Source organism: Pinus tabuliformis, chromosome 1_1 (genome assembly GCF_031772625.1).
Source record: "Pinus tabuliformis cultivar Carrire ecotype Pingquan chromosome 1_1, CPIR1, whole genome shotgun sequence".
Classification (NCBI taxonomy): Eukaryota; Viridiplantae; Streptophyta; class Pinopsida; order Pinales; family Pinaceae; genus Pinus; species Pinus tabuliformis.
This window is the reverse complement of record NC_142297.1, coordinates 517758746-517830834: the sequence shown is the minus strand read 5'-3', so window position 1 is coordinate 517830834 and position 72089 is coordinate 517758746. Positions and strand designations below refer to the sequence as shown.

Sequence of the window (72089 nt, the reverse complement as noted above, 5' to 3'; positions counted from 1 at the left end):
TTTTCTTGGCACTTTGATGGACTGATGTCTTGGTGTTTTTGTTTTTTGCAGTGGCAGGAGTTGGCAAGGTGACCAGGAATAGGTGCTGAGCTTATTACATATAGAAACACTTAAATTCCATAAAATTTTTACAAAAAATGGAAAAACTATGTTTTCACCTCAAAACAGAGTTTTGAGGTAAAAAAGGTTTATTGAGCATATCATAAGTAAATTTATGATTTTATGAACCTATTTATCCTCCTCATGTGCCTATTGACCTTTTTATTCAATTTTGGATGACCATGATGACAAACCCTAAGACCTAGTGAAACTAAACCCCAAAACTGAATGAAATGAATTGAAATGACTATAAATGACTGAAAAGAGGTTTTGAACAGGCTAGCAAGTATATGACATGAGGGAAACTGAAATGAAACCACTACCATTAGTTGATCCATGACCTAATGGGATGCAGTTGATCGAATGAGACACCTAATATGCGTGCAAAAAAGTAATTTGATCACTAATGGAAGTGTGAAGACACTGACACTAACATCCCCCATGGCGTTGCAGATAAGAGTCAACATGCATACACTTAGAGATATGTGAGGCCTCATGGTGGACAACTACAAATTTATTCTTTTTCTAAAAATGAGGCTATATGCCTCTCATTATTAGTCAACACCAATGCTCATACTTGTAGTGATGGGAAACACATTAGTTTCCCTCTTTTTGTTTATGTTGATTCTTTGATTCAGGTGCCATGTTGCATTAGATGATCTGCAATTTTTTTGAGGTAGTTTTACACAACTTTATATAGATGCAGTTTGTTTTCGAGACAGGGGAGGGAGACCTTCCCTTTTGCTTCTGAGTTTTTTTGTTTATTTTTTGAGAGGTTTCCATAGATGAGGCCTACATTTGATCGTCACCTTCATAGGTTTCCCATTGAGGCCCGAATGTGAATGTGACGGTAGATGATGCCCACGAGGGGCATACAAGAGCTTCTAGCCAGGATTTTGGATGAGGCATTGGTGTTACTATCTAGTGTGGATGACCAAGCATTTGTTGTGTCACGGTATACATACACGAGGATTGATTGGAGAGAGTGTCCCAAGATCTTGTTCACAGCGGTTGAGCCTCTAGATGATAGAGTTAATATTACTGTTTTCTTTAAATTAATCTAGTTTCATTTTCTTGTTTTAGTGAACTAGAATAAAACTTATTCTACCATGTTCTCTAACTTGTTTTATTAAATTGCTTAATTAAATTGTCTATTTATTTTTGTTTACTATATATTTTGTAGACATCAACTCATATGATGGGGACATGCCTCCTCCCTCACCGCCAGATGGAGGAAATGAGGAGATGGGCGAGGCCCAAGAGGGTGAGGGTGATGCACATACTCAAGGGGGAGTGGGCGTCTAAGGCGAAGGATTGTTATGAGATTTCAGATGGACTACTATGATAGGTTGGCCAAAGTTTTGACTCGACAGGGAGTCTCCCTTGCGAGGCATCGATATATCCCTTGCGAGGAATCATGCAACATCACATCCATCATATGGGTGTGGTCATGATGATGATCAGGGTGATCATGATGATCATGATGATGAAGGTGATCATCATGATCATGATTATGATGATGGTGATGATCATGCTTCTAGTGGTGCGACCCCATCAGATCATGGTCATTAGCGTGTCGGTGATCCTTCTGGTAGTACACATGCTCGTCGTTTTTTTTATGATGTCGATATTTTAGAGATGGAGGATGTGCCATATGTTTCTTGTGACAGAGTAGGCCAACCACCTTCTCCTATAGGCCATCCATGTCCTTCTACTATAAAAAAATTAACTCTTAGCTTCCGTCTTAACTGAGTTCGACAAACGTACATGATCAGGCATTAGTTGACCATCCATCATCTTTTATTGCAAACCAAGCTATAGGCACTACTATTTCTATTGTATCAGATATTTGATTGCACTTATTTGACTTCATGATGTAGTTATTTTTCTTCTTTATATATATATATATATATGTTGCATTTGTTTTTATCATGATTGTGTGCTTAATTTATATGTTGGTGTTGATGTCTATATTGTTAGGTCATGTTAGATATATTCATTTAATTTGCTTGAAGATAGATGTGTACATGATAAAAGTTATTTTACATGAAATTTATATTAATTTGAGGATGCGTGTGGTGATGATGTTATATTACAATCTTTGTGTTTTGTTAAATGTGATCACGATAATGATGCCCTATTAGATTATTAGATTTGTGTGCTAGCTAATGACATTTATATGTGCTATTAAATTGTACATAACTAGATGATGGTAGTGAATTTGAATGTGTATCTTGGGTGATGTTTATGTTCGTTAGATGATTATCGACATGATGCTTATTTTTATGAAATAATGTTTATTATAAATTCTGTATTGGTGAATTTATATTAAACTTTTATATATGAAATTTCATGTAAAATGACTTACTTTAAAAAACGCAAAGAAATTTTTATAAATTACAAAGTTTAGTACAGTTGAAACTATGATTATAAAATTGCGATAAATATTTTTCTATTGCTTATATATTTTATTGATTTTCAATCTAACTTAATTAGTAAAATATTTCAATACTCACAATGATAAAATAATCAAATGTAAAATAATATAGTTAGTTCTTAAAAGGACAAAAATGTGTAACTCATTCAATTTTTAATATAAAATATTATTAATAAGAAACTATTCAAAAATACTATTTAACTAATTCAATATTGGTTTATAAAATTCAATCTATTGTTAAATTTTAAAAACTTAAGTCAATTTTTTTTTAGAACTTGCAGCCTAGATCCATCTTAACTCTGGATCTACCAAGCATCGAGAGGGATCAAATCTCTTGAGATGCAAACATCTTTTTGAGTGAAAAGAGATTTGATCCCTGTAGACACTTGGTGGATCTAAGAAGTTGGTATATTAATATATATGTAGTTGACATTGAAACATTTTATTTATAATTCATGTTCTCCATAACAAAATGTTAAAATATGCCTGCTCATATTTTTTCTTGTATATATACATTTAATTATTTTTATTATTAATATTTTCTAAATTAATATTACATATGAAATCCATATTAAACATTGAAAATTTTACAAATATCTCTCATACATTGAATTAGAAAGCAACTATTAATGGAACAAGAATTATCTCAATCTTTCTCACTACACTAAAATGAAAATATAAGAAAATTTTCAATTTAAATTAATTTATTTCTTTCTATATAAAGTATCAATAAAATTATGTTATTTAATATGGACATTGAAATATTTTACGCATGGTTGTTAGTAAAATATATATATATATATATATATATATATATATATATATTATAAATGTAAATTTGTTTTAAATATCACATGTAAATGGAACATAGAATGAATTACATTTAATGTAATATCAATAATACTATTTCCTCTCATGTGCAATGCTTTTATTAAAAAGTAAATTATAGTTTTTTACTCATTACATTTCTTCCTCATAATAAAACCTATTTTTTTTTTTTACTTTTTGTTAAATTATATCTCCATATAAAGTTATATAAGATTAAGGTGTAAATTGAAGCATTGTAATTATTTCCGCATTAATTTTTTTTCTTATTACTACTTTTAATTTTTTAATTTTAATTATTATTTTACGTTTTTTAAATGTAACATTTTGTGACAATATCTCTCCCATACTGAGCTGTAGAGCACATCTCGGTGCAATTAATTTAGATATGATACAATTTAAAAAATTATATTTTTATAAAATTTATTTTATTACTAAAGTTATGAGATTTTCAAGCAATTTAAATTTAATCTTTATAACAACTCTTACTAATTTAAATAACAAATATTTCTTTAAAGATGAGGATAAAGAAATGTGAAATAAGGCTTGTGATCAAGTTACTTGTAGTTTGGGCTATTCTCTATTGGAAGTTCTCCCTTAAAGAGACCAGTTAACTTTTTTCTTGTAATAAATATATAACATTTTGATGTTATTTTGGTTCTTTATATTCTATTGTACTGGTTTAAATTTAACTCTTTTTAATAATAAATATGAGTTAAATAATACAAATTAAATTATCTCACATTTCTTGTAGCTAATATTACATCATCTTCACAATGGTAAATACATGTCTACTTTAAATAACTTAGTTACAAATACATAAAAAATAGGTATTTATTTTATATAATCTAAACAGGAAAAAAAAATGCATCACCAAGTTTATTTGAAACTCAAACAAATGCCTCTTAATCACCATCACAAATGTGGTGCGCTTGGTATGTTCTAATCTGATCACACCGATGCTATCATATTTACACCACACACCACCTAAATAATATTTAAAAATATAGTTATATATCAGCGTGTTCGATAACGTAAACATTCTGTCTTGCCGTCAAAATGTTATACGTGCACACCGGTGCATATGTTTTACACACCACTATGAAAAATTATATTTGTGAACCAAAAAACGTGCATCATAAGTATATGCACACCATTTACGATGTAGTTGTGTTTTACAAAGAACTGAAGACAACGCATTATTTTTTTTTGGTGCAACAATATATATATATATATATATATATATATATATATATATATATATATATAGAAAGTTATGTTTCCATATTAATAAATACATTTTTCATTTAATAAAAAAGATGTATTGTATGTATGAGCGTGATGTATTTTATATGTCAATCATGTAGCAAAGACGTCAGGAGAGGGATAAGCAACAATTAAAAATAGTTAGCAAAATAATGAAAAGAAAAACACACAACAATAAGTATAAATGATGAAATAACAAAAATACATATCACTCTCCATTATCATCACCTGGATTATATTCCTCAATGCTTGGCATGATAACACTGTTGTTTTTAAAAACATGTTTTGATATAGGGTCATGTCTTAATACAAACCACCAATCCCTATCTAATAGAGCTAGGTAAAAAAACACCTGGTTGCATTGTTTTAGGAAAAAATAAGTCTCCCTAGCTTCATGCCACATCTTTCTAGAGTTGATATATTTCAACCCACTATCGAAATCTTCCTTTACATTATTCTGATCAAAGGTGTCCCACCACTTGCACCTAAAATTAACATATTGGACTGAAGAGAAGTCCACTTGAATGAGCTCTTGTATATTTCCAACGTAACCTAATGTCCCTTTCATTATGTTTTGAGCGTGGTGGCTAGCATGACTATATTGGTCGAACTCGACTTCCACTCCATAGTCTTGTGTCATTCATCCATCATCGGAATCCTCCATGCGAAAATGATGTCCATATGCCCACATAGATGGGAATAAATGAACCTATAAAAAAGTGAATAAATCATACTGTCATGTGTCAAATAACCTGAACATATTTAAAAATACAAAATATATATAGATGTTACAATTCAAAGGTGCAATATGAAGTAAAGACTATACTGAAAGAGATTATAATTACCAAGTAGTTGCACCCAATCCCTATGTTTAATGCATCCTCTTTAGCAAATGGGTAATGAATAGAGGAGGTAGACACTAAGTTTATTGTACAATATACAACATACTCATAAATCAAATAGAAGTTGAATTCGCTATTAAGAAATAAGGATCAACATTTCATGAAGATCTAATGAAGGTACAATAAGGCTGACTAAGAAAATGATGTGTACAACAAAGTCATAAATCAAATAGAAGTTGAATTCGCATATTAAAAACTAAGAATCAATACCCAATCCCTATGTTTAATGCATCCTCTTTAGCACATGGGTAACAAACAGATGCACCATATCTCTCTCTGACTTGATCAACAACCCAAATGTTAGGGCATGTCATTGGCATATTTTCTTTTAAATGATTAGGATGAGGCATGCTTCTACCATTCAACCATTTCAATTATTTCATGTCACTGTCCCATTTCCTCCTTTTCTCTTTGTACAATGCGAGCCACGATTGTGTCACTTCCATATTGTAAATAATGAATTTGTTGATGCCTTCATTTTCCTAATTTGTTGATGAAATCAAACCTATATATATATATCTATATATATATATATATATATATATATATATATATATATATATATATATATATATTACGTATGAGATCAAAATATGCATTAATTTGAAGTTCTACGTGAATAGTTATTATGTAGTAATTTGATAAATGATAAGCTTGCACTTAATATTTATCATGCACCTCTTTCCATTCATTTCGAGAAGCTCTCCTTCTCTTTTTTCTTCATCCATTTTGTTGTCCCAAATTTCTACACTTGGTGTGTTTTCAATCTGCTTCATGTACTCACTCACATAATATAAATACTCATATGATATATACCCTCTGCCATATACCCCTCAGGTTTTCCCTTTTGTCAAACAAAACCTTTCAATTTCTTCATGTACCTCTCTAAGAAGAACATCCAATGACAAGAAATGACCCAAAATAATTCAACCTCATCTACTAGGTGAATTAGAAGATGAACCTGGAAGTACGTGAAACTCGTTGGAAGTTCCTTCTCAAACATACAAACAATCTCAACTATTTCTTGATGCCACTGTGGAATTCTAGCCATATGAATCTCCTTTGATGTGACCCAACGTACAAATGAAGATAATTTATATATTTCACGTTGTAGGTATTGGAGGCAGTCATGGTTCACACACCCATGCACGAGCAGATGATAATGCCACTACATAGTAAATAGTGCATTAACAAAAATTAGTTATATAATATCCCATTACATAAAAATAAAAAAATAAATAATATTAATATTATGTTTTTGACATATGTACTCTTAGAAGGTTCAAATAGTCCTGCGATTTCAACCCCAACCAATGGTCATCCATGGTGAGAAGCTCCATAGTGAAGACCCATATAAATAAGGCACCCTCACATTCATTGTAAATTCCTTTTCCAAAGAAATATTATGTTTCTTTAAAATCCATGGGACATCACCTTTTTTGAAAGAACAAGAGGGCCCAACCTCTCCTCTAGTTTCTTGTCTTGCCCAATGTTTCTTTTTAGTTTTTGAAGAAACAATATTCTCCTAATAGCCAATGTGTCACTTTTTTTTGATGATATGTGCCTCCATAAAAAAGATGAAACATTGTTAAATATATGCATAAGATCCAGTACGTGGGAAATTGTTGGGCATGGAATCCCCCCAAGGCAGGTTTTGGGGCTTAAAGCCCAACTTTTGACCGAATTTTGTTGTAAAAGCTCCGCAAATCGTGGGTACGGGGCGTGAAAGTGTAATAGAGTCACAGGGTTGTCCACCCTAGTTTTTGTAATGTAATGTCGGCTAGATAGACCTACCCATGGTCCGTGGACCATGGGATTGTATAAATAAAGCAAGGCTCTAAGTGTAGAAGAAGAAAGAAATAGAGGAACTAACAGAAGGATGAGAAGTCTAAGTGATTGAGTCGATGTGTAAAGTGTGTCTGTGGGTCGTAGAGTAGGAGAAGGCTCTGCAGCTAAGTGCGTGGACTCGTGCAGCTGAGTGCATAGGGCGAGTTGAGTCTGTAACCATTGGAGAATCAGTAAAGAGAAGTTTTTCTATAATTCTGTGTATCTTTTCCTAGTTTAATGTACGATTGGATATAATATGCAAGTATATTGTTTATTTACTGCGTGAACCTATATGAATGTTTTGTATTGTTAATTATAACTTAAGACATTGAAGAAGGCGAAGGTGCTTAATCAATACTGGAAGATAAATAAGATCTCGGGTAATAGCGTAAAGCGCTATACAACCCCTGGTTAGGGCTGCGCGAAGGCAGGGTATCAGGGCATGAGGAACGGAAGGTACATGAAGCCACTTGCACGCAGGAACAAACAAAGGACCAGTCGAACCTCTCAGACATCTCAAGGGTGCGGAAACCTAGTTCTAGCACACTCCCATACTACTTCGGGTGAGACCTCAGTCTGCGCTCAACGGACTATTGCCGAAAGAGCCAATAGTATAGGGATTTGTTTGTCTAATTAACTCCCAACCTGAGTCAGGCCCCAACAAGCCAACAAATGGTTTCGTTTCTGGGACCGCTATCTGCATAGAGATGTCTGATGTCGTATCATTGGATCCAACAAATAAAGGAATTGAAAAGTGGTTGGATAGAAAGATTCATGAGTTCGCGGCGCAGGAAAAAAGGAATCTGCGACTATCAAAGGAAGAGTGATTAGATTGCTACTTGTATACGGAGATTCATGAAATTTTCTTTGCATATTTCCCTACTAAGTTGTACGAGTGGATTGCGAAGCTAGAAAATAGCCAAGGAAGGTGTAAACTCGACAAACCTATTGGGTGGACTCCAGAATTGGTGCACAGACTGGAAGCATTTGAAGATAAGATTGCACGTAATTTCGATCACTGGCTCGATCGAATCATTGGAGGATTCATCACCAAATTCGTGGTAGATACTTCAGTCAACTATAGCTAGGCAGAATGACGCTTCTTTAAGGGACTGCGAGAAATGAAGGTAGCACAAAACTAGAAACTAGCCCCTTGATTTCACCTCTACGAGTGGGTGAAGAACAGCTCGCGAAGGTTTTGCCAAGAAGTGCAATCAATCTGATAAAGCAGAGAATTATGTGCATACCATCCCCACCCACACCACCACCAGTTTCACCATCTTCAGCCCCGACTTCACCCATACCACTTTGCCACCACCGCGAAGCAGTATGGCCAGCACGATAAAGCTTCCAGTGCTCAAGAAAGAAGGGAATCAAGATCTAGACCAGTTTTGGTTTGTGATAAAACATGTATGGGAAGTACAGGGAGTCACGGATGACAATATAAGGAAGGCAACATTCTTCAGCGCTCTACAGGATCGCGCGTTGACCTGGTACATTAAGCATTCCAATGACAATCCGAATGTGGGGATAGCAGATATCCAAGCTGCGCTAAAAAAATAATTTAGTAGGCAAAAATCAAAGGCACAATCGATCATTGGATTCAAGGAAATCACAATGCTACCAGGAAAAACCCCGTGGGAGTTGGATCAAAGACTGAAATGCACAATTCGCGAAACAAACATGACATTAATAGATGGGAAACACTGTGAATGGTTTGTAGCATCGTTAACACTGCATCTACGGAACATGTGGCAACAAAGGCTAACCACTCAGGCTGAGGCTTTGGAGGTCGCGATGAGATTGCATGAGACTCCGATACAAGATCCTAACCTCAGAGTTTAGTAGATTCACGCACAACTGAAAAACTTGTGCCTGGAGATGCAGAGTTTGAAACAAGACAGAACAACCCGCCCAAAGATGCGCGAGGAGGTATGGTGCATAAAATGGAAGGGCTAGGGGCATGACAAGGACCACTACCCGGTGTTCGCGAATTACCTTGTGAGAGGAGGGCCAATGCCACTAAGACCGGAGGCATAAGTAGGACCAAGTGTGACGCCTGAATTGTGGTGCGCAATTTGTTAGATAGGAGGAAAGCATGCTACAGACAACTGCCATCTATTACATAAGTATATGCAGAACTCACAGTAGTTTTTCTGTAATTTCTGTAGGTCAATAGGACATGATGAGTGCACTCGTAGAAGTTATAAACTGATGATGGATCAAACTCCTACTTACCTGTTGGGCATTGGATAATCCAATGCTCCTTGTGTGTTTCGTGACATGGACTAACCACCTCTCGAGGATCCGTTAACTCTGGCAATGCATCCATTTACTAACACCTGCGGGCTTTGGTGTAACGGCAATCGTGATCCCAAAAAGTGGTATCAAAGCCAAAGGTCTCGAGTTCGAATCACACCCGGCTCGCGCTGGGGGGAGATTGTTGGGCATTGGATAATCCAGCGCTTCTCGTGTGTTTCGTGACATGGAATAACCACCTCTCGAGGATCCGTTAACTCTGGCGATGCGTCCGTTTACTAAAACCTGTGGGTTTTGGTGTAACGGCAATCATGATCCCAACAAGGCTGAAACACGGGCCCTCGATCAAAACACAGGAATGGTGCGCACCAAATTTTAGGGGTGCTTACGTGGCCAAGGTGGAGTGGGACCAAGAAGAGGTCGCAGACAATTGATATGTTACAATTACGGAGGGCCACGACATTATGCCTGCGATTGTACAAATCCAACGCGGCCATCATGCTTTTATTGTACATTGTATGATCATGAGACAAAGGACTGTCCAACACTGATAGCAAGGTTGTGCGATAAAGGACCACTCCAACCTCCCCCAACTTAGAACCTGCAAATGATGAGGCCTGAACCACGCGAGGAAGACCCTAATGTAAATATTCTGCTCCGGAGTGGTATTATGATAGGGGATGACAAAGGCAAGCAGCCTAAAGAAAGTACCTGGGTTCGCATGGCTCAAATGAAGGAATTAGAATTTTATTTGGAGCGCGTTAAGGAGACCTTCATGGACGCTAAGAGGAGCTTCACGGATGCCTCCACTTCAGGAAGTAAAGATGGACTGGAGCCAGAAATGGACCCATCGGTGCTCACTACGTTCTTGGATACATGCATGAAGCTACTACGCGACAGCAAGGCTGTAAAGGGGCTACAAGAACTCATAACTAGATGCGCTAGCACTGCCAGGAGAACCACGCATAGTCCGGAACCTCGGGAAGCACATGACACGAACATGAAGGGAGATGAGATTGACCGCGTAGATCAGGGAATATGAGATGGACCAGGTGATTCTGGACCTAGGATCGGACGTGAACGTCCTACCAAAGTAGATTTGGGAGTGCATGGGAAGGCTTGCACTGCAATGGTCTCCTATCCAACTGCGAATGGTGAACCAGAAAAAGATCCTACCTATGGGGAGATTGCAAGGAATCACAATAGACATCGAAGGAGCAAGCACGCTAGTAGATTTCGAAGTCATAGAGATTGTTGATGACAAAAATCCCTACCCCATGCTATTGGGAATATATTGGGCCACTGACATGAATGGGGTAATAAATATAAAGAAGCACATTGAGATGATCTTTGAGAAAAAGTCACTACGTGTAGTGTTACCTTTAGACCTTCCAGAAGGATCATGCTACACAGAGCTAGTGCATGACTATGACAACGACGATGAATTGGACGGTATCTACAAAATAACCATGCAGAAGAAGGACTGGGTAAATCCAACCGTGGATTGCCGAATCTCATGGGAGTGCGAAAGCTCCTACACATCAGATTCTGATGAGGAGATAAAACAATGGCAGAACCAGTTACACAAGGTAACCACGCTCAACTGTAACATCATGACAAGGTTGTTGTGTTGCTTAGCAACAGAGATACGAGATCTGCCTACATATGACGAGTTGAGCGAGGTAGATGACTTCCTAAACAAATTTTAAAGAGAAGTGTTGGAAGAAGAGCGTTTTGACGCTCTTAAATGGGTACTATGCACTATGCCTGCAAGATGGTGGGGTACACACCAAAGAAGTTTTGAGGATTGGTGCAAATGCAGAAGGATGATGCTCATGTGGTTTGGGAAGCCTCAGATGCAATTGAAAGACAAGTATGACAGATGAACCGGCCCACACACCCACCTATCTAGGTGGATACAAACATATGATGCGAAACCTGCGCGAATACACACCATCCTTGCGGTAGGAGACATGATCGATAACCAAGTGCAGGTAAGGCAAGGGTGTGAACGATCCATCCAGTTGGGACCACAAGGTATGGAAAGACCAATTGCGCATAAGAATATCCACGTAGAAGCTTTTAACAAAGTACATGAAGCGCTGAACAAGGTCCACAATGTGAAGCAGACTGACTGGGACCTGCACGTACCAGCGGTTCTCTGGGCTTATTGGACTACGTGTAAAAACCTGACCGCGCAAGCACTGTCGAGGTTGGAGTATGAAGTAATCAGAGTAAGCCCTATAGTATTTGGAGAATTTAGACCGCCCATAATAACACAAATAGATATGACGGTTCCTGGAACCTTGGAAGCATAAATCCAATAGGGAAATATTAGAATCCAAGAACTTGAAGAAGAAAGGGTATGGTTAAGGAAGAAAAGCGCTTTGGTGGACATGAAAGTCAAGAAGCTGGAGGACGAACTAAAGGAATATTTTCTTGGCAAAAAGACTAGGGGGAAAAGGCAAGATGCGTACGATCGTGATGACAAGTTTAAGGGCTATTGTCGCGCATTGATCAGTCTAATGCCTTGGCTTGGACTGCACATTGCTAAGCGTCTCGACCAGGGTAGCGCGTTGCAGATGGTAAAGTGCACAATGTTGACCGTAACAATAAAAGGTGGGTATTCTCCAAGAAACATGATGGATGATAGGATGAAACTTTTCACAGGTGGTGTGACCACCTGAATAGCCCAAGGAAGAACAGTCTTAGCACTCCAGGCAGTTGAAAGGGAGCGTAGGACTATAAACTATTCTACCCGAGAGCTGCGTGATGTTGGGGTTGCGCGGAAGAAAAGAGTCATAAGGTTTGCGATCGCGCACAGGGGGATGTGTTGCCGTGCGGGTTGGCCAGAAAGTGACCATTTAAGTCACTATTCATGATGAGATGCTCGACTTGAGACTAAATGGAGCAGGCAATAGGCATTGAAGACGTGATTTATGGGCAAGATTTTGGAAAATCTGCCGCTAAGGGAGCATTAATGAACCGGATTTGGGCGGAACGATCGAATTCAAATTCAAAAAGTGCTAAAAATTACAAAGGGCTGCCCAGCAAACAAGACTTGGTCATTTGCAAGTTGAGCTATTGAGCAGAGCCTTGGTTGTTGCGTGCCGAGCATTGATTGAGCCCCTGAATTCGCGAGTGCTAGATTTCTGGATCGATATGATGGAAACAGTTGAGGATGTTATGGAGATAACAAAAATGACCACCGAGGAGGCCGTGTAGGCCCTGACTGTGGAGGATGCTCCGGAAAGTGCTGGTATTATGGTAGAAATCTTGGAATCACTGCACACGCCAAGACCCAAGAAGGACAAACAAGCGATGGTTCCCATACATGTGTCCCCGCGGAACCTGTTGCGCACCAAGTTGTCAATGGAGGAGAAAGGGAAAGCCATCACCATAGAGACTAATGAAGAAGAGGAAGACCTGGAGGAACTAATCATCGCAAGAGATGATGATTAAGGCATGGAGGGGGAAACTCAGCATGCGGACCCACCGACAAAATTTCCCGCCTATGTCTCCCTGCAAAAAGGGAAGGCTAAAGTGCCCAAGGACCTAGATGAGACCAAGAGCTCACTCTAGACCCCGCTCCTCCTAGACAAAATTATGTTTCAGGGCATGCACCTAGGACTGGTGCTGAGCCTAAAATTTGAAGATTGGGACCTCGCTGACCACAAGAAGTTCCCTCACCTAGAGACCAGGCACCTCATGAAGCCCAAGAAGAGCACCATAGTAGGGGTTACAGAACTAGAGCCGCGGAAGTGGTTGCACGGAGTGGAAAAGGCTGGGCTACTAAACCTGCTCTGGGTGTCGCATTTCCATCGCGCCCCAATAACCATTTTCGTCATCAGGCAACCGCTCTTCCTGGTGCATGATGGGTGTTTGTGGCTGGAGGAGCCCATCCCCATCACAAAAAACTTGATTCATCATATTTCCCAGCTTCCATGCAAAGGAGAGGACCCCTCCGACATCTCGGAAGGGAAAAGCAGCGACTTAGCCATTGAGGAGGCCATGAAGAAAAAGTACAAGCTAGCAAAGAAAAGAAGGGGCTACACCATATCTAGCATCGACAACAAAGTAGTGAAAGTGGCAACCCAAATACTTGCTGGTAAGGTTATGCACAAGTGTCGCGCAAATGAAGTACCTGCGCTGGTGGTCGCACTAGCTGAGCAGTGCGCGGAGGGGGTCCAATTTAACTGGTCTGAGCTCCTTTGCAAGGAGATTTTAGAGAATTATCGTGAAGCTTAGGAACAGGGAAAAACATTCAACTATGAATGGCTTCTGCTATCCATAATGCTCGTGGGAGGGGAATTACCAGAGGATATTCAATTCCCCATAATTAACAGGGACCTGCCAGAGACTGCGAAGTATGCTTCGCTTTGGGCCACAAAGGATGCCAAGAGGATCCGCAATAGTAAAATATTATGGGTGTTCATGGAGATGAACCTGAGAATGGGGATCAACCGCAAGCCATGGTTGTCACCCACTGTCTACAACAGCCTATAGAGTTTTGTAGAATTCAAAGTGGACATCCACAACATTTACATCAGAGCGTGCAAGGACACGACCAAACAGTGGATAATGCTACCCTTAGTAGCCACATACGATGTCATTTCTAACATAATAAAGGCATCGCCGCCAAAGTGGTGCCCCCCAGACATCGCAAAGATAGGGAAGTCAGTGGTACAAAGAAAAAAAGACGAGGCTAACCTGCACATCGCACAATTAGCCGAAAAGCAAAGGAAGGAAGCAGCGACAACAGAAGTGTGGGCAGCACGGGACACTGCACAAACAACAACTGAGCAGGAAAAGGCCACAGTAGTAGCAGCACCAGCACAGGAGGTAGTCATAAAGGGGCACGAGGGCCAACTGTCGCCTTAGCCTAGCCAAGAATTAGAGGAAGAAGAGGAATGTGCGGACCTGCAAATCACGTCAACACAGTTAAAGCGGTAGCACCCAGCCGAGCGGGCAAGGTGGCATAAGCAGGTCAAGGCATCGAAGTTGTCGATTGACCAGATCACCCTAATCAAGGGTGATCTGCACGATATCGGCGAGACAATGCATGATGTCACCTTCGAAGCCCTCCAACATTTCATGCAGGAGAACCAGATTGTGTTGGGGGCCCTTAGAGTGCAGTTGCAGGAATTGCAGGTACACCCTCCTCAGGCTGGTACCCTTTCAACCAGCATTGCATTCAGAACAACAACAGTAGAATATATGCTACATGCGCGGATGATGAATACCATAGTGTTGCCAGAAGGGGCACTAGTGACAAAAAATGAGGCCGAGAAGACTACGGTTAGTGCGCTGAAAGGTCTCGGTATCAACATAGCTACACTCCCACGAGAGACCTTATATGTTTTGCAGGATGGGATAACTATAGAGCTATGAGCTAGGGAGAGTCGAGGACTGCAAGTCCTCAGTGAGCAGAAAATCAATATGTAACAATTGAGCTTGCAGCGTGACGAAGTGGTGTTGCAAATCAACAACTGGTACAGGTAATAGACGACGCTTGCCAAAGCATCCCGGAGCTGGCCATCCCAGCAGACATGCTAGAAGATGCGGGGATCCACAGGTTAGCAGTAGGGGTACATGAGGTGAGGGAAGAAATGATAAAGGTTCAGCTGCAGCTGAACCTTCAGATCACCAAGCTGCGGTTAAAGGCACAATTGTCCACCCCCTCGGAAGTAAGAGAACAACGCGCTAGCACTATCACGGCGGGACTGGATGAAATTGGCAGTGAAGTGCGAGACTACACCAGCATGTTGGAAGAATAATTTGAGGTCCACACGGATCTGCAGGAGGACCCCAACATCCAGTGCTTAGAGACAGAGGCACAAGAACTCTAATAGCAGTATGACAATGTCAAAGGAACTACACAGATGGTGGCCCTCACTTAGAGGCTTGCACGGATGCAACAGGGTAAAGAGCTAAAAGAATAGGTGGACATGGCACGACACAAGGAGGCAGTCCTAAAGTTGTGTGTTCAGCCTTAGATCGACGAGACCTTCACCATCATAGCAAAAATTGAAGGCAATCTCACACAAATGTAAGGGATGCATGCACTGATGCAGAGAATCACTTCCGACACAGAGGTCGCAAAACAACGTATGCATCAAATCCAGCAAGTAGCAGCTCAGTGTGTTGCTGACCTTGCCACAATTTCGAGAAAAGTTGGAGGTACTCCGCACAAAGATCTCCGTGCTAACAGAGTGACTCAAGGGCAAGTCATGATGTTTGTGTTGGGGGCCTGTTGGGCATGGAATCCCCCCAAGGCAGGTTTTGGGGCTTAAAGCCCAAGTTTTGACCGAATCTTGTTGTAAAAGCTCTGCGAATTGCGGGTGCGGAGCACGAAAGTATAATAGAGTCATAGGGTTGTCCACCATAGTTTTTGTAATGTAATATCGGCTGGATAGAACTACCAATGGTCTGCGGACCATGGGATTGTATAAATAGAGCAAGGCTCTAAGTGTAGAAGAAGAAAGAAATAGAGGAACTAATAGAAGGATGAGAAGTCTAAGTGATTGAGTCGAAGTGTAAAGTGTGTTTGTGAGTTGTAGAGTAGGGGAAGGCTCTGCAGCTAAGTGCGGAGAGGCCTAGTAGTCCGTAGTTGAGTGCGTGTACCCCTGCAACTGAGTGTGCAGGGCGGGTCAAGTCTGTAACCATTGGAGAATCAATAAAGAGAAGTTTTTCTATAATTCTGTGTGTCTTTTCCTTGTTGAATGTACAATTGGATATAATATGCAAGTATACTATTTATTTACTGTGCGAACCTGTATGAATGTTTTGTTTTTTAAGTATAGCTTAAGACATTTAAGTAGGCGAAGGTTATTAATCAACACTGGAAGATAAATCAGATCTCGGGTAATAGCGCAGAGTGTGGCACAACCCCTGGTTAGGGCTGCGCGAAGGTAGGGTATCAGGCTGTGAGGAACGAAAGGTGCATGAAGCCACTTGCGCGCAGGAATAAACAAAGGACCAGTCAAACCTCTGAGACATCTCAAGGGTGCGGAAACCTGGTTCTAGCACCATCCCATACTACTTCGGGTGAGACCTCAATCCGTGCTCTGCGAACTGTTGCCGAAAAGGCCAGTAGTACAAGGATTTGTTTCGATAATTAACTCCGAACCTGGGTTAGGCCCCAACAAGCCAACATAAATATTAAGATGATCCCAATATGGGAGCTCATAAAAGTCAAATTTCATTTTCATCCCAATGGGAAATTTCTCAACATAGGTTTCGAAGAAATCTGGATCATCGAACATAGGATCCCCATTTGAATTGAATATTTCTACAAACTCCTTCTCCTTCTCTATCTCATATGCTCTAAGCCATCCAACTGGTGTCATTATTACAGGCCTTTGGGTTGTCTCTAGTTTACCATTGAAAGAGGATGTGGCTCTTCTGTACGGGTGTTCTTCTAGGAGGAATACCCTGGAGCATTCATACACTAGCTTTCGTAGGTGGTCGAACCACCTATCCTTTAGAGAAGGTCCAAAAGATTTACATCCATGATACCCTTTGTTACAAGGCCTGTGAAATTATTGTATACAGGCCGACACGTTAGCAACCATGAAGATCTGAACAATTGCAACGAATTCAATTAATATGCCAAACAATATTGTTACTAAAAAAATCAATAAGAATGTAATTTAGTAGAGAAAACTCCTAAGCCTATATAATCATGTATGGTGTAAGCACATATGCCATACAAAGTAAACTCATCTCTCTTGCAATGGATTTTGATACATCGTACACATGTATTTCTTCCCATAATTCATTAAATTCATCTACCAATGGTTGTAAGTAGATGTAGGAATTTACAGGGTAAGTTCCTCATATAGAACACCAAAGGACACAACTCAAAAATAAATCATAGATCAATACACCAGTATTCTTGACATGGTTAAAACCCTCAAAGAGGGAAACAGTCCAAGGCCTGAGCCAACGCGGCCACTTCAAGCAATTTATTAATGTAAAAGAAAGAAAAATTACATAAGCTTCTCTCATGAACCGTCACCCTACAAATGACCTTTCATGCTCTTTAAATAGAGATCATGGACCAATCAGGTGTTAAGCCATGGATCAAGTGTCCATAATACCAAGGAGAGAATGAACCATTAGATCACTTCATGTCTAGAATATATCGTGACCATAGTAAATAAACACACTTTACCTAACTCTACACTAGACCAAGTTATACTTAACTATTTCCTATGTGTCGGAATTTCCTAACATCCCCCCTTAAGAACAACTTGGGATACGATTGAAGGATATAAAATATGACACAATAGGAGAAGGAAGGAGGCATTAGAGGCTATCCCCCCTTAGTGACAACTTCCTAAACTCCAACCATAAATTGAATTTTACTAAACTTCGCCTCTGTGAGAGCCTTTGTAAAGATGTCTGCAACTTGATCATAGGTTGAACAATATTGCACTTCAAGAACATGGTCATGAATGATCTTTATGATGAACTGCATGTGTATTTCAATGCGTTTGTTGCGCTAATGTTGGAATGGATCTTTGCATAGTTGAATGGCACTTTAATTATCACAGCAAAGTGTAGTCGGATTCTGTTGCTGAAAGCCAAACTCTGGTAGGATCTTACGAAGCCACAAGGCTTCCTTACTAGCTTCTACAGCACGGCGATACTCTGCTTCTGCTGAAGAAAGATAAATGGCACTTTGTTTCTTGCAAGCCCATGTAATAGGTCCAAAACCAAGAGTGAAGACATAACCTGCAGTAGACTTCCGATCATCAAGGTCACCAGCCCAATCAGAATTAGTGAAACCAGCCAATAGAGGAGATGCTTCTGGACTGTAATGAATCCCAAATTGAACTATACCTCGAACATAATGAAGTATTTTTTTAGCTACTTTCCAATGAATTTCATGTTGGTTTTGCATAAACCGAGCAATAAGGTCAACAATAAAGGAAAGGTTAGGACAGGTATGGGTCAGATACAAAATTTTTCCTACAAGCTGACGGTATAAGGTAGCATCAACTTCAAGGGAAGTACAAGTAACTGATAGTTTGGCTCTAGAATTAAAGGGAGAAGGGGCTCGCTTACAGTCTTCCATGTGAAAGTGGTGTAGACGATCACAGGCATACTTGGACTGGGAAAGGGCAATACCTTCCTTGGATTGTAAGACTTGAATAACAAGAAAATAATGCAAGTGTCCTAAGTCTGTCATTTCTAACTTCATTTTAAAATTGGACTTCACAAGGTTTATAAGGTTGGCATCACTACCAGTAAGGATAAGATCATCAACATAAATAACAAGAATGATAAAAGACTTACCCACTTTCTTGGTGTAGACAGTATTGTCAGAATGACACGTAGAAAAGCCAGTATCTAAAAGAAAGCTATCCATTTTGGCATACCAAACCCGAGGGGCTTGCTTGAGACCATAAAGGGATTTCTGAAGCTGGCATATAAGGCTAGAGTCTGTTTGTATAAAGCCAGGAAGTTGTTCCATACAAATTTCTTAATGTAAGTCCCCATGAAATAAGGTAGATTTAACATCCATCTCATGGACTTCCCATTTTAAAGAGGTAGCAAGGGAAAGAACAAGGTAGATAGAGTTCATTTTCGCAATAGGGGAGAAGGTTTTAGTATAGTCAATTCCTTCAACTTGTGAAAAACCCTTAACAAGATGAGCTTTATGTTTATCAAATTTTCCATCTGGTCCAAACTTGGTTCTGTAAACCCATTTTCATCTAACAATTTTTCGTCCCTTTGGAAGAGGAACAAGATCCCATGTATCATTTTCCAATAATGAATGATATTATTCATTCATAACTCCGTCACAATCTGGATGGCATGAAGTTTCTACAAATGTGTCAGGATCATAATTCATTGAAGCTTGAGCCAGTAAAGAAGAGGCTCTATCGAATTGAGAACGTGTATGTCGTTGATCTGTAGGATCACCTGCAAGAGCACCTATTGCATCTCGAGTAGCACAAAGCCATGTTGGAAGCTGAGGAGATGAAGGAGGATCTTGAGAAGGTGGGAGAGGATTGTCATCCTCATTATCAACATCTGAAGAAGAAATATTTTTAGAAGTAGAAGGGATAGAAAGAGGTGGTACATCCGCCGAGCTAGGCTCATAGGCCGATATATTTTCAGCAAACTTTACATCTCTTCTAATGATAACATTTTTGGACTTAAGTGAAAGAAGTCTATATCCTTTGACATCTTCAGAATATCCAACAAAAATACATTTTTCATTCTTAGGTTCTAAAGATTTATGTTTCTCATCTAGAATATGGGCTCATGCTTCACTTCCAAAAACATGAAAGTGACTTACATATGGTTTAATTGAGCTCCATGCTTCTTCTAGAGTGATATTCTTTAAAACCTTAGTAGGAGTGCGATTTACTATGTAATTTTCAAAGTTAATTGCTTCTACCCAAAAATTAAGACTAAGTCCTTTATATTGAAGCATACAACTGGCCATTTCCTTCAAGGTGTGATTCTTCATTTCAGCTACACCATTTTTTTGTGGAGTATATGGAACAATATGTTGCATTTGAATTGCATGCTTAGTGCAAAAGTTGATGAATTTGTTGTTAACATATTCTCTGCCATTATCAAATCTTAGCTTAAGAATTTGATGTCCAAATTGTTTCTCAACAAAGGCCTTAAAGGCCAAGAACATGTTAAATACTTCACTCTTGAGTTTTAAGAAGTATACTGAAGTGCATCAGGAGAAATCATCAATGAAAGTTAAGAAGTACTTGTAGCCATAGAATGAAGCAACTGGAAGTGGACCACATAAATCACTATGCACAAGCTGTAAAGGGGCTGAGGCATGCCAAGAGGCAAGTTTTTCAAAACTATCTTGATGATGTTTTCTGAGTACACATCTAGAATAAACACCATCTTTGCAAGATACCATAGGAAGACCTGTCACCATATTTTCTTTACATAGATTTTGAAGGGAGGAATAATTTAAGTGACCAAATCGCTCATGCCAAAGTTTGCTCACTTGATCATTATGAGAAAAAAATACTGAGGGAATAGTTGATGACCCAAATTTGTTAAACTTATACAACCTTGTAGAATCATCATCAATACCAGTAGCTAAAATCTGCCTAGGATCTCTTAGGTCCTTAATTACAACATTGTGAGGTGAAAATTCAACAGTTTTACCTTCACCTAAATGAGTTATCTGATATTCAAATAGAAGGTTGCAGGATAAGGTTGGAACACATAACACAACATTAAATTGACCATTATCTAGATGAATAGTTCCATTCCCTACAACACTAAGAGATCTATCATCACCAACATATATATTTTTGGTGTTACAATCATTTAAAGAAGAAAACGTGGCTTCTTTTTTGCATGTGATAAGAAGCTCCAGAATCAATGAGCCACTCATGAGAATGAGAAGAATAAGATACATTTAGTGCATAACCAGACTGAGATGCTTGACAACCACATGCAGAAATTGTTATTATTGAAGATGAAGTTGAATTTGTAGAGTGTTCCAAATGGATGTTATGATTCTTCATTGTTGCTTCCAAGGCTTCCATCTTATTAAAGGATTTGGATTCTAAGTGGCCATCTAGATTACAATAGTTGCAATGTCTAGCAGTCTTCTTCCCTTTGTTATTATTTGCCTTATCATTCTGTTGAATTTATTTTTTATTTTGAGACTGAAATTGCTTAGGACCCTTGTTTAGTTTAGGACCATTCTTTTAGGATACTACTTCTTAGGATTCTTTAAATTTGGTTGTTGCTGGGTGGATAAGGATTTCTTAGAAGAGTTTTCAAGATTAAGAAGACCAAGATGTAATAGTTTTTCTTGTTCTCTTATTAAAGAATCATAAAAGGCATCAAAAGAGGGGGACTTGTAGTCTTTTCCTTGAGAAATAAAGGCTTCTCTAGTAGAATGGAAGGTGGAAACAAACACAAAGTAGGTTGGTCCCAACTTATTAAGAATGGAATGGATAAGGATACCATTTTCTTTCTTAACCTTAACAGCTTTCAAGAGAAGTCTAAGGGTCTTTAACTTGGACAAAAAAACTTCAATGGAAGAAACATTATTGGTGTCCAACGTAAGCAACTCATTTTTGAGTTGATGGGCTCTAATTTCATTTTTAATTCCAAAAACTTGAGTGAATTGTTTCATTGCTTCATTAGGGGTATCAAGTTCTGCAATATGGAATCTAAGGTCTGGAGAAATAGACATCCCTATCAACCCACGTGCTTGATATTACCTATTTTCCCATTTGGTTGTCTTATATTCATCTTTAGGTTTAGTTTCTTAGCCTGAGGCTATTATGTAAAGACATTTACTTCTAAGTAAATCCATAATGTAGGACCACCATTGGAAGTAGTTGGTGTTGTCAAGAATAACTTGGCATGGACTTTCCATTTTAACAGAAACTGAAGTTGTAGATGTTGAAACTAAGTGTTCCAATGGAAAGATCTCGAACAATTGGGCAGATTAAAAAAATGGATCTAAAAATGGCTTCCGGATGAAGAAGTTATGGATTTTTGAAGAAACGTTGTTGAAGATGCCGACGAAGTGCGTGAATGTACGAAAGTGAATGATAATGTTAAATTTAAGAAAAATATATATCTCCCCTTTCCAAACTTAATCTAATTAGCTCACTTTAAAAAATAATATTATGTGACCCACTTTTATAAATAAGTGAAAGTCACTTTTACAATGGTACTTTATGAGCTACCCACTAAATTGTAACTTAAATAAAAGATAAAGAGACTTTAGAATTATAAGTGACTCACATTTTATAATGGGTGAGAACACTTTTACGTAAAGTAACCTTAAAACATAAGTTACATGTGCTTTTTGAAAAGGTAACTCAACAAAAAGAAAGACTTGAACTCAAGACTTCGATTCTCATAAAGTAACTTTGGACCAACTGAGCTAGTATAAAAGGTTTGTAATTTTTTGAAAAGAGGAAGCGGTTTTTTTTTTTATAGTCATCGAAGCTTTGGGGTGTGCGTTTACTTGAAAGAAATCTTTCTGGCTACAAAACAAAAAACCACACAACCCAACATGGACATGCAAAAAAAACAAACCTTATGGTTTACAGTCAACTTTTGCCGGAAACTAAATATTTTCCTCAATGTTTCTGATTTTTTGAGATCACACAAAGGCACAGTGGAAAAGAGCATATGCATGAGAAAAATTCTTCCTTTTCTGTTTCTGATTTGTTTAAATCTCACAGAGTCGCAGGGAAAAGAGAATACACAAAAATGAAAGGTATAGATCTAGTAATAAAAAACAAAGAGATAAATAAACTGAAATAAACAGAGAGATAAATAACTTAAATTGCAAATAAAGGCTGTATACCTCCAGATCTTAAAAATGATGTCGCTCGGGCTACCGGAAACCTTTTCGTGTGAAACAAAAGGGGTTCCTCATTGGAACAAATTCTCCTAACACAATAGAGTAGTCCTCTCGACCCGAAAGTGGTCAGAAATAGTAGATCTAGGAAACGATAATCGGATGTAGTTGTACTGCCTTCGGATTTGGATCACCAACGGATGCAGCCCTCAAATAGCTTTGATACTATGTAGGAATTTACAGGGTAAGTTCCTCAGATAGAAAACCAAAGGACACCGCTCACAAACAGATCATAGATCAATACACCAGTATTCTTGACGTGGTTAAAACCCTCAAAGAGGGAAACAGTCCATGGCCTGAGCCAACGCAACCACTTCAGGCAATTTATTAATGTAAAAGAAAGAAAATTTACATAAGCTTCTCTCATGAATGGTCACCCTACAAATGACCCTCCATACTCTGTAAATAGATATCATGGAGCAATCGGGTGTTAAGCCACAGATAAAGTGTCAGTAATACCAAGGAGAGAATGAATCGTTGGATCACTTCATGTCTAGAACATATCGTGATCGTCGGATTGTAAGTTACAAAAGTACATAGTGAAGAAACACACTTTACATAACTTGACACTAGACCAAGTTATACTTAACTATTTCCTATGTGTTGGAATATCCTAAACATCCATATTATTCACTTGTCTTCTACTAGGGACTATTAGATCAAACATAACATGTTCATTCTTCATAGACAACCATAGCAGAATATTGTTATTAGTCACTAATACAGGCCAAACATGATAGTTGATGTTTTGGAGGGAATATGGGTTGACACCATCCACGTTTATACTAAGTCGTAGACTTCATACTCCATCCTTGAATTTTTCAAGCCATGTATCCTCTATATGCTTCATGGATATTGAGTCTATTGTTATTCTCATAACTCCTCAATCACTTATGTGTGAGGCATGCCATCCTTGCAACATAGGTAATTCTTTACAACGAAAGTGTCTTTGAATCCTTGGGATTATACGAATGTGCCTCAATATCTTATGAGGAGGACCATGTCATTTACCCATTTGTTTTGAATTATGTTACTTATCATTCCCAAATTTTGGACATATCTCTTTGTTTGCATATTCTCCTCTATATAGAATACAATCATTCATAATATATAGAATATAATCATTCATACATGCATGATATGATATGTACTCAACACCCAACATTTTCAACAACTTTTTTGACTCTTCGTAGCTACCCAAAAATATATTATCACTCTGAAAATCCTTATATTTGAATATCCTATAGTTGGTGGGGAATATAATAGTACAATGTCAATATTTAAAATTCATAAAATCAACAATTTTTAAATTTGATTGTGTGACAAAATATAGGGAACTTGATCAATCATGCAAGTCAATTACCTCAATCTTGCAGAGAAACAACCATTCAACATGAAAAAATTTTCTTTCATGTTGTACAACAACATTGCTGTTCCCAAATAAGTAGACTTTGACTTGTTGCCAAGTCCAAAGAGAGGGGTGGTGGAAGCAAATTTCATATTTTCGAATAAGGTATCAATGATATGAGCATCATCCCATAGATCATCGTTCTGAAATGCATATAACAACATTTCCTCCATGGCAGTTGTATCTCATACGTAATCATCCATTACGACCTCCATTTGATTTCCTCCATTGCTAACTTGTGATGAAGAACTACTATTTTTGTAGTCATTCCTAATTTGTGAATCTAGATGTAGTGGCAATTGAATAGGTGGTTGATTCAACCATTCTTTGTATGCTTCCTCGCTGATTCTTGCTCTTAATGCAGCCTTATCTCGATTTGACATTGTAGTGGCATGCAGTGGAAGATGGTTGGTGGGTCACTCATCATCACTAGAATCCTAATTTCAAAAAATTTTGAACATCATTAGTACAATATCATTGATATTAGTAAGCACAACGATGCAATTAGTTTGTTGAAATTTCAGTATACCAAACAATTATTACCATCGTTGATCCAAAATTGCGGCTAGAAGATGCCATGTTCCAATTGGCAAGGTGAAGAGTTTGTCCATTTTCATCTACCAACCACTTGCGATTTGCTTCTCGTGATAAGAGCCTTCGACGATTTTAAAAATAATATGGAGTAATATTTTCTACATATGAACTCGATTTTGAATCTAGATCTTGCAAATTATTTTCATACATTTTTATTCAAATTGACATGGATTAAAAAAAATGAATTAGATAATCGAAATATAAATAAAATATGAACTTACACAAGATAGAAAGGGAGAACTCCGTGAAGGATTTTAATCAACAATATGGAATGAGATAGAATTTGAAGAATTGTCCATTTGATATTATTGAGATTTTGTCATTGTATTTGAGAAAAATTAGAAATAAAGTTTTGTGTGAATATCTAAAATTATTCTCGAGAACCATATAACCACAATTTGAATTTAAATATAGTTTTGAAACCATTTTTCAAGAACAAGGTGACTTTAAGTGGAAAATGTATACTATGAACTACTATAATTCATGTGGATGCAACCTAAAGGATAATTTTAAATTAATATGTCGTTTTATGTGAAAATAAAATTTCGGATAGCTTTTAAGCCTCACCGTGCAATACTCAGAATAAACAAGACTGGTCCCTTTAAACAATAAGAGCATCATGGCATTTAAATAGTACCCACATCATTTTTCAACATTCACAAAAATAAAAAATCAGCTATCATATTTGTGCTCTTTCACATAAAAAAATTCACCCACACGTTTAAGTAAAAAACAACACTAGTACGCAACTGTTTCCTAAATTTAGAAAATAAAAACAAATTCAACTGTCTCAATGCTCTTTTAAATATAGACTGCATCGTTATGTTAAAAAAAATAAACGCACCATTTCGAGATTTTGAAAAAGAAAAAAAATATGAATCATGAGTGTGTTGAAAAAAATATCGCTCCCTGGAAATGTCAGTGTGTTTTTTGTATAAATGCATTGGTGCGCTTGACTATAGAATGCACCAATGTGCAGAGAAATTGAATAACAAAAAGCGTGTTTTTTTCTTTTTCTAAATTCAAAACTGAGCCACAATGATTTTTCGAAATCTAATTTCATGAAGTATTTTAAATAGTAAAAAGTTATTCACCATTTCATTATTTTACCCAAAATTTCAAGGGAGTGATTTGCAAGCGAGATATACCAAGAGCACTATGTAGCAACAAAAAAATTCTTTGGAGCATCTAAACTACTCAAAATATCAAAAGCTAAAAGGTATGGCGATTCACTCAAAAAATTACATAATTTTAAATTTGATTGTTTATTTTACTAATAAAAAAATTACAATTTCTTTTAGGGTTTAATTATAAAAAGAGAGATCATTTTCAAGATAAGATCAAACCAGAGCTACCACATATTTTGGATCCATCAAAAGATCAAAAGTTGAAAGGTATGGTGATTCACTCAAAACCTTAGATAATAAGAATCTTAAATTTTCTTATTAAAATATTTTACAATTTTTGTTAGATTTATTCACAATTCAGAGAAAAAAATCACTATAGATTTTACAAGTAAATTTTTTTACGATCTCTATACTTATTTAAATTTAATTATAATTCAAAAAAAAGTTACCTTAAACCCTTGCTTCTTCCTACAAAATTTCACATTAGGGTTTAATTTTCTCTACCACTTCACAATTAGGGTTTTTTTATTTAGGCATTTTAGATTGAATGGGTTTGTGTGCTCTCTATATAGAGGGTGTTTGACATATAATGTAGGAGAATCACTTATTGAATTAAATCCAAACCTTGTCGGTCCTCTCCGTTTTTTTTTAAATGACTATATGTTGCGCAATGCGCCATTTGTAATATAACATACATATACTACTTGAGTAATAAAATGCACTGATAATTTATAACATTTTCGATTTTTTCTAGTCTATTCATCGTTGCTCCTAGTGTAATATAACGCATTGACGTGCCTGTTCCTAATATCACCGTTAAATCATTAAAATGGAGACAGAGACATAGGAGGGTGGTGTGGACCTACAAATAGTGTCAACACAGTTAAAGTGCCAGCACCCGAGAGAGTAGGTGTGGCCACGAAAGAATTCAAAAGCATCTAAGACTTCTTTCAACCTGATCACCCTCACAGAGGGAGATTTGCACAATATAGGGGAGACGGTGCGCGACGTCACCGCAGAGGCCCTCCAATAGTTGGCAGAGGAGAATTAGATTGTGTTGGGGGCCCTCTAGGCATAGATTTAGGAGTTGCAGGTGCGCACTCCTCAGGTTGGTACTCTCTCAACCAGCCTCGCAGTAGGAACGGCCGTGGCTGAAGAAATGTTGCGCGCCCACACGACCAACACAATAGTGTTGCCAAAGGGGGCACTGGTTACAAAAAACGAGGCCGACAGGCCTACAGTCAGTGCGCTGAAGGGAGTAGGGATCAACATGGTTGCGCTCCCTCGGGAGACACTCTATGTCCTGTAGGACAGAGTGACTATAGAACTATGGGCCAGGGAGGGCCGTGCACTGCAGGTATTGAGTGAACAAAGAATCAACATGGAGAAGTTGAGCTTGCAGCACGACGAGGTCGTGTCACAGAATAGGCAGATAGCGCAGGTACTTGAAGAAGCCTACCAGAAGGTCCTTGAGTTAGCCATCCCAGTAGAGATGCCGGCAGAGGAGCGCATTCAGAGGTTAGAAACAACAGTGTGCGAGGCGCAAGAAGAGATGGCCAAGGTTCAGCTGGAACTAAACCTTCAAATAGCAAAGCTATGGTTGAAAGCGAAGCCTTCAACTCCTCCAAAGGTGAGGGAACAACGCACCAATGCCATCACCATGGGCATAGAAGAGATCAAGGGTGCAGTGAGGGACTACCCCAAAATGTTCGAAGAATTGTTCGAGGTTCTCACCGCTCTGCAGGAGGACCCGAACTTTCAGCACTTGGAGATGGAGGCGCGTGAGCTGTAGCAACAATATGATGACATAAAAGGGACCACGCAGACGATGGCCCTTACACAGAGGCTCGTGCGGATGCAACAGGCCAAGGCACTTAAGGAGCAAGTAGACACAGCGTGGCACAAAGAAGCAGTTCTAAAGGCGCGCGTCCAACCATGGATTGACGAGGCCTTCGTAATCATAGCAACAATTGAAGGCAAGCTCGCACAAATGCAGGGGATTCAGGAGAAGATATAGGGAAGCAGTTCAGAAACCACAGTCTCTGAAAAATGCGTCCAAGAGATACAGCAGGCAACCGCTCAATGTGCTGCCGACCTTGCAGTAGTTTGAGCAGAGTTGGGAGGTCTCCACACGAAGATCTCTACACCGAAAGAGTGACTCGAGGGCGAGTCACGATGTTTGTCTTGGGGGCCTATTGGGCGCGGGATCCCCCAAGGTAAGTTTTGGGGCTTAAAGCCCAATTTTTGACTATGTCCAATATAAAGACTCCACGAAGTATGGGTGTCGAGCGTGATGTTGTAATTGAGTCACAGGGTTGTCTGCCCTTACTTTTTGTAATGTAATGTCAGCTTGAGAGTTCTACCCATGGTCCATGGACCATGGGATTGTATAAATAGAGTGAGGCTCTAAGTGTAAAGAGATATAGATCCAGGTAAGATCTAATGATGATGAATTGAGTCTTAGTGGATGTGTAAAGTCATGTTTTGAGTCATAGAATAGGAGAAGGCTCTGCAGCTAAGTGCACAAAAGCCTACTAGTCTACAGCTGAGTGTACGGACCCCTACAATTGAGTGTGCAGGGTGAGTCGAGTCTGTAACCGTGGAGAAATTAATAAAGAGAAGTTTCTTATCATTATATGTGTCTTTTTCCTGTTGTATGCATTGAAGTATATTGGGGATATGCGAACTTATATGAATATGTTGAATAAGTGAATATAAGATAAGTATCTGTTTCTGTGAAGTTAATTAACATTTATAAGAAGATAAGTAAGATCCACAGTGTAACTTAGGAAAAGAGCACATATCATTTCCTTAGCAGTGCGAAATCACCTCAGCCCCTGATTAGTGTTGCACGACGGTGAATATAATAGAGCGTGAAGGCCTTACAGGTCAGGAAAGTGTGTGAAGTAACCTACGCGAAGGTATTCACAGTTGGACTAAACTGACCCCTCAAACATCTCAAGGGTGTGGAAACTTGGTTCCAACATCTGCCCATACTGCTTCAGGTGAGACCTCAGTCTGGGCTCCCGAGCTGTTTCTGAAAGGGCCAGTAGTACAGGGATTTGTTCGGTTAATTAACTCCGAACTTGGGTCAGGCTCCATCAAGCCAACAGTTAGCTCTAACATCATAAAATTTTGAAAAATGGGTGTCGTGATCGGTGATGATGGCTTGAGGGACAATGTCTCTAGAAATTACGTGGTTGAATATGAATAAAGTTGCAGTTCTTCCATCTTTATTGAATGTAATAATAACCTTTTCCCATTTCGTAAAATAATCGACTACAACGATAATATACCCATTCCCCCCAACCAAATGAGGGTTACAAGTCATGAAATCAATGCCCCATTTTGTAAAAGGTTGAAGATAACTATAGGATGGAGTGGAGGAGGAACACACATTTTAGGATTGTTGATCTGATAAGCATGACATTTTTGGAATGTAACAATACAATCTTAGAAGAAATAAGGCCAAAAATATCTTACACACAAAATATTTTGGGAAATGGCATACCCAAACATATGACCACCACATGCTTTGTCATGTTTTTCATTCAAAACCTTTTCATCTTCTTCTTATGTTCAACATCATTGAAAAATTAGATCACCGCCATGACTATAAATGGTTTCACCAACAATAACATATTGTTTGGTTTGATATCAGATCCAATGATCTCTAGTACGAGATAATTCAGGCTGAAATTTTTGAGTCGAGATATAAATAATAATATATCCATACCATGGATCTAAGGAACTAATAACAAATAGAGATTCATCAAAGATAGAATCTTCTGCCACTTTTTCTATATTACTGTAGGGAAGGTCATATATAAGTTTGGAAAAAACGAAATATTTCTTAGATTTGTACTTGATGAATTCCAAACCAATTTATTGAAGAATCACTATCCACTTCGAATATTTTTCCACAAGAAATTATTGCGTGAGAATATATTGCATGGGGCTGCAGTTAGAAATTATAGTGGTTTTGCAAACAAAATGTAGTGATGAAAAGTTTTGATAGCTCCAAGGCCAATTTTTTCACATATGAATACTTGATTTCAAAAGTGGTAATATTTGTACTACGAACAAATAGAGATGAAGACCCTGGATTTTGTCTGATATAACCAAGATGCATGGAGTCTTGAGTATTCATGATTATGACATATATCCACGATGTATGTATAGTGGCTATGATTCATATTGAGTCTTCCGAGCATGGATCCACGATATATGTTTGGAAGCCATGACCTCGCTTTATTGACATGGATCCTTGTACATTTCCATACTTATTCTTAGAATTTTATTCTGAGTATGGGAATTCCTATCTCAAAGATGATCATATGATTATATTGTACTGTAATATTTTGATTGTTGACTTACAAGTTCCCAACTAGTTTTTTCCTTGATTCAAACGTTTGCATGATAAGCACTTAAGTCATTAAACCTTTTCTGAATCTGTACTTTAGAGGTTAATCTGTTACACATTTATTTTTTGTGTCTAGGAAAATGATGTCAAATCTGGATCTTTTTCCATCTGAAGCATTATTGTCATCAATTTCAGAAAAATATGGAAGAAATACCTCTCCATAAAAGACAATAATGTTGGATTACATACCTTAAAAACATTATTTTGGAGTCTGTTGTAGGTATTTTGCATTACATTCTATGACATCACATCTTTCATTTCTTACATCTTGCATCGTTGTTGCAATTTTCCTTATTAAAAAGTGCGTCAAAGGTTTACATGGGTACAAAATAAAAAGGTTACAAATCTTCCATTCTAGAAGCTTCATGGAGGTATCTTTCCGATCGTCTAAGATATGGGCTTGAATCTATGCTCAAGTGGTTCTCATCCCTACCATAATGAATCCTATTCCCTCTATTGTGGATCTAATTCCTACGTAAGAGGATCTAAAAATTCCATCCTTGGCCTATAAATACAATGCACTAAAAGGAAAAGGGGTTGGGTTTGACACTCTTGAACTATACTTTCACTTTGCTAAAGTATCCATTGAAAGATTTTTAATACAAGGTTGGAATTGAGGACTATTGGGAGGAGGCTATCAAAATCAAGGATTTGGTTGTCACTCTCTCCTTTTCATTCTTAGCATAAAGTATATTTATTTCCCACATATGTTGTATTGCTGTGAAAATATTATAATGGAACTCCTTAATTATCTATTTAGAAACTATTGAGTATTTTATATATCAAATACTTTGATTCGTTGTTTGTTGTTGATATTGCAAATTTTGGCTTTAAGTATCGAAGGTAGAATGAGATCTACAACAAACAAATAATAAGAAAGGACAAACTTCAAATTACCAGGCATGTCCATATTCACATTTTCAACAATATTCTAGAGAATGTTTGTATATCCTTATGTGTGTTTTGTTGCAGTGTTTGGTTTCTAAACCTAGGGAGATTACTCTTTTCCACAAGAGGGATTTATCATGGTGTAAAAATAACATGGAAATTAGCTCCAACATCACAAAATTTAAAAAATGGGTGCCATGGTTGGTGACGATGGCTTGAGGGACACCAAATCTAGCAATTATTTGGTTGAATATGAATAAAGCTACAAAATTTTCGTCATTATTGAATGTAGTTATCGCCTAGGCCCATTTGGTAAAATAATCGACTGTAACAATAATATATGCATGCTCCCTAATCGAGTGAGGGTTACATGTCATGAAATTAATGCCCCATTTCAAAAAGGTTGACAATAACTATAGGATGGAGTCGAGAAAGTGGTGTGCACAGTTTACCACTGTAGATTTAACAAGCATGACATTTTTGGATAACAACAATTTAATCTTTGAAGAGAGAAGGCAAAAAATATCCTAGACACAATACATTTTGGGTAGTGGCATTCACATACATATGACCACCAAATTCTGTAGCATGGAAGTTATTCAAAACGTTTTCAAATTTTTTGTGTGTTAAACATCATTGAAAAACTACATCAACACCACAATGATAAAGGGTGTCTCCAATAACAACATATTTTGGGTTTAGTATCAGATCCAATGTTGTTTGGTACAATGTCAGCTCCCTAGAGTACTAGTGTAACCCCTTATTTTTATTAGTGCAACCCCCTAATTATATTGTTGTGCCCATGTACTTCCCATATTGTTATTATGGTGACCCATAGAAGCCCACTATTGTTATTGTTGTGCCCTTACATTATTATTGTTATTTCGGCCCTGATTATATTATGACTCCTTAGACTCCTATACATAGAAAAGAGTTCTTGTCATTTGTATCATCCAAGAATTGTTCATTTGTGTAATTTAAAGGAGGTTTCCCCCTAAAAGAGGTTGAATTCTAATGCGTTGATCTATCTTTTCTATCTTTTTGTGAGCTGGTTTCATAACATTTGGTATCAGAGCTTTGGATTCTAGGGTTTCGCTGTTCCAAACAGGTCATCATGAAATTTTTCTATAACATTTTCGCTACAAAGTTTCAGAAGCTAAAAAAAACCCATTTGAGAAGAAATCAGTCTAAACCTCGGGTCAAAATTTTAGATCCTGTCTCGTTATATTTGCGGAGATATAATCTGAGGAAGTTAGGGTTTTTGCAGACTCCTGAATTACATTCTAAACAAGTGACCATAGGAAAATTATCATAGCATTCACTCTAAGCATCAGATTGAAGTTTCATAAGCAGTTACTGAAAGAGGACAGCTTGTAGTCTTCTTTGTATATTTTTTAGATTCGAAGGTTGAAAAACTAACACGTGGCACATCGTACAATTTCGCTCTACTGAACCAGTCTATAATTAGGTCATCGTAGGAGCTTGGGCATAACTATTTTTTCGGGAATCCATTCTTGATCAGAGTTGCGGGGTTAGAAAGAGGACTCAGAGGGATACTACATGACACAAGTTCAAAACTTAGATATCTGAAATTATATAGTTACAGTCATTTGAAGATTGAGCTCCTAAAATCAAGAAAAGGAGATATGAGGAAGTTTGATGGCAAGGTTCTGGTAAATTGGATACTACAGATGGAGCAATATTTTGATCTACATGAGGTGAAACTGTTAAAAAAGGTACGTATTGCATCTTTATATTTAGAACCAAATCAATTTTTATGGTATGAAGGCATTTTTTCTCGTAAGCCACTTGTCACATGGTCAATTTTCACGGAGGAAATGATAACAAATTATGAGGATACAAAGAGAAACACCTTCTTTAGCCAATTGATAAATCTCAAACAAAAGGGTTCAATGGCAGAGCACATTGAGGACTTCCAAAAATTGAATATACAGGTAAATGATATTCTAGATAAGTGAAGGATTGATGTCTTCATAGGGAATTTAAAGGATAACATTCAACATGAGGTTCGTCTTTGGGAACCTGATTCATTGGAGAAATCATTCAGGTTGGCAAGAAAAATTGAAAGAGAAATTATGGAAACAAGGAATCCCACCACTCATGACTATAATTATGGAAGTGTTTTTTTCCTAGCCTTCCACAACCTACAAGGTTTATACCACAACAATTGGAAGAAAAAAAGAAAAAGGGTCTTGTTACAATTGTGATAGAAAATACACTAAAGGTCATAAGTGTGCTGAGAAGAAATTATTTTACATAGATTATGAAGAGGAGGAAGAAAAGGATAAAGAACCATCAAAAGAAGAGGATATGCACTAGGAACCAACCCTAGAGAAAGAAGAAATGAATATGACCATATCTTGTAAAGAATTGGCAAGAAATACCACTCCTAAAACTCTCAAGATAGGAGGACATATCAAGAAGAAAAAGGTTCAAGAAGTGAAAAATCACATCGATAAAGAAGAAATGGATCTGACCATATCTTGTAATGCATTTTCTGGAATTACCACTCCTCAAACTATCAAGATAGAAGGATATATCAAGAAGAAAAATGTTCAAGAAGTGAAAGGTCACATCGAGCATCAAGAAATGAATCTAACCATATCTTTTAATGCATTGGAAGAAATTACCACTCCTCAAACTCTCAAGATAGAAGGACATATCAAGAAAAAAAAGATTCAAGTGGTGAAAGATCACATCAAGCATTAACAACAAGTTCTCCAACTTTTAAAGGATAACTCCACTTTGGTGCAAAATCAAATGAAACAACAGGCAGATCAACATCATAGTGAAAGAAGTTTTGATGTACGGGATTGGGTATTTTTACAGCTACATCTCAAGCAAGCTATTTATGAGAAGGAAATGTTGGCAATACTACACGCACTTAAGAAGTGGCGACCTTACCTAATGGGAAGACACTTCAAGGTAAAAATGGATCATGATAGTCTTAAATACTTTTAAAACAAAGATTATCTTTAGAAGAACAGAAAAAATGGGTCACAAATATGTTGGGTTATGACTTTGAAATCATCTACAAAAAAGGGAAGCAAAATGTTGTTGCAAATGCACTCTCAATAAAGGATGAGGATGTGGAAGCATTGTTTTGTGCTATTTCTATTATCCACCAATATTGAATAAATGAACCAAGGGATGAATGGAAGAATGACGAAGAAGTGTTGCCAGAACTTGACGAGGAAGGAAAAATCATATTAGAACTTGAAGCAATCACAGAAACAAGAAATCGACAGCTACAAAATCGATCAATTTTAGAGTATCTCATAAAGTGGAAGACTTGCTGAAGATTCTACATGGGAGGATGAGAATTTTATACGGAAGCATCCAGAACTACTTAAGCATTGAGGACAACACTTTTTGAAGGATAGGGGCATGTTCGGACCCTATAGTACTAGTGTAACCCCTTATTATTATTAGTGCAAGCCCCTGATTATATTGTTCTGCCCATGTAGTCCCTATATTGTTATTATGGTGACCCATAGAAGCCCACTATTGTTATTGTTGTGCCCTTACATTATTATTGTTATGTTAGCTTTGATTATATTATGACTCCTTAGACTCCTATATATAAAAAGGAGGCCTTGTCACAAATCATCCAAGAATTGTTCATTTGTGTAATGTAAAGGAGGTTTCCCCCTCAAAGAGGTTGAATTCTAAAGCGTTAATCTTTCTTTTCTATCATTTTTTGAATTGGTTTCATAACATACGAGGTAATTCAAGCTGAATTTTTTGAGTTTGGAGATAAATAATAATATCGTTGTACCATGGATCTGAGGAACTGATAAAAAATAGAGATCATTATGGATATAATATTTTTCCACCATTTTTGTATTAGTGTTGGGGAGGTCACGTATAATTTCAACAAAAATCAAAGATTTCTTAGATTTGGACTTTATGAATTCAAAATCAAATCCTTGAAGAATTACTATCCAATTTGAATATTTTCTCCCAAGTAATTGTTGATTGGGAATATATTGCATTGGGTTGCAATAAAAAATCACAGTGTTTTTACATAACAAAATTTAGTAACAAAAATGTTGGACAACTTGAAAATCTACCAAGGCCAATTTTTCCACATGTGAATACTTGATTTCAGAAGTGGTAAGATTCCTAATAAGGTATTAGATCAAATTTTCATCATTATATCATCTTCTTGGACAAGTACCATAGCAATAGTACCATTTGGCACAGCTAGATACAAGAGGTAACCCTGATGATAATTAGGGGATGTAACAAAAGTGTGTGGTTCAAAACATATTTTAAAGCATCAAAGGATTTTTGGGTGATGTTTTCCTAGACAAAAGGAACTCCTTTTTCAACAGTCAAGTGAAAACGTTGATAAGCTTAGCGTAGTTAAAAAACAAAACGCCATAAAACGTTTGCCTTCCCTTACAAACTTTGGAGTTGGCATAGATTAGAAGGAGGAGGAAAATTCAAAATAACCTCAACCTTCAATGGATAACCTTAGATCCCTTTCTTAGAAATAATAAAGCCTAGAAAATGATGAGATCCCACACAAAAAATATATTTGTGCATTTTCAAATGAATATTGTACTAACTACACTAGAAAAATATAGCTCGTAAATGTATATGATGATATTGATGTTTCATAGAATGTGTAGGTAAATAATAAAGATTTGGTTTTAAAATATGTTTGATAATATGCAACTCAATACATGGCTCTCTGAAAAGTTGCACCAACATTCTTGATTCTAAATGGAAGATTTTGATAAGCGAAGGTTCACCAAGGAGAAATGAAAGCAGTTTTATGCTAATCAAACGGGAGCATGTTGATTTGATTATAACTAGAAAATACATCCATAAAGAGAATATTTCACTTTGGGCACAATCATAAACAATTTGGTTAATAAATGGGGTTGGATAATAGTCTTTGGGGCAATCCCTATTTATGTCCCTATAAGCAACACATACCCAGATAGTACCCTATTTCTTTGTGACTGAAACAATGTTGGAAATCTAGTCATTCAAGGAAATGGGATAAATACTAACTAGCTTTCAGAAGCTTTTCAACCCCAAAAAAAATAGTGGAAGAATTTTTTGAATGCATGACGTAGTCTTTTTCGAATAAGATTAGCATATGGATAAGTCTTAATTTCATGAATTACAATATGTGGCTCAATCGCAGGAATTTATTCATATGACAAAGCAAATATATCATGGAATTCCTGAAATAGGGCCTTATATGTTCGAATTTATTTGGGGGAGGAAGAGGGACTTATATGAACGTTCTCCAAAATTCCAACTTTTTATGAGATGACAATTGGAATATTTGTAGATATATTCCCTAAATTCCTTTTATACATAGTATCATAAATCAATATAGGAGTTTCAGGGATATAAACTATATTAGGCAAAAATAAAGTATCAAACCTATTCTCAATAAGTTCAAGTTTTGGAAGAAAGGAGGAATGATGATAGTGTTTCTTCTGGTGAAACAGTCTCCATAATGCTTTCATAAGCAGGGAAAACATCATCGAAAGAATCATGAGATGAAATAGAAATCAACCAAGATGATTGATAATATTCATCTAAGACCGCACTCATTCGATAATTGGATTCTAAAATAGCCACAAAGGTGATTGAATCAAATGGACTAAGTTGCATGTGGTCACCGTAAATTTCAAATTCTGATTGACTACATACTACTCAAGGATCATATGATTCAAAAGTGTTGGATGAAATCATATTGATCGGAGTAACCAAGTGAAAAATGTTGGGTGTTGGTGTTATCACTCCGTAATTTCTTAAGGTTGTGAAAGGAACCCAAAGCTAACCACAAAACCAGTTTCAAGTTTAGAAGCTAGCCCTTCTAAACCTGGAGAGGGATCTCTCTATTAGATTTAGCTTTGTTGTTGTAGGATCTTAGGCTAGTTATTAGGTTCAGAATTTGGTTTTTGAAATGTTTGGTTGAAACTGCAAGGAAAGGCCATTGGGAAATGGGGTCAAAGGCCTTAGGGTGATCATATGCAGAAATATTAGATTGATGTAATAGGGAAAGGTAGGCAAGCCATTGGATCCTTTAGAGCTTTGTGGAGTGAAGGGGAGGAAAATATTCATAATCAATTAAACATAGAACATTGTTAATTGAATTCTATGTTTAATTTCAGTTGGAAAACATTTAGATTTTTTATAAGCCAGGACATAGTGTAATTAAAAAAATTCAGCCCTTAATATTCTTTAAACAATTCAGATAAGAAAAACATATGGAAAAACAGTGAAATAACAAAATACAAGAGAAAATAAATCACCAATTACCTGACACATGAATCCTGGAATAGTCTTATGTATTAATGATATGATCACTTTCATCTTAGTGAACAACCTTACATCAAAATGTGTTTTCTTGATACAAATCCAAACATTTGTACTTCAATTTGGGAAGTACTTATACAAAATTATCAAAAATATCTTGAATAAAAATCTCAAGAATTATTACAATATATCCTAAACTAATTACAAACATAGTAAAGAAAAATAGCAGTTGAAATTGTTGTAGTGCTTTGGCACTATCTTTGAGGATGCAGGGGATGACTTGGCTTGAAGAAGTGATGCCTTGCTGCTGGAGGTGAAAAATGATTTACCCAAGTAACTTACAAAATTTGTCCCATTTGTGTTCACTTGGAGTGCGGAATTTGACAAGTTTCCTATAGGTTTCATCCACCTCGATGTACTTTTGAAAAGTGGGCGTAATAATAAACAAGATCTTGATCTCATGTTCGATAAACATATCAAAATCCAAAGCTTCCATAAAATCTTTCCCTGTGATGCTTCCTTTGATGGTAGAAAACTTTGATTTATTCCTTGCAATGATATATAATTCCTTATGGTAATCTTCTAAACTGACCATCTTATCTTCAATTCCTATTAATCATGGCAGTACCTTTTGATTTAGCACATTAAACTTCTTATGGAACTTCTAAATGTTGGACTCCATATTGTGACACTTGTTCTCCAACTGCAGCATAAGGTTTTTTTTTGTAAGGACCCTCCTTACCTTCAAAATTGTTTGTCCTATTTTCAATTTTGAATTCTTCTAATTCCTCCTTAGTCTCCGAGTTTAAAATTCTGATTAGAGCAGTGGATTCACCTGTATTCTGCCCTAAATATCCTTTTACTTCTTCAATTACCTCTTCGGACCTCTGAATTAACTCCTCCTGCTAAAACATAATCTGAATTGAGGGCCATATTTCAGTCATGGCCCTATTGATCTCTATCCATATACTCTCCTTTACTTGTGCCAATGTTTGTGCCATTGCTGACTCATTTTGTAATTGCTCAATATTCTGTGTTAATTTGTGTGTTTTCTATAGCTTTGCTAGGAATACATTGTCTATCTTTAGCTTATGCTCTTGAAGGTTATTCCACTGAGTTTTCAGCTTCTCAATTTCCTGTCCTCTGATTGACAGGTCATCCATTGCTCTAATGAGTTCCTCTAAAGAATCTGTTGATTGCCCCTCAACTGTAATGGTTGCTGAAGTGGATGCCCCTACTACTGATGTAGATGCAATAGGGTCTGTTGTCAAGAGATTTGAAGTCTTTTTGTTGTGTGTTTTTTCATGTGTGCAAGTTTGTGGTGTGAATTGAAGTTGTAGTATGCTATTATATTGTGTAAAAATCAAATGATGCAAAACCACAAAGAACAAATCAACTATTGAGAAAACTAATGTGACATGTGATGCTTTAGGAGCATTAGTTACAGGTAGTTCTTAATAAGGTCAAACGAGGGTTATCCATCGTGCTCTGGGAGCGTCAATACAAGTTATTTTACACAAGGTCAAGTTGTAGATTTGTTTGATGAAGACATTTTGTATCCAAAATGTTATCCTAGATAGCTAATGAAAGTTGTAGAGGGTTGTGGATTCAACAGATGGTAGTAGTTCCATAGGATGGTTAGGTATCGAGACTAACCCGTCTTGCTATTGGAGGTCGAGAAGAATCAATTTTACAACTACGTCAACGATGGTCTGAAGTGGTTATGCATTAAATGAATCAAGTGGGAAGCTCGAAAGTGTGATGGTGAAAAAAGTGAAAACCATGAGATTTCAGAGTGGATATGAGTGTTGGTGATGACCATATCAGAAAAATATTACAAACATTCATGTATTGTTGTCATGTACAATGTTTTCTATATTTGTTACATGTAAGCTGTAATATTCCGATTTTTGGATCTGGTCAAAATAGATGGTATTTACCTTGGTATTTACCCATGGTATCTTCCCACGGTATTCTCCTTCTCTTTTCGAGGGAAAATAATAAAATAAATCTTTTAGAGAGTCCATCAAGCCTATAAAAGGGGATTGGAGCTACGCATTGGGATCATCCTAAGTTGTCTCTCTATTTTGTATTTGTTGAGAACTTGGCAAGGTCGGTTCAGTTTGATCCCAAGGACGAAAACCTCGTGGGTGTAATTGTCTGGTGGATCTATCCACGGTCCACAATTGTTCTTCAGAGTTAAGTTGGTCGATTTTTGTTTAGAAACCCTCTTATCATACATCGTCCTATAGTTAATTATTAAATAAAGTGGCTACTATTTCTAGTTTAATTTGTGATCCATGTTTTGGAACACTGATTCCTCAGATGTTTTAATTGTAAATGTATGCATTATAACGAGATCTGATAATTGTTGTTAATTGGAACATTTTGGTGATCCACATCCCTTTAGAATTTTCCTGTTGGGAATTGTACAGTGGTATCAAAATTGTGCATTGTGCGAGCCTAAGGGTTTTATGAAGGGAACTTTAGTGGGATTTATTCTCAGCCTAATTGGGATTGTCATCTTCGGTGGCATTTAATATCACTCTAGTTGATTTATTTTGAAAATTTTCCTACTGTTGCTAGTTCAAAGAACAAATCTAGATCTATATTGCGGCAGAGGGTTTCAAAAAATAAAAATAAAAATATTGAGTTTTGGCGTTGTCGTGGTTATCTATAACCACCTTAGTCAACCATTCTAGAAAATTGCTCTATCCATCATTTGCAGGATAAATTCTCAAGATCAAATCCCATTGAATTTTACTGGATCATTATATTGAGGAAGATCGAGTTTGCAGGGCAAGTACAACTATTAAGACGAGCTCCTTTAATCCCTTGGAAGTCGAGATTCAATAGATCGAGCTTGAAGACCAAAAAATCTGAGTTCTTCAAGTGCAGGGTTTTGTTTCGCAAGTACTCCAGAACCAGGGTTTACTCTGTTGATTTGGCAAATGGGTCAAAATACCATTCCACTTATTTTCAAATGCCAAATTTGTTACGGAAGCTGGGCCACAAATCACGTCTGAGGATCAATTTTTCAAGTATCTCTGAGGTTGAATCTCAATTGGGAATGAAATTTTCATCCAGATGGTGTGATGAATGTGTTGTTGAGCCTTGATCCATAGATTATTGTTGATCCGTGTTGAAGATAACTTGTGTGAGTGCCAAGCTCTAGCGTAGAACTGTTGTGCACATGGAAAATCGCATTTATTCTAGTCTAGATTCAAGTGGATCGACTGGATTTTTCTTTTTCTATTTCATGGATTAAGAACCCTGTGTGATCTATCAATCTATGTGAAAATCGATGGATCAAAGAAGTGTACATGTGAGTAGTATTTGATTGTCGAAGTACACAAGGTGAAAAGGAGCAATAAAGAATACATGTGCCATGTCGGCTCTGTAATGCGCATAAGGAATGCGGCTTAGCCTGTGATAAATTACGCATTGGAAACTCGTGAAAAAGGAGAATCTTGTATCATTTACACCATCATGAGGGGAGGCAGAATATTAAGAAGTAATTGATCCATATGACAACATTAGAATCAATACCTAGCTGTAGACCAAATCTGGGCTGAGACCGTAGCCCTCCACTTTAAAGACCAAGTGTGGGAACGCTATGATTACTCTCATTCGATCAATGTGGGTCGATTCGTAGTGTGTTGTTCCAGACAGAACCCAATTAGGGTCGTCTCAATCAATCCCAACAAGTGAGCGGATATAATCCGATGTGCTCAACAACTTCATTTGTTACACTACGTGGAAAAACTCAAATTACTTTTAGAAGCAATGGGTCTATCCAAGCTCACATGGTCATGGTAAATTTAATTAATGGTCAATGTATGAGTTCCATGAATTGTTGTGATTAGTTGCCATTATCAAATAAATGGTTGATCCATTTTTAATTATTATGGTGTAACGTATGGGTTGCATGAAAGGAGTTTATTTTATATATAAAGAGTTTATTAAATGTTTCTTTGCAATTAAGTGAACCAAGTGGAGTGTTCGTTGAAAATAAAATAGTGTTCACATGTACTAGCCATATTTTTTATTATTTTGGGTATTTTACAGTGGTATGGAGGCTAAAGATTTATCATTTGTTCAATATAGATTGATTTCTTAGCAGGATGTTATGTTATCTCCAATAGCTTGAGCTAGATGGACCCAGGTTTTCAATTAATCTACTCTTATTATATTTGAGTGGTATTATCACATAGGAGATCCAGATCAAGTTTATTGTTGCAGGAAAACGATTTATTATTATTTCTACAAGGGTTTATTATCTCTGCTCAAAAGAGGTAAAATAGTTTTATTGAAGAAATCCAAGGATAGAGAGAAGACCAAGAGTTGAAATCTGGTGATGCCAAGCCATAATATCATCACTTTGCTTTTGGAAACGTGTCAGGAATCAACATGGTAGTACATCCACTGGTCCTCTACAATGCATTACTTTAGTGGATAAAAAAATGGAAACCCCATGCAGATCAGAAGCAAGAGTAGAACAACAAGCCTTTCTCTCAAAATATACATGTTATCCTTCAACAATCAAAGGATATATGAAAGGAAGATGTCAGAAGAAAGTATCTCTTTGCCCTTGGATTCGAGTTGCAGTGTATAAAGTTAGGAGATTTCGTTCTTAAGTTGGAGGAATTAGACACATGTGTGTCTAAGGTGGGGCAACTAGAATGGAAGAAACTCAGTTGAGCTCTCAAGCCATCTATGCTTGCATTGGTACAGCCCAAACTTTGGGAACATCCTTGTAAAGAGGTCAGGCTCATAGATGCTTATTGTCTCAGCAAGGTCATAGCTCTAACATCGCCACTATTGCCCTACAACAATGATCTCATGAGAGATATACTACGGTTGATAGTAAAAGCCCTTTAAATATTGAATAACATCATGTTTCCTACCTTTCAAAAGCGGTGCATAATTTTAAAACTCATGGAAGACTTTAACTTTGGCACCTCTATGCTGAATTTGGAATGTGACGACTTAATCTTTCAGTTACTAGAAAGTTTTTACACCAACATTACATCATCTCATCCAGACTATGTCAAAACAAGCATGCAAAGGCTTGTGTCTCTATTCTTAAAGGGAGACACTGACATTTGCAAGATACTAAGATCCAAATTGTTGACCATATGGAGGAAGGAACCAAAGGCATCACCTGTTGTCTATGATCTAGTCAAGAAGTTGGTCAGGAAAAACATAAAATTGCTCAGAAAGGTGCTCACTAGGAAGGAGTTGAGAATGATTGATGGAGGAAGCAAGAACAAAATCTGCAACAAGAATAAACTAAGGAGGAGAGGACTATGCATTATCTGTAAGGGACCTTGGGCCCTTAACCATTCATGTCCAGGTGATAAGGAAACAACAAGGGAAAAGCAATTAGAGGCTCCTTCAAATCATGTAAATTCATCCATTGTTGGGTTCATCGGTTTTCAAGAAAGAACCCATGTAGGATCCAAGTAGTCAAGTACAAATGGTGAGAAACAACACAATGTTTTTCAGAGAAGTCGATGATAATCAGTCAGCTTGACAAATTACATGGGGAAAGGAAGGGGGTAATTCCTCATGATGATGTGGTAGTCGAGTCCATAAATATCCATGGGGACATCCATAAAGAGTATGGGAAATCAAGCATAGATTGTAACATTCCACCAATACATCCATGTTTGAAAACCGGATAGGGTGGACAACAAATTTTCCCCACATGTGGAGAAGGTTAGGAAGAAGATATTCAAGGAGACTTAAATGAGGAAACAGTGATGGTAAACTAATATGATCAGCATGATCATAAGGAGCATCATGAAAACTATAATATACATGATGAACCATTTTTGGAGAGTTGGTCAAAGGTTCAAGGTGGAGCTATGATAGTTGAGCATATGGTTTAGACATATACCAAAGAATTCAGCAGGGTACCAAAATTTCCAGTAGAGGACTTTTGGGAAAAGATCATGCATTTCAAGACAGATCTTACGATGTTGACAATTAGTAAATGTGGTTGCATTAATAATTTATTAATTTTTTACTGTAAATGTGATTGTTATTAATTTATAGATTAATGTGATTGTTACTAATAGCATGTTTATTTCAAAATAGCCCTTCCAAAATTTTAATTTAATTATCAATAATTATTAGATAAATGGTAGAGATTTAACTTCCATTAAATATGTTAAAATATTCATGATAGCATTCACAAATTAAAGATTAAGAATTATCTCCAAATTATTTATGTTATTTTAATTAATATATCTTAAATTTATTAATTAAATAAAATATCATATGTGATATTAGAAATATAATATTATCCATAATATTGTAACAAAAGTTATTACTAAATTAGAAATTTCTATGACAAAGTGAAGATATTATTTATCTCATACATTAAAATTTATATAATTGATAATAATAATTTAAAATAAAATATTAATAATGAGAAAAGTTTTTTTAATGTGAGTTTTCTTTTATTATTATAAATATTTGGATGTTTATGATAAATTAATACCGATAAACATTTATCTCTTATTTAATTAATTTATTTAACTATGGTTAATTCAATTTTAAATATAAGTAATTCAAATATGGAAAAGCCATATAAATTGCGGTTGACCAGGATTGTAGAAATGATTGAAAATGACTTGCAGCTCACCACTATTGACGCCTCAAATTAATGAAATTGCAATAACTAAAATTCATTCTTAAAATAATAGAGAAAAATCATTTTCAAAAGCGATTTGAATAGGGCTCTCGCATACGCATGCAAGATTCCCTTCCCAGAAAGGCACAGGTTGTCAGAGAAAATTATCACGAGAAAAAACTAATAAAAAACGCAGAGATGCGTTAAGAAAACAAGTAAAACCAGAAAGAGTATAAACAATCTGTGTGGATCAGTGACCAAAATAGGCCTTAGGTAACATGGAAATGGCGCCAAAAAATTGTGTTCCAGCTCTCTCTTAGTAAAGGAGGCAGAAAGACCATCTTTTGAGGTCGCCGTTTGACAGTGGTTAGATCGACGAGAAAGAGAAATACTTTCCACTTATCAATCTCCCTCTCTGCTTCTGCAATTTCTTCGATCATTTTCTATAGCTTCTGTCCCTAATGGCTCATCTACCAAACACCTCCGCTTCCGCCTCCACCTCGACGGCTACTCCTCCCAGCACCGATTACAATTCCCAATACGACGTTTTCATCAGTCACTCTGCTCCAGATGTGAAGAATAATTTTGCCAGCCATCTCTACCGTCGTCTTCTTGACCGCGGATTCAGAACCTTTTTCGACCGGCGGGAGAAGCAGCCGGGAGACCGCTTAGATTCTCGAACAGGAGGAGTAATTGCAACCGCCTCTGTTCATATAGCCATCTTCTCTCGAAGATACGCCGGATCAAGATGCTGTCTTGATGAACTCCTGTTGATATTACAGTCGAAGGCTGCAGTTATTCCAGTCTTTTATAATGTTAAACCTTCTGATCTACGGATCAGGATGAGTGAAGACCCAGAGCAACTGTCGGGTAAAATCTTGGGATTTTTTGGGGACCTTGTGGGCAGCAATGGAGTCTATGATGAAGCCCTGCGAGGTCATAAAAAGAAAGGGAGATGCGGCCAACAAACAATTGCAGATTGGAAAAAAGCGCTGTTTGACGTTTCACATTTAAGAGGTTTGGAGCTCGAGGCGTGTAAAAGGTTAGAACTCCATGTGTGTATAATTAGATTCAATGTATTGTCATAAACAAAGTTTTTAGTACTCATGTTTGGTTTGCTTTTTCTTGAACAACCAGCGGCGAAGGCGAGCTCGTCGACAGGGTGCTACAACGGGCGGAGGAAGAGGTTACAAAAGCACAATTTTATGTGGCCAAATATGTAACTGGGTTGGATTTAAAACTTGAAGAATTTGAAAAATCAATGTTATTGCAGTGGCCAAAACACAAAGGCAAGGCCGAGTTTGTGGGCATTGTGGGTCCTGGCGGAGTAGGAAAGACGACATTCGCAACAGAATTCTTTAAGCGCAACAGGTCAACCTACCATCGATCCTGTTTTTTATCTGACGTGAGAGGTAGGATCTCTTTACATTCCTTGCAGAATAAACTCATAAAGGACTTGACTTCACTGCATCAGAAAATAGTTAGCGTGGCGGAGGGTAAAGGGAAGCTCTCAAGTTCTTTCTTGAATTTTCGGGCACTCGTAATTTTAGACGATGTGGATCATGTTGACCAGATGGATGCATTATATTCACCTCTGATTAAGGTCCTCCATCCAGGTAGCTTAATTGTAGTTACATCCCGTAAAAAGGATGTTCTTAGAATGTCAGGAATGAGAGAGTCATCCATCTACGATCTGACAGGCCTCGGTAGAGAATTTTCTCAAGAACTTTTCTGTTTGCATGCCTTTCACAAGCGTCTTCCGGTCTTCAGATTTAAAGAAGTTGTTGAAACGTTTCTGGATGTGTGCGGTGGATTGCCCTTATGTCTCAGAGTGCTCGGGGCGCTAGTTTATCAAAAGGATTTGAAGTATTGGAAAACCCCATTGCGCAAAATATCGCTATTACTTCCAACCGATGTACAAGGAATGCTTAAAATTAGCTACGACAGTCTTGACGACCAGGAAAAAGATATATTTTTAGACATTGCATGTTTCCTCATTGGAGAAGACAGGGATACGGTTATAAGTATTTGGGACGCATCCGGCTGGGTAGGATGGCTGAATCTTCAGAACCTAGTGAAAAAGTGTTTCGTAGAGATCGACAGTAAAGGCTGCATAAGAATGCACGATCATATCAGAGATTTTGGCAGGGATTTGGCGGAGAAAGACCCGTCTAGATTTCGCCGTCGTCTTTGGCGTCCCACTGACAACCGGTTTCATTATGCGTGGCAAAATTCAAGTGTACGTGCTTGAAGATCTAGAAATTACTGTGTGTTCTCAAATTAATTTATAGTCATGCAAATGTGTATCTGCTGTTGCAAATTCTAAAATTTGTAAATATTTAGTCATTGTATCTAACAGTTTTCAAATGACAATTTAGGTGCGCGGAATCAACATGGTTGAAGTAAGATCTGGCTTATCAGTAAACAACCCTGTGGAGCTCAACAATAGTTTTGTCGATATGAGTAGGTTGCAGCTGCTTAAGGCTGACGGTGATTGTTTGGAAAGCATATCAAACCTGGTGAAACATTCAGATCTTCTTTGGCTTTGCTGGAATAATTGTCCGTACACCTCCCTGCCTTCATGGATTCCAAAAAGGAATTTGAGAGTTTTACGAGTGGCCGGGAGCAAACTGGAAACATTATGGCGTCGTGAAAGTGAGGTATGTGAAAGTTGGTGTTAATTTTTTAATTTGTATAGCGCGGTCGTGGTTCTTAAAAGTTTATGGCCTACTTTAAACTTCTCAGATTTTTATTATTTAGATCATTTTTATCGAAAATTTGGTTAATAATTTAAAAAAAATTGTTTGATTTCAGATTGAGAATGTTATCTATTTATACATTTACCAAAAATTTATATTCTAGATTGGATTGTATTGCAGGCACCTTTGAACTTGAGGGATTTGATTGTTGACGCAGCAATTTTCCAATTACCAAAGTCTATTGGGCATTTGAAGCACCTGGAAAAGATTGAACTGAGATACACAATCGAAACATTGCCAGAAGAGTTCTTTCAACTCACCTCTCTTAAACATTTGACAATGTACACAATTGGGAAGCCGCTAATGCTGCCAGAGTCGTTGGGGAATCTTACAAACCTTCGTGATCTTGACTTGTCGGGCTGCTCCCCGTTGGAAAGGCTGCCAGAGTCGTTCGGAAATCTTACGAACCTCCGGAATCTTGATTTGTCTGAGTGCTTCCGGTTGGAAAGGCTGCCAGAGTCATTCGGTTATCTTACAAACCTCCAGGATCTTGACTTGTCTGGGTGCTCCCACTTGACAGGGCTGCCAGACTTGTCCGGGAATCTCACGGGTCTCCAGCGGCTTGACTTGTCTGGGTGCTCCCACTTGCAAGGGCTGCCAGACTCGTTCGGGAATCTCACAGGCCTCCAGCAGCTTGACCTGTCTGGGTGCCCGTGGTTGGAAGAGCTGCCGAACACGCTCGGGAATCTCACAGGCCTCCAGCAGCTTGACCTGTCTGGGTGCCCATGGTTGAGACACTTGCCAAACTCGCTCGGGAACCTCACATGCCTCCAGCAGCTTGACCTGTTCGTGTGCCCGTGGTTGAGACACCTGCCAGACTCGTTAGGGAATCTCACAGGTTTCCAGCAGCTTGACTTGTCTGGTTGCTCGGGGTTGCAAGACCTGCCAAACTCGATAGGTCATCTCACAGACCTCCAGCTGCTTGACCTGTCTGGTTGCTCGTCTTTGGCGGACCTGCCAAACTCGCTGGGGAATCTCACAGGGCTCCAGCAGCTTGACTTGTCTGGGTGCTCGCAGTTGGAAAACCTTCCAAACTCGCTCGGGAAACTCACAGGCCTCCAGCATCTTGAGCTGTCTGGGTGCTCAGTGTTGAGACACCTGCCAAACTCGCTCGGGAGTCTCACAGGCCTCCGGCAGCTTGACCTTTTTGGATGCCCGTGGTTGAGACACCTGCCAGACTCGTTCGGGAATTTCACAGGCTTCCAACAGCTTGACCTGTCTGGGTGCTCTGGGTTGCAAGACCTGCCAGACTCGATAGGGAATCTCAGAAGCCTCCAGCAGCTTGACCTTTCTGGGTGCTCGTCGTTGGCGGTGTTGCCAGACTCTCTCGGGAATCTCAATGGTCTCCAGCAGCTTGACCTGTCTGGGTGCTCGCAGTTGGAAAACCTTCCAAACTCGCTCGGGAATCTCACCGGCCTCCAGCGGCTTGAGCTGTCTGGGTGCTCAGTGTTAAGGCACCTGCCAAACTCCCTCGGGGATCTCACAGGCCTCCAGCAGCTTGACCTGTTTGGGTGCCCGTGGTTGAGACACTTGCCAGACTCGTTCGGGAATCTCACAGGTTTCCAGCAGCTTGACCTGTCTGGATGCTCGGGGTTGCAAGACCTGCCGGTCTCGATAGGGAATCTCACAGGCCTCCAGCAGCTTGACCTGTCTGGGTGCTTGTCGTTGGCGGACGTACCAGACTCGCTGGGGAATCTCACAGGGCTCAAGCTGCTTGACCTGTCTGGGTGCTCGCGGTTGGGAAAGCTTCCAAATTCGCTTGGGAATCTCACAGGCCTCCAGCAGCTTGAGCTATCTGGGTGCTCGCTGTTGAGACACCTGCCAAACTCTCTCGGGAATCTCACAGGCCTCCAGCGGCTTAAGTTAATTAGTTGCTCAGTGTTGGAAGAGCTGCCAAACTCGCTCGGCAATCTAACAGACCTCCAGCAGCTTGACCTGTCTGAGTGTTGGAGATTGCTGGACCTGCCAGACTCGATCGGGAATTTAACATACCTCCAGCAACTTGACCTGTCCGGGTGTTATAGGTTGCAAACGCTGCCAGATTCGATCGGGAATCTCACAGCCCTCCGGCAACTCAACTTGTTTTGGTCCCACTGTTTGCGAACGCTGCCCGACTCGCTCGGGAATTTAACAGGCCTCCATCAGCTTGACCTTTCTGGTTGCTCGTCGTTGGCAGCGCTGCCAGACTTGCTCGGGAATCTCACAGGCCTCCAGCAGCTTAACTTGTCTGATTGCTCCGAGTTGCAAACGCTTCCAGGCTCGCTTGGGAATCTTATAAGCCTGCAGGAGCTTGACTTGTCTGGGTGCTTCCACTTGCGGGCGCTGCCAGACTCGTTCGGGAATCTAACAGGCCTCCAGCGGCTTAACTTGGTTGGGTGCTCCCAGTTGCAAGCGCTGCCAAACTCAATCGTGAATCTAAAGACCTCAAAAGCCCGACTTGTCTGCGAAGCTTGGATAGTGGCATTCAGAAGTCCCATAAATCCTAAGGGAAAAGTTTGATCATGAGCAGAGAACTTAATGGAACTATAAAGGAGGTCACTGGATTCTAGAAGGCATTTTTGTTCAGAAGAAAATGATTTCAATTTTCGACTACCAGCTATCCTACACTGTTAGCTCTTCTATTTCAATGTTACACTGGCTCAAGTCCATATCCAGTATAGTTGAAGTATTGCGAGTTTTCCCCAGTGAAGAATTTTCCTGTAACTCTAAAGATTAGTGCCGTTGGCGATGATCCAACCTTCACAAGTTCATTTCAAAAGCTGACGTTGAGGGGTTGAAGGTCGCAGATCCTTTCACAAAATGGTAGGTCCTTTACTCTCGTCCTATGTATACCCAACTTCTAAGTCCAAACAATGTGCGCCCTCTCGGATCTGTCAATGCCTCTTTTTCCCTTCCAACACTCTATACATTGGCGATTGGCACTTCAGGTTGGGAACATTCAACTGTGCCACACCTGCTGGTAAATACTCTATTTGTTTATCATATATATCTTTTTCAAGAAGAAAAAATGCAATCTTTTTATTATTGAAACAAAAAGAAAGTACATACTTCAAATAGAGGATTGTTTGTTCTCTACCCAGTCTCCCAGAATATTACAGATATATAGTGAATCACTGTGTTCATTTTTTCCTTTTCTGAACAAGTGTTGTCTGCTGTCGTTTCAAAATTACAATCTGCCAGCTATGTAGCTACTTACTATATATGAGAAATTACAAAATTCATAAAAGTGGATTTTCCATAATTACAAGATGTTCCATAATTTAGTGGGAGTCCTTTAACAAGACAAAGAAATTGCCCGATCGCTAAAAGTAGCTAGAATCTGGGCAAAAAAAATTTCAAAAAATCTTGTAGATACAGTGTTTGAATCATGTTTTTGATGGTGGAAATAGATTCAGCACCATCAAAAATGTCCAGGACACCTAAAATTTTGAAGTTTGACACTATAACTTGGATTTACAAAAATCCTCGCGGATTTTCTCTAAATATGACCGGAATTTCCATAACTTTCCAGAAACTCCTCCACTTCAGATTATAAGTGATAAAACAAGCCAACTTTTATCAGTGATCCTGATATATAGGCAGCAAATTGAATTTTACCAAGTTCTAGTGATATACCTTTTCTGCCTTTTTAGAAAGGGGGTCAGCAATCTTATTCTGTTTCTGGTAGATGTATCCCATTTCAATGCGCTAGCATCTAGTTGGATAAGTTGGGGATGGAAGAGAGTAATCTTTTGCCCAGTCTATAATCCTTTTTGCATCTCCATAAACGGATATGTCATCAAGTCCCAGCCAAATAGCACCTGTGAGGATACCCCTAGAACAATGAGTTCGACCTTGCCATTTGTCCCAAGTCCCCCTTCCCTCAAAAGTGAAATTATTTACCTAGAACCAATGTGATAACTACCCCACAGCCACATTGTCTGTTCTGGCAAGCCCAGTCCAAATATTCCACTGGAAATGTCTGTCCCAAGTCTGGGAGAGTGAATCTTCGGACCCACTTCTTTCTTACTGTTAGCCCAAATTCCGAGAAGCGATCAACAGCATTAGAGCCCACATCCCGAACTGTAACAAATTTATTCTCAAGAATAAGGGAGACCACATAGTATATCATGGCCTGTCTCTAACTGTTTCATTTGTTCAACTGAGTCTGGCAAACATTTCAAATTGGAGCAGCAATGAGCTATCGATACGGAGTTCTCTATAATGCGATTTTTTTAGAGATTTCGGTGACAGAATCTGGCGGAAGAAATTGAGGTTAGATCTTGATTTGTTGCAGTTAAAATAGTTTTTTAATTGTATATTTGGATTCAGCACCCTGGAAAATCCTTGGGACACTTTAATTGTGTAAAAACTAGTTATCAAACATGGGATTCCACTTTGATTGTGCAAAACTAATTATCAAACATGAGATTCCAATAAATTACTGCCAGATTTTGACCAAAAAACCTACCAAAAAAACTTCTAAAAAATCGCATTATAGACAACTGCTAACGTCAGTTTACCAATCCCGTACGAAGGGTAGATGTAGTTTCACAATTTTCAAATTGCTTCGTTCCAATTGTTTGAAGTGTCTATGCAACTGATTGATTTCTTCCGTGAAGCGTGATCCGTAGGCAATGTTGGGGTCTGCCCAAACGCGGGATGATTGGCCATCAAAACAAACCCTTTTCTCTCTTTGTGATTTTTTTTTAATGAAAAGCAACTTTCCATTTTGCATAGTTTAAAATTTACATATTCCGTAGATTTAGAGTTTTCAACTTTTAAATTTAATTTTGGATAGTATGTTTCGAAAAAACATTTATGAAATATTTTGCGGTGATTTATTTCCGAGGGAGTTGTTTTTCTTTTAGTTTTATATTTTTTATTAAATGGTTAATAAATATTATGTGTATTAATTTATAATAAATATTAACATATTAACATGATATATTTTATATTATTAAAATTTATAATTTATAAAAATTAATTAAATTGTAATTTTATTTTAAATTATTATTAATTATAAAAAAATTAATATGTAGGTTAAACATATATAAGTTAATTAGAATTTTTAATGGATTAAATATATATCTTCTCATATGTGGATATTTATTTGTAAAAAAAAGTTAAATATATATTTAAAAAAATATAGAACATGATTCTTAATCATGGAGATTTACCTCACTTTAATATGGAGATTTTAATTTGTAAATAATATTTGTTATAATATTATGGACTAATACCATGACTTGTCAATACTATATGCTTAAAAAACCATGAGTCACTTTTTTATGATGATGATGATGATGGTTAACGTCCACTCAGACCAAAATTTGGTCTATCGGACCTAAAGAAACAAATTATTTATTTTGATTTAAGATTTTATTCCTACACTCAAAAAGCTTGGAGAGAAGCCTCCTGAGCTCACTGTAATTTTGACAACGTAAAAGGCTAGGAAGGTTAGTATTGCAACAAAGATTTTGAAACTGAGATCTACTATGGTTGTACGTGGGGCACTCTAAGAGGAAGTGATTTTCATCCTCGATGTTCCTATTCTCACAGAGATGGCAGAACCTTTCCATCCATGGTGTTTTAGGAAGTGCCCAACTACCCGTTTCACTATGGAGCTCATAATCTTGGCTATATTAATTTTCTTCTTTGAGCTAGTTAAAGCAGAGAGATACTTTTGATCTTCTAGGGTGGGGTTGATGACCTCCTTATAATATCTTAATTTTCTTTTAGCTGTTAAATCTTTCTCACACCACATTTTTTCTTTGAACTTAGAAGTACCAATATTTTTAATGTTATTAATGTTTTGCAATGCAACATTCTCGTCGATCTTCCAATGGTTTAACCAGGCCTGGTGTCTTTATAAAACACTTATGAAATTGTTTTTTAATTAATCAATTTAATTAAAAGGGAAAAAATGACATGACTACTTTGGAGATAAATATCGATGTTTAATTTGTGTATACTATTATTAGTGGCAAACCATATAAATTAAATAGCTAGTAAACAAAGATATACATCAATCCATAATAAACATCAAAACACTTCATAATTACATCTCACATTGAAATTAAAAAACTTAAAATATAATTAAGTTATAAATTTATTTCAAAGTATTATTATATTGTTAATCTATAAGTTAAAACACACACACACACACACACACATATATATAAACATGAAACAATATTCTTAACTGATGGAGATTTACCCCACTTTACCATGGAGATTCTCAATTTCTAAATAGGTTATGTCACAATATCATGGGTCAATACCATGGCTTATAAATAACATCTAGAAAACCATAACTCACTTTATATGACATTTTTTTCAATTAATCAATTTAATTAAAAAGGAAAAATGGACATAATTACTTTGGAGATAAATCTCAATTTTTGATTTGTGTATACTACTATGAATATTATAGAATATTCCATGGTGGTTAAATCTCAACCATCCACTTAATAATTATTGATAATTAAATTAATAATTCTAGAAGCCTTATTCCAAAATATATTTTAGAATATTCTATGGAGGTTAAATATCTACCATGTACTTAATAATTATTAATAATTAAATTAAAAATTTGGAAGCCCTATTCAAAAATAAACATGCCTATTAGCATAAAAATGCCATGTCATAAGCGTCAATTAAGTCTATTCAATAATTTTTCTATCTAATTTCTTAACAAAAACTTGCATAAATTTTGGTGAGCACTAAACTTTCATAAATCAAAATTATGATGATGATAGATTTGACCCATTTGTTTTACCATTTGAATTACCTTGATAGAGGTGTCTATATTTCAGAATAAACTTTCCATAATTTTAATTTAATAGCAATAATGATTAGGTGTATGGAGCACATTTAACCTGCATGAAATATGTTGAAATATTCTTAGTAGTAGTCACAAATCAAGGGCTAATATTGATCTCTAAATTAGTTATGCTCTTTGAAATTAATTCATTTCAAATTAATTAATTAGAGAAAATGTCATATCAACATGTGCCATATTGGGCATGTGGTATTGGTAAACCATAGTATTGGCCCATGGTATTGTAACAAATTTATTTATAAGTTAAGATTTTCCATGGTAAAGTGGGGGTGAATCTTCATAATGATGACAACTTTGACCTAATTATTTTACTAGAATGACCCAATTGTTTTACCATTTTAATTATGCTCTTCTTCTAGAATTTTAATTTGATTAGCAGCAATTATTATGTTGATGGTAGATATTTAACTTACACAAAATATGTCCAAATATTTCCATATCCCTCCCTTAATGTTTACATTATTACATGAATCACAAATTACATTTATATAAGTCACATATGTAAGATATGATCTTCATTGAAACTTCTACCCACTCTAAAGTCTCAAGAACCACACTCTTTCTCCACCACAATTTCAATCTTCCCACTTGACTCATTTAAGGTACAACTTTCTTCAACCATGGTTGACAAACTTGTAAGATCAACAATATTGACATACTTAGCTCGTCGAGTCTTCCATGATAAGAGTTGTCAAGTAATGAACCACTCTATGGAGCTACTACTATCTGCCAGATATTTTTCTTTCGGCTATTCGTTGGTTTCTAGGAAGGTGGTCTGGATACTAAATGTGTTCAGAAGTTGACCAAACAACGTGTCTTGTCTCACACACATGGATCTCATAATATAACCTATAACTTGGGCTTCCAGCTTATAACATATTGTATTTATAATTAAATCAAAATTATGTTTACAGAGCTTCCAAAACTACTGACTTAATTATGTTACTATATTCATTAATTAGTTCTACACATTTAATTTAAAAATTTACATAAATATATAATGGAACCCACACACATTATATTTATGCATTTAAGTGGAAAAGAAAAAGGCAATGCCATCTAATTAATCTCTATAGATTTGGATCAAAATAGCTCTTGCCATGAAATTTCCAGATAATCAACATTTGCAGCTGAGGTAGGTCTGTGATTCTACACAGAATCCATCCACCCATGCAATTATAAAGAATGCGTGCTATGAAAATTGTGACTATTGATATGTTAGAGAACATTGGCCTCTCTTCCTAGGATTTGATGTATCGTCAAATAACATCTTCAAAAACATTTGGTTTGATGTGATCTTTAACAAGCTCCAGCACACAAATTTTTTTTTTAACAGTAATGACACAATGACTAAGCAAGAGTCGAGACGTCCCATATTAGCCATAGAAAGAGTGAAAACTCTTTAGGTCTTCCTACTCCTTGAGCCTAATCAATATAGGCTAAGCATGTCATTTCAGGGAATCAAACCTGGGTGGTCAGGGAGTTAACAACCCACCTCAACCACTCGACCTACCCTTACTTGACCACATTCACAAACAAAATGAAATTCATGTGTATCAAATTCATGGGCTCCAACCTAGACATGTCCTTGAAATAATTTGTAGACTCCAAATGAAGGTTTTCAGTGAATAAACTCAACATCTCTTGAGCAATTATTTCTATCTTAATGCATACCTTGCAAGTGTATCCCAAAAATGTGTGGGGACGGCTGGTGAGAGTGAAAGATTATTAATGTTGTTTAACATGAGTGTCAAAGCAATCAAGTCACCCAGTCTAATGTTTGATCATTAGTTGTCACAAACATCTTACTATAAACTTGAGAGGCTACTACTTGCAGTGCATATCTCAACTTTTCTCCTAATGGAAGGCTGAAGAATTCTTTAGCTACAACATTTATCTCATTTTTTAAAATGTGAGGAATTCAATGGTTTAAAATATGGAAGAAACCCCATTCATGGAAGGCATTGAAAAGCCTGTCAAGACGACAATTCTTCACACAACGATCGTATCCCATTTGTCGACCTCATCCAAGTATTCACACAGTTCTACATTCCTCTACAATTGTTATAGATATTCTCTCTCGACAAGCCTCACGCATAGGCCCGTGCCAGTCTCAACAGATCTTATTTTATGTTTCCAGGACAAGCTTTGTCAACGGAGTTGAAGATGAACCAAATTCTCTAGTCGCGATTGTTGAATGAGCATTCAATGAAGCACTAGTCAATACTGGTGTGACCTTGAGCGACGAAAAGGGTAAAGAAGAGACAAGGATTTTTTACACTTAGGGACAAAAATTCTTTCCACACGCAGTCATACACACAACATAAAACAAACACGATGTTATTCTAATTCTACATATGTACAAAGGATTAGCTCTTTATATTTATTCCATCTTCCTAAGCCCTCCCTTGAGAGAGACAAACCCATACAGGCTATGAAACCCAAAAAGAAATTGAAATCGAAGAAATAATGCATAGAAAACACAGAAAACTATTCATATATTACTCATTCAAACCAAGATACATCACACTATTATAGCGCTTATGAGATCCAACATATTCCAAACAAGGATGTTGATTCTTAAGAAAATATCTCAAGAGCTTAACCAACCAACAAACCAAATCTACCTATTTACTAATGTAAGTGTTATTTCCAAATCAAACTTGCGATGATTGGCCATCAAAATAAGCCCTTTTCTCTCTTTGCCATTTTTTTAAAGAATTTTGTATTTTACGTAATTTAAAATTTACATATTAAGTGGATATAGAGTTTTCAAAATTTAAATTTAATTTTGGATAATATGTTTCAAAAAACATTTATGAAATATTTTCATTGGCACTCGGACATAGGGACACATTTATTTTAAAAGTAGTTTTTTGTTTTCTTAATTCTTTTTTAATGGATGCAATTAAACAAATTAAATTGCTCATAAATACTATAGGTATGAATCCATAAATAAAATTAAAATACTTATTAATATGATACATCTCACATTACTAAAATTTAAAAATCATAAAATTTAACTAATTTATAATTCTATTTTAAATTATTATTATTATTAATTATAAAAATAATTAATATATAAGTTAAACATATATAAGTCAAGTGGGTTTTTCTTGGGTGGTTGGGAGGAATGATTAGAATCATCCCCACCTAGAATCAATTCTTGCAAGTGACATGATAAACTTTGATGTAATGGATTGAGTATGTATATTCCTCATATGGCATATGTGGATATTTACTTGTGAAATATGGAACAAGATTCTTAACCATGGAGATTTACCCCTACTTTAATATGGAGATTTTAATTTTTAAATAGGATTTCTTATAATATCATGGGCTAATACCATGACTTAACAATACTATATGCTTAAAAAACCACGAGTCACTTTATATGATACGTGTTCATATTACATTATTTTTTAATTAATCAATTAATTAAAAGAGAAAAATAACATAACTACTTTGGAGATAAATATCAACCTTTAATTTGTGTATACTATTATAATTGACAAACCATATAAATTAAATAGCTGGTATGTGTAGGAATTTAGAGGGTAAGCTTCTCAGATAGAATACCAAAGGACAATTCTCACAAATAGATCACAGATTAATACACCAATTTTCTTGATGTGGTTAAAACCCTCAAAGAGGGAAACAGTCCATGGCCTAAGCCAACGCGGCCACTTCAGGCAATTTATTAATGTAAAAGAAAGAAAATTTACATAAGCTTCTCTCATGAACAATCACCTAACAAATGACCCTCCATGATATTTAAATAGAGATCATGGACCAATCGGGTGTTAAGCCACATATCAAGTGTCGTAATATCGAGGAGAGAATGAACCATTAGATCACTTGATGTCTATAACATATCGTGACCGTCAGATTGTAAGTTACAAAAAGTACATACTAAAGAAAAATACTTTAACTAACGATACACTAGACCAAGTTGTACTTAATTATTTCCTGTGTCGGAATATCCTAACATCCCCCCTTAAGAACAACTTGGGATAGGATTGAAGGATGTACAAAGATGACACAATAGGAGAAGGAATGAGGAATTAGATCATATCCCCCCTTAGTGACAACTTCCTAAACTCAAACCATAAATCGAAGTTTGGTAAACTTCGCCTATGTGAGAGCCTTTGTAAAGATGTCTGCAACTTGATCATCGGTTGGACAATATTACACTTCAAGAAAATGGTCATGAATGATATTTTTGATGAGGTGCATGTGTAGTTCAATGTGTTTGCTGCGCTGATGTTGAACTGGACTTTTGCATAGTTGAATGGCACTTTGATTATCACACCAAAGTGTAGTCGGATGTTTCTGCTGAAAGCCAAACTCTGACAAGATATGACAAAGCCATAGGGCTTCCTTACTAGCTTCAATGGCACGACGATACTCTGATTCTGCTAAAGAAAGAGAAATGACACTTTGTTTCTTGCAAGCGCATGTAATAGGTCCATAACCAAGAGTGAAGATATAACCTGCAGTAGAATTCTGATCGTCAGGGTCACCAGCCCAATCAGAATCAGTGAAACCAACCAATAGAGGAGATGCTTCTACACGATAATGAATTCCAAACAGAACTGTACCTCAAACATAATGAAGTATTCTTTTAGTTGATTTCTAATGAATTTCATGTGGTTTTTTCATAAACCGAGCAACAAGGCCAAGATCAAAGGAAAGGTCAGGACGAGTATGGGTCAGATACAAAAGTTTTGCAATAAGCTAACTGTATAAGGTAGCATCAACTTTTGGGGAAGTACAAGTGACTGGAAGTTTGGCTCCAGGCTGAAAGGGAGAAGGGGATGGATTGCAGTGTTCCATGTGAAAGTGGCATAAAATATCACATAAATACTTGGACTGGGAAAGGGAAATACCTTCTTTGGATTCCAAGATTTGAAGACCAAGAAAATAATGCAAGTGTCCTAAGTCTGTCATTTCAAACTGTTTTTTAACGCTGGACTTCACATGGTTTATAAGGTTGGGATCACTACTAGTAAGGATAAGATCATCAACATAGAGAAAAAGAATGATAAGAGACTTACCCACTTTATTGGTGTAGACAGTATTGTCAGAATGACCCCTAGAAAAGCCAGTATCTAAAAGAAAGCTATCCATTTTGGCATACCAAGCCCAAAGGACTTGCTTGAGATCATAAAGGGATTTGTTAAGCCGACATACAAGGCTAGAGTCTGTTTGTATAAAGCCAGGAGGTTGTTCCATACAAATTTCTACATGCAAGTCCCCATGAAAGAAGGTGGATTTAACATTCATCTGGTGGACTTCCAATTTGAAAGAGTCAACAAGGGAAAGAACACGGCGGATAGATTTCATTTTGGCAATAGGGGAGAAGGTTTCGGTATAGTCAATGCCTTCAACTTGTGAAAAACCATTAGCAACAAGAAAAGCTTTATGTTTATCAACTTTTCCATCTGGTCCAAACTTTGTTCTGTAAACCCATTTGCATCTAACAAGTTTTCATCCCTTTGGAAGAGGAACAAGGTCCCATGTATCATTTCTCAATAATGAACGATATTCTTCATTCATAGTTGCGTCCCAATCTAGATGGCCTGAAGCTTCTGCAAAGGTGTCAGGATCATGATTTGTTGAGGCTTAAGCCAGTAAATAAGAGGCTTTATTGAACTAAGAATGTGTACGATGCTGACCTCTAGGATCACTTGCAACAACACCTACTGCATCCTAAGTAGCGTGGACCCATTTTGGAAGCTGAGGAGCTGAAGAAGAATCCCGAGAAGGTGGGGGAGGATTGTCATCCTTGTTGTCATCATCTGAAGAAGCAATATCTTTAGAAGTAGAAGGGATAGAGAGAGGTGGCACATCCGTTGAACTAGGATCGTAGGCCGATATATTTTCAACAAACTTTACATCTCTTCTAAGGATAACATTTTTGGATTTAGGTTGAAGAAGTATATATCCTTTGACATCTTCAGAATATCCAAAAAAGATACATTTTTCATTCTTAGGTTCTAAGGCTTTATGTTTCTCATCTAGAATATGGGCCCATGCTTCACTTACAAAAACAAGAAAGTGACTTACATATGGTTTAATTGTGCTCCATGATTCTTCTGGAGTGATATTCTTTAAAACCTTAGTAGGTGTGTGATTTACTATGTAATTTGCACAGTTAATTGCTTTTGCCCAAAAATTAAGACTAAGTCCTTTAGATTGAAGCATACAATTAGCCATTTCATTTAAGGTGTGATTCTTCCTTTTAGCTACACCATTTTGTCATGGATTATATGGAACAATATGTTGTAATTGAATTCCATGCTCAGTGCAAAAGTTGATGAATTTTTTGTTTACATATTCTCTTCCATTATCAGATCTTAGCTCAAGAATTTGTTGTCCAAATTGTTTTTCAACAAAGGCCTTAAAGGCCAAGAACATCTTAAAGACTTCACTCTTGAGTTTTAAGAAGTATAACCAAGTGCGTCTCGAGAAATCATTAATGAAAGTTAAGAAATACTTGTATCTAGAGAATGAAAAACTGGAAGTGGACCACATAAATCACTATGCAGAAGATGTAAAGGGGCTGAGGCATGCCAAGAGGCATGTTTTTCAAAACTATCCCAATGATGTTTTCTGAGTACACATCTAGAACAAACAACGTCTCTGCAAGATACCATAGGAAGACCTGTCACCATATTTTCTTTACATAGATTTTGAAGAGAGTAATAGTTTAAGCGACCAAATTTTCCAATGTCTACCAGTCTTCTTCCCTTTGTTTTTATTTGACTTATCATTTTGTTGAATTGATTTTTCATTTTGAGATTGAAATTTCTTAGGACCCTTGTTTGGTTTAGGACCGTTCTTCTTAGGATATTGCTTCTTAGGATTCTTTGAATTTGGTTGATGTTGGGCGGCTAACTCTTTCTTAGAAGAGTTTCCAGTATTAAGAAGACCAAGATGTAAGAGTTTTTCTTGTTCTCTTATTAAAGAATCATAAAAGGCATCAAAATAGGGGAACTTGTAGGCTTGTCCTTGACAAATAAAGGTTTCTCTTGTAGAATGGAAGGTGGAAACAAACACAGAGTAGGTTGGTCCTAACTTAGTAAGAATGGAATAGATAAGACTACCATCTTCTTTCTTAACCTTAACACCTTCCAAGAGAAGTCTAAGGGTCTTGAACTTGGACAAAAAATCTTCAATAGAAGAAAATTTATTAGGGTCTAATGTAAGCAACTCATTTTCGAGTTGATGGGCTCTAATTTCAATTTTAACTCCAAAAACTTTATTGAGTTGTTTCATTGCTTCATTGGGGGTATTAATTTCTGCAATATGGAATCTAAGGTCTGGAGAAATAGAGATCCCTATCAACCCATGTGCTTGATCTTGCTTATTTTCCCATTTGGTTTCTTATCTTCATCTTTAGGTTTATACACTTGGCTTGAGGCTATTCTATAAAGACCTTAACTTCTAAGTAAATCCACAATGTAAGATAACCATTGGAAGTAGTTGGTGCTATCAAGAATAACTAGGCATGGAATTTCCATTTTTAAAGACACGGAAGCTAAAGACGTTGAAACTAAGTGTTCCAATGGAAATATCTCAAAAAATTAGGCCGATTAAAAAAAATGGCTCTAAAAACGGCTTCCGGATGAAGAAGTTATGACTTTTTGAAGGTAAGTTGTTGGAGATGCCGACGAACTATGTGAATGTTTGGAAGTGAATGATAATGTTATATTTAAAAAAAAAAAAATTCCCCCCCCCCCCCCCGCTTTCCAAACTTAATCTAATTAGCTCATTTTGAAAAACAAGATTATTTTATGTGACCCACTTTTATAAATAAGTGAAAGTCACTTTTACAATGGTACTTTATGAACTATCCACTAAATTGTAACTTGAATAAAATATAAAGAGACTTTAGAATTATAAATAACTCACTTTTTATAATGGGCGAGAACACTTTTACATAAGGTAACTTTAAAACATAAGTTACATGTGTTTTTTGAAAAAGTAACTCAACAAAAAGAAAGACTTGAACCCAAGACCTCTATTCTCATAAAGTAACTTTGGACCAAGTGAGCTAGTTTAAAATGTTAGTAATTTTTGGAAAGGAGGAAGGGTTTTTTTTGTTTGCTCTTCCCACTAAAGTTTTGGAGTGCGTTCTTACTTGAAAAACCCATTTTTTGCCTACAACACAAAAAAAACCACACAGCCCAAAACGAACAAGTAAAATAAATCCAAGCATTACAGCTTCAAGTTAGATTTGATAAAAAACTAAATATTTTTCTTAATGTTTCTGGTTTTTTGAGATCACACTAAGGTGTAGCAGAAAAGATCATACACATGAGAAAAATAATTTCTTTTTGTTTCTAGTTTGCCTAGATCGTACAGAGCCACGGGGCAAAGAGCATACACGTAAATCAAAGGTATAGATCTAGTAAACCAAAATAAACAAATAGATAAATAACTAATACTACAAATAAAGACTATATACCTCTAGATTTTAAAAATGACGTAGTTAGGGCTACCAAAAACCTTTTCGCGTGAAACGGAAGGGGTTCCTCACTCGAACAGATGCTCCTAACACAATAGAGTAGTCCTCTCGACCCGAAAGTGGTAATAAACAATAGATCTAGGAAACGATAGTCGAATGCAGTTGTACTGACTTCAGATTTCGATCAGCAACAGATGCAACTCTCTAATAGCTCTGATACCATGTAAGAATTTACAAGGTAAGTTCCTCAGATAGAACACCAAAGAACACCACTGACAAATAGATAACACATCAATACACTAGTATTCTTGATGTGGGTAAAACCATCAATGAGGGAAACAATCCACGGCCTGAGCCAATGCGGCCACTTCAGGAAATTTATTAATATAAAAGAAAGAAAATTTTCATAATATTCTCTCATGAACAACCACCTAAAAAATGACCCTCCATGCTCTTTAAATGGAGATCATGGACCAGTCAGGTGTTAAGCCACAGATCAAGTGTCGGTAATACCGAGGAGAGAATGAACCATCAGATCACTTCATGTCTAGAACATATCGTGACCATCGGATTGTAATTTATAAAAAATACATATTGAAGAAACACACTTTACTTAACTATACACTAGACCAAGTTTTACTTAATTATTTCCTGTGTCGGAATATCCTAACAGTATGATATACATCAATCCATAATAAACATCAAAACAGTTACTTCATAAATACATTTCACGTTACTTCTTAATTTGTAAATATTTTTTGTTATAATATCATGAGTCATTACCATAGATTATCAATACCATATGCCCAAAAAAACCATAACTCACTTCATATGACATTTTTTTTCAATTAATCAATTTAATTAAAAAGGAAAAAAGGACATAACTACTTTGGAGATAAAACTAAACCTTTGATTTGTGTATACTACCATGAATATTATAGAATATTCCATGGTGATTAAATCTCATCCATCCATTTCATAATTATTGATAATTAAATTAATGATTATAGAAGTCCTATTCCAAAATATATTCTAGAATATTCTATGGAGGTTAAATATCTACCATCCACCTAATAAATATTGATAGTTAAATTAAAATTTTGGAAGCCATATTAAAAAATAGACATGCTTATTGACATAAAAATGTCACATCTACAAGTGTCAATTATGTTTCGTGAATAATATTTTTATTTAAATTTTCTACAACAACTTGCATGAATTTTGGTGAACGTTAAACCTTGATAAATCATAGTATTATGTTATCTTAGTCATTGACAAAATCTATCAATATAGAACCTCAAAAATATGATGATAGATAGATTTGACCCAATTTTTTTACCATTTTAATTACCTTAATAGATTTGTATATTCATAATATGATTTCAAAAATTTTAATTTAATTAGTAGTAATTATTAGGTGGATGGTATAGATTTATCCTCCAAAAAATATGTTGGAATATTCTTAGTAGTAGAGAAAGGGTTAATATTTAACCCTAAATGAATTATGCTCTTTTAATTAATTCATCTAAAACTAATTAATTAAAGAAAATGTCATATCAACATGTGCCATATCGGGCATGTGGTATTGATAAGCTATAGTATTGGCCGATGGTATTGTAACAAAGCTATTTATAAGTTAAGAGTTTTCATGGTAAAGTGGTGGTGAATATTTATAATGATGACAACTTTGACCCAATTTTTTTACTAAGATGACCAAGTTGTTTTACCATTTTAATTACCCTCACAAGTATTTCAGAATACGCCTTATAGAATTTTAACTTGATGAGCAATAATAATTAGGTAGATGGTAGATATTTAACTGGCACAAAATATGTCGCAATATTCTTAGTAGGAGTCACAAATCAAGGTTCAAATATATCTCTAAATTAGTTATGCTATTTTAATTATTTCATCTCAAATGAATTAATTAAAGAAAATGTCATATCAATATGTGTCATATTGAGCATGTGATATTGATAATCTATAGTCTTGGCCCATGGTGTTATAACAAAGCTATTTACAAGTCAAAATTTTCCATGGTAAAATGGGGATAAATATCTATGGTTAAGAATATTATTATTTTTTTAAAAATGTTTATGTGTGTAATTTTTTTTCCTAAATAAGAAACATTTAATTCTATTAAAGAATGAAATTATATTTTGCATGTGCTTAAGGCAAGCATAGTAGTCTAGCTACCTATACTCATAACACGCAAAAATTTCACAAGAAACATAATTACGTTTACCTAGATAAATTGAGTTTCTCCATTTTACTCTCTTTTTAACTTTTTCCCAACCCCTAGAATTTGGATTGGAAATTATACTTGCCATTTCTTTTCCTTCTAATTTTAAAGGAATTTTTTTTTATCTATTTCAAAAATCTCAAATGAATGAGTTCTCTTTGTTTTGGTTTCACCTTGGTTGTTGCATATTTCCTCATGTTATTTTTTTAGAGCCTAGATCACTACTAAACTATTGGCTTTCTTAGTGTGACTTTCAAGATTATTCGACCGCTTTTCACCCTGCTTCACTTGGGGATATTGTAGATTTTTTTCTTCTTCTTGCTGGTGATTCTTTTCCAATTCTTCATCTTCATCTTCTGAAGAACAAAGATCTAAAAATTTCCATCCCTTTGGATTTTGTGATATTTCTTTTTCCTTTTTCTTTTTCTTGGAGCGTTTATTCTGTAAATGCCCCATCTAATGAAAAATCTGGCATTTGAAAGCCATATTTTCGAAATCCAACAATTGAGTCCACTTGAAATCTTTATGAACCAGATTAATGCAGTCTATTAGTTTGTAACACCCTCCAACATCTACCCAAGAAACTGACCAACAGGGGTAAACATGCGATGAGAGGCCACTATGATATGATTCTACCTCCTAAGTCACGATAAGGAAGTGGAACCAATGGAAACACACCATACATACATTCAACATCAGCTTCAAGAACCTCAAGAACCAATCCAACACTCTAGACAACTTGCCCTTGGGTTCCACTGAACTTTTGGATAACTTAAGCCTCAGTCGCTCTCATGCTATAGGCATAACAACATCCAGAAACCCAAAGTCACTCTCATAGACTTGACTGCCAGTGTCAAGAGGCTCATTTAGTTAGTTCTATATCAGTGTCCCCAGGATTTGAGCCACTGTTTCAGGCTCAAAGCCCAAGTCACTACCTAGAATGGAATGATAACTTAGGAGTAGTAAAATAACAAGGAAAAAATGATGCAAAAGTAATAAGTTAAACAAGACCTTAATCAGACACCTACTAGCCATGACAGAGAATTCGTCAAAGATGTTGCAAGAATGTAATCTACAGGTGTAACCAAAAGAATTAAACATAGGGATCTTGTACTTATCTGAGAATCACTAAGAACCATTGCTCCCTCACGTCATTTGTTGCATTACCATCTATTAGACCATAGATACATTATCCATTCATTTACAAGTAAAAACATGTTGATATTTATACATAGCTACTTTCATAAAACACACATATAACCAACATAATAACAACAGAATTACTCATGAAAGTACAAACGTATATACCACATATAATCCATCAAAATTCTCATGGAAATAAAAAGAGAAATGACCTTTCATTATTGATGCAAAAATCAAACTCGGGATGGGACTTCCATGTTCTACCCAACCATAGAATGGCTGAGAAAAAGATGTCTTCAGCGATTCACCCTCGTGCCATATTCCAAGCATGAATGTGGGACTCAAAACAAAAGAACCAACCAGGACATACTGAGCCTAAGCCACCTCACCCTCATCAATAGAAACTAGGCTTTACCGTAAACCATCCGGGATCACTAGGCCAACACAATAAACATATCATAACAGGATTTACCGTTATCTCCACCCAGTCACTAATCTAAGCAAGTATGGATGCCACCAGATTTCTCCACCTACACTGTGAGGAATTTTACTGTTTCCTAGTCTCTCGAGCTTTACCGCAATCCAAACCCATATCACTAGGCCCTACGCCAAGACCCTGATCTCTCAAGCTTTACTGCAATCCACACTAGATCACTATGCCCTAAATTGAGACCCACTCTCCAAGCTTTACCGCATATCCAAAACCTAGGATTACTAAGCTCGACGGAGAGTAAACCACCTCTAGGCCTTACCATATATCCCACCATTCACTGACAAGGATTTCAAGTCCATCAAAGGCAACAAAAAAATCAGCTTTATTGCAACCGACAGTCTAGTTCAGGGGTTACTAGGCCATGCGTTCTATCATTTCGGAGATCCACCTCACGCAGCTTCGAATCCATCTAGCAATCTAGCTCAACCAAAACATGAGAACCCCATCAAACCATGGCTTTCCAGAAATGGAAAGGGTAGGCTGAAAACACTATTACACCTAGAAAAAGTCATGCCATAACAACAAAATAACCACATGCAATACCATGCATGCCAAATATAGCAAGGAATTCACACATGAAAAGAGATACTTGCAGAGAACCATGTTGTAGTTGCTTTATCCTGCTCTTCCTTGCTTTCTCCTTCCTTCTTCTTGCCTTATTTTCCTTTCTTGATCACATGCATAACCATAGAAAAAGCTTGATCCAAGAGCTTACACTGACTAAGAGCTTGCCAAATGATCCTCAGAAGCCTTTTCATTAATGAGGCCTCTATTTTCTTCATTTTCCATTATTTTCCTTCATTCTCCTCGTCACATGTAACCTATGACTTTTCACCTTCCTTTTCTCCTAATTTCCATTATTTTCATAAATTAATGTGCCAAAAATGTCGTTTTTCCTTTCCAAAGCCTTATCCATTGCCTATGCCAATTTCCTTATCCATAAACAACCAAATGAACACCCCCTAGGATGTCTTTCTCAACATTCAGCTTGGAATACGTGTCCCATCATCTGTGGTATTTATATATTTTACATGAGTTTTTTTAACCATGGCTATTACAGAACCCTCCCCCTTGGGGAAACACCATCCTCTGTGTTCAATGACACCTATAACCAACAAAGACTGTTGAAAACAAAACATACTTGCCATGTAGATTTATAACATAACTCATTGCAGTATTTACAATGACGATCTGCTAAAACATGACAAACATATTGTTTACTGGAGCTTTATCACACATCTCATTATGGTCTTTACAATAACCACATATATACATACACATTTTCTAAAACCAAAAAATAACCATATTGTCTATGGAGCTTTATAAATCTAGCTTGATACAATAATACACACATATGCACATTTGCTCAACCAGAAAATAAAAGGATATGATGCCTGCATCCACAACAAGGGAATCCAGAGGCTCACACCTCCACCCTCAAAGTAATATGAGGATTCACCTCCTTCCCAGGAAGTCCAGAATTCACTACAAATTCAAATCTGCATCCAATGTCGAACTCTATAATCCAACACCACTTATCCTCTCAGTGAACAGTTACCGACTCATTGTTCCAGGGTGCACTCCCAATATGCATCTGATTCCATATGACAATGCTAATGACCAAAACAAATACATTACCCGACCTTCCCTTCTCTGCTACACAACCCCTCAGGCTCTCCGATCACCCCTTCTGTGCAGTCACTCACCTTCCAATTTCTTGGCACCCCCATCCCGGGTAGTCCATCCCTTGGCAAGGCTTCCTAGCATTAGAAGATACAAAAACCAAGACATATCCCTTCCTCAAACCATCATACTGGTCATAGCATGCTCATGGAAATTAATGGACACTATTAGGTATCAGTGTCCCACAATGACCTTGCTCCTGAATGATTTACCATCATACTGCTACATTTTCCAATTTCTTTCATTGTTGCTGCCAATTCTTGTAGTCATTTTCAACCACCCAACCAGGCATGTTAATACATTCTTGTTCCAAGAACATAATTTCCATTAGATTCAAATAAATTTAAATAACATCAAATCATACCTCATTGGTAGCTTGTCAATAGGGTATACTTGCAATCCTATTTACTTCTTGTCACAACAAGTCAAACTAGCTTCTTTGACCAAATCATTATGTATAAACATATCACATTAGGTTAGCTCAAAACACAACCATCATAGATCAACATCATAAATCACATGTAACCATCATAAACTAGAATCATAGATCAAATTTAATCATCATACACCATATTCATAAATCACATGCATAATAAAACTAAATAAAATGTTGATACGTACCCTTTCATCAATCCTTAGCTTCTACCTTTGTCTTTATTCCATACACACTCCGGATCAATTGCCATGCTATATAAACACCAAGTGCCTTCTTCTCAACCATGTGCACTTACACATAGTGTGCATCACACACATACAACTACACACATCCTACAACACCATATAATACATGCATCTACACAAATACCATATGTACCACATGTACACAGTACCAAATATACAATGTGTGCATAGCATCACATGTACACGACACCACCTGCACAATGTGTACACAATGCCACATGTACACTGCACCACCTGTACAATGTGTACACAATACCACATGTACATAGTAGCACATGCACCACGTGTACACGACACTACATATACACAATGCCACATGCATGACCTGTACACATCACTACTTGCACATAACACCAACATGTACACAACACTAGATGCACACAACACCACTTGTACAATCATGCACACAACACCACAGGCACATAACACTGCATATCTAACATGTACATAGCATCATTTGTACACAACACCACATATCCAACATGCACAGAGCACCATATGAACACAATTCTGCATATACATCATGCACATAGTACAATATGTACATAGCACCGCATATCCAACATCTACATGGCATCATCTATACCCATCACTGCATATGCAATATCCACACAACACTACATGAACATGACATCACATAAGAAACATGTGCACAACAATAGTAACACATATCCAAAACACACTGTCCTTACAAAGCAACCTTGCTTCCAGTATCTTATCCATGCTTGTCCCAACATGTCACAAACCACACTGCTTTCATTTCGTTTTTGTATCCCTCAGTATATCCTGTCAATAACATAGTCATAGGCATAATACACACATACAATATCAATTCATATTCACATGATACTAACCTCATATATTTTTCATGACTACTCTTCCCACTTGATTCCTCATAGCCCATGAGCCTCTTCATGCCATTTTCCTGCATAATCAATCATTCCTCCACAAGGATGATTCCTGGCGACCCTGTTTGACAATGAAATATATACAAACATACATACATATATAATCATTAGCATAAAATGATCATCATTCGATAAGACAAGGACATGCATACATACATGTATACATATATAAACATTAGCATAATCATGATCATAACGTAATTACCAGATAACATAAGGTCTAGGTTAAGAGAACTTCCTTATTTGTGCACAACATGAAAAACATTGAGAACCATAATTCCCAACTTAGCCAAGGCCTCTGACACCTCAGATCCATTTTCCTCACTTTTTTGGTTACCTTTCCCATGTTTGTACTACCACTGTCCATTACCACAAGGGACCCAACTAGTTGTATCAACTGTCATAGTCTTACCTTCCACTGCACTTACTCATGCATCGAGCTTCATCCGGATCTTACATCATACATTGGGTACCGCAAATCTTTCCCAGAGCTCTATTAACTTCCTTCTCTTCCCATAACCAATTCCCAAGACTCAAAACATAAAAGGCAATCCAATAAACAAACAAGAACAAAACCATGAAAACCAATAATGATACTACATCGCAACAAAGTGGCATAGCTATGCACCAAATGCACACAAAATCACAAATCAAGTGCAACAATCACAAAATACCAAAAGCACAGTACTATCAATAAACACCATGACTCAATCCCCATGGTTCCTAAGGAAAGCTCAACCCGAGCCTTCTTCAAGATTCATAGCAATCTCTCTTGCCATGCAACTCCCTGCATCATACTTCCATAAATACATAATGTTAGTGCATAACTAAACATAACAATACACCAGTTACCTTATCTTGTTCTGCCAAGTATGTTTCCTTGTGATGGAACACATACACGACATCTCTCATGGAACTCCAATTCCTTGACAGATCCACCTGTAACTAGAGACTATCTAACATATATGTCAAGTACATGTTCATGAATATAGCATGTATCTACATAATGTCAGACAATATTAAGGTCAAGAATACTTCCTGTATGCAAAGTACTCATTTGTTTGGAATTAGGATTTCCAAACATAACCAAAGGAATTCTTGTTCAATTCCTTTCTTTTACCCTTTTTACCTTGTTGCAATCGAGGCTTACTATGTACTACCACATCACCCAGTCGTTAGTTATATAAACATATCAAGTATTACCTTGTCATACTAACACTAAGAATGTTTCCTACAACTGCTCACACATGTCAACGACATGTTCCAAATATCAAGACAATCATATCTATCAATTTGAAATCAACCTTTACAAACAATCATGTAATAATCGATAGTCAACTCATATTCATTAGACATAATGCTACAACTGTCAACTACATTCAAGTACATATCAATTGTCTCAACACATATGTGTTAGTACAATCATCTTAAAACAAGATCATTGGAATGCATACTCATATTATGAAATTCATCAAACATTCAACGAACTTGCAAACATACCATGTTAAATAAATCAACTAGACACCAAACACTCAAACATCAAATAGATGTCATAATGAAACAGTCAAGCACAAGATAGACGACATAAAAAAGTTCATACCTTAATGTGGGGAGGAAATCTTGTCTTCACAATCAATCTAGTTATCATGATATAACTTCACGAGATATTAACTCAAACATAAATAAGATCATGATACCCAAATAGTCACTAGCTAACATGTTTACATCATAACTCATGCACAATTATCATTTATGAATAGAAATCACATATGTACGATTGGTCTAGATTAGTACAACACAATGGAACACAATTTAGTCAACTCAGACCTGAATGTCGTAACCCTGACCATCTGCATAGGCGAATCCAACTTAGTGTGATACATATAACATCAAGTTATAAATTCTATAACCCTAATCATCAAAGTTAACTATCATTTAACATGACATAATTAACCTATAAGATACTTCATCAATAACATATAAGATAATCATTAGGTTATCTAATATAAAACAACAATAGAAATCCATACAACTACAGGTTAGTATCATTCTTGACTACCTGATACATGTGCATATAACTACACTAATCGTCTAGCATCCATCGTGAATGTAACCATAACATCAAAAGACATGTACATAAACCTAAGGAATATAATAATCCTTGACTTACATTCTTGCATGACAAACATACAATACATGCATGACGATTTTCTCTTACCCCAAAGTCCAATGTTGCAACCTTACTATGATGACCTGCATCTCCTGCTCTATCTCAACCAACACATTAGCATCATAACATACCAATATCATCATGATGACCTAAATTTCATACCATGACTTCATAATACATGTTTGACCTACTATTCATGCATAACTATAACCAATACCATACATGCATAACAAACTTCATATAGACATATAATTCATGAGTACCAAACCATATAAACATCATTCTAGCTAGAGTCTAGTCATTATTGCATGACCATATCAACT

The 72089-nt window shown here is 36.8% G+C and overlaps 2 protein-coding genes across 2 annotated transcripts; both read left to right on the top strand.

Annotated features, from left to right (window-relative positions):
- The first annotated feature begins 44852 nt into the window (after window positions 1-44852).
- On the top strand, window positions 44853-46451 carry LOC149214057 (disease resistance protein RPV1-like). Its single transcript, XM_089389279.1, has 3 exons — window positions 44853-45433; window positions 45529-46306; window positions 46443-46451. The coding sequence occupies exons 1-3, from the start codon at window positions 44853-44855 to the stop codon at window positions 46449-46451; spliced, it is 1368 nt and encodes a 455-aa protein (XP_089245405.1).
- Window positions 46452-47429: 978 nt separating this feature from the next.
- LOC149214056 (uncharacterized) lies at window positions 47430-49935 on the top strand. Its single transcript, XM_089389278.1, has one exon. It carries the CDS (start codon window positions 47430-47432, stop codon window positions 49647-49649), a length of 2220 nt encoding a protein of 739 aa, XP_089245404.1. The 3' UTR covers window positions 49650-49935.
- Window positions 49936-72089: the final 22154 nt, after the last annotated feature.

What these genes read in the sequence shown, in the direction of transcription:
- LOC149214056 (XM_089389278.1), top strand. Translation starts at nt 47,430, where the DNA reads ATGTACACAATTGGGAAGCCGCTAATGCTGCCAGAGTCGTTGGGGAAT.
- LOC149214057 (XM_089389279.1), top strand. Translation starts at nt 44,853, where the DNA reads ATGGCTCATCTACCAAACACCTCCGCTTCCGCCTCCACCTCGACGGCT. An exon ending in GAGCTCGAGGCGTGTAAAAG is followed by an intron (nt 45,434 to 45,528) that starts GTTAGAACTCCA and finishes TTGAACAACCAG; the next exon opens with CGGCGAAGGCGAGCTCGTCG.